The 72,089-nt window shown below is 34.6% G+C and overlaps 1 protein-coding gene across 6 annotated transcripts; it reads left to right on the plus strand.

The window, feature by feature from the left end:
• The first annotated feature begins 4,994 nt into the window (after nucleotides 1–4,994).
• LOC123558007 (uncharacterized) lies at nucleotides 4,995–49,486 on the plus strand. 6 transcript variants are annotated; one of them, XM_053544389.1, is made up of 14 exons: nucleotides 4,995–5,086; nucleotides 13,948–13,998; nucleotides 19,767–19,802; nucleotides 25,170–25,281; nucleotides 25,631–25,749; nucleotides 29,324–29,558; nucleotides 32,867–33,001; nucleotides 33,175–33,537; nucleotides 37,794–37,976; nucleotides 38,168–38,302; nucleotides 38,584–38,946; nucleotides 41,925–42,083; nucleotides 45,520–45,999; nucleotides 48,858–49,486. In XM_053544389.1, the coding sequence occupies exons 1-14, from the start codon at nucleotides 5,051–5,053 to the stop codon at nucleotides 49,175–49,177; spliced, it is 2,727 nt and encodes a 908-aa protein (XP_053400364.1). In that variant the 5' UTR covers nucleotides 4,995–5,050; the 3' UTR covers nucleotides 49,178–49,486. The 6 variants fall into 6 exon arrangements, with proteins under 6 accessions (XP_053400364.1, XP_053400367.1, XP_053400368.1 ...); XM_053544393.1 differs by lacking the exons at nucleotides 4,995–5,086; nucleotides 48,858–49,486 and adding exons at nucleotides 5,972–6,337; nucleotides 43,884–44,013 and having other exon boundaries at nucleotides 45,520–45,649; XM_053544390.1 differs by lacking the exon at nucleotides 4,995–5,086 and adding an exon at nucleotides 5,980–6,337 and having other exon boundaries at nucleotides 33,175–33,525.
• The last annotated feature ends 22,603 nt before the right edge of the window (nucleotides 49,487–72,089 follow it).

A 72,089-nucleotide genomic window follows, 5' to 3' on the forward strand; every position in this document is an offset into this window, starting at 1 on the left:
CATTAAACAATTATAACACATAATATCCGAAAAAATGTACAGAACGCAGTAATTCTAAAACATAAACTATCCGAACACTGACTGAACAGCTCACTGATCCCAGTTTTGTAGCTTTAATAAAATTTCTAAAAATCTAAAAAGCTTGTATTAAGGTATGTAAACAATCGAGTGTCAGTTCATGTTACTATGCTCCAATGACAACGTGATGATTACAAACATAACTTAAAATAGATTTAAATTACGCATAGGAAAATTTGAGATGTAAACAAACAAACGAATAGCATAAAATGAAATCCATGTACAACGGTTTCCGATGCAAACAACACTATATTTCTTCATTGGCTGAGCGGTAATGCGCTCCGTTTCGTACTTCTTGTCATGAGTTTGATTCCTAGACCAGTGTAATTTTATTTATATATCTTAAAATGTAATTGATTTCTTTTTTAATAAGGTTCAACGAAGACAATCCATATTAGTTTATTATGTCTCCCACCACACAGTGGTGTGAGAGACATATTGATTTACTCCAGTCTGTGTGTGTGTGTGTGTGTGTGTGTGTGTGTCACAAAGATTGTCCGCAGTCGATCATTTCTCATCCGATTTTCACCAAACTTGTCCAAAATGTGTCTGACCATAAGACCTCAGCCAAGTTCGATAACTAGCCAAATCGGTCTAGACGTCTTGGAGTTATAGCCCTTGAATTACCAAAAATCGGTCTTTTTACTATTGTCCGCACTCTAATTCCAATATTTGTCATCCAGTCTTCACCAAACTTAAACAAAATGTGTTTGATCATGAGACCTCGGCCAAGTTTGATAACTAGCCAAATCGGTCTAGGCATTTTGGAGTTACGGCCCTTGAAGTATCGAAAAATTGGCCTTTTTACTCATGTCCGCACTCTTAATCAAACATTTCTCATCCGATCTTCACCAAACTTGAACAAAATGTGTTTGACCATGAGTCCTCGGCCAAGTTCGATAAATAGCCAAATCGGTCTGAGCATTTTGGAGTTACGGCCCTTGAATTATCGAAAAATCGGCCTTTTTACTCTTGTCCGCACTCTAAGTCGAACATTTCTCATCCGATCTTCACCAAACTTGAACAAAATGTGTTTGACCATGAGTCCTTGGCCAAGTTCGATAACTAGCCAAATCGGTCCAGGCATGTTAGAGTTCCGGCCCTTGAATTACCGAAAAAATCCGTCTGTTTACTCTTGTCCGCTCTCTAAGTCGAACATTTCTCATCCGATCTTCACCAAACTTGAACAAAATGTGTTTGGCCATAAGACCTTACCCAAGTTCGATAACTATCCTAATCCGCCCAGGCACTTTTGATTTATGGCCCTTGAATTACTGATTGGATCCACTCATCCAGACCATCTAATTGGATCCACTCGTCTAAAACATCTAGAGAAAATAACATTTTTCATAGGGGCAGTTGTGGGAGACATGCGCTTTTCTCAAAAGCATCTCTAGTTTTGTTCTTATTTTGCTGAAACGGAAATGTGTCATTATTAACGCGTAATTGTGTATGATGCTCTCCTATGATGTTTTAAAGCATAAAGTGTTAATTCTATCAATTTTATGACAATCTTATACTTCCCGTTCAATGATACTGTCAAGTTAAAAAGAAAATTAGAGAAAAGAATGATAAAAAACAGGAAAATAAAAATTGATTTTTCTTATTTGTTAATAAAAAACAGGAGAAATACAAAATTACACAAAGCATTTAATACCAAATAAAACAGAGGGTCATGACGACCCTATATCGCCTGTTAACGTGGGCATTGGAATCATGAAGATAAACATTCTGACCAAGTTTTATGAAGATAGGGTCATAAATGTGGCCTCTTACAAGCTTTTCCTTTCATTCAACCTAGTGACCTAGTTTTTTGCCCCACATGACCAAGTGTCTAACTTGGCCTAGAGATCATCAAGATAAACATTCTATGCAAGTCTGTATCAAATCAAAGCATAAATGAAACCAAAATAGAAAATCTGGCCCCTTCCAGGGTCAGTAACTCTAGAACCAATGAAGGAATCTAGCCAGTTTTCGAACGGAACCGAGATCTTATTGTGACTTAAGTTGTATATACGTGTGGTTAAAATCGAGTATAAAATGTCACTTCTATTGTGTTCACATGTAAAAATTAACAAATTGTGACTCTTTCAGGGCAAAATCAGGAGCCGTACTTCCGGAACATATGATTAGACTCACAGATTCATCATGAAATCCATCATCTATTGTTGTTAAAGATATTTTGCAAGTTTGTATCATATCAAACCATAAATGAAGTCTTTATATGTCTGCAAAAGCGAAAATAACAAATTCTGGCCCTTTAAATATGTCTGCAAAAGCGAAAATAGCAAATTTTGGCCCTCTAAAAGGCCATAACTCTGGAACCCATGGAAAGGAACCGAGATATTATTCCATTACAAGTTGTGTGCAAGTTTGTTTAAAATCAATTACAAAATGTGTTCTCTATTATATTCACAACACAAAATAGCAAATTTTGGCCATTTATGGGGAACCCATGATCGGATCTAGCCAGTTTTCGACAGGGACAGAGATATTATGCTAATACAAGTTGTGTGCAAATTTGATTAAAATCAATTGTAAAATGTGGTCTCTATCTTGTTCACAAGAAATTATGAACGGACGACGGATGAAGGGCGGTCACATAAGCTCACCTTGTCACTACGTGGCAGGTGAGCTAAAAACAGTACGGATGCAAGATTCGAAAATGATTACATTTTATCCAATCATTCCCTGCGCCAACAAGCCAACTATTGAACTTCGTATACCTTTTGTTTTAAACGAGAATGCTACTGATTGTTTTTTTTACAAACTACTAAAATAAAAACGACATGATACTGTGCGGTACTTATAGAAATTAGAAACTAGTCGTTTTGGACCACGGGAGCAATGCAAATGTTTGCAATGGTATTGAACTTTCAAACACTTTGGTGAGCTTAATGCACGCTTAAAATGGTTCACTTTGACTTTCTTTATAGCCAAATTATGTTGTTATGGCATCGCCAACAGAACTACTTCTTTTACATATATTATATATACATATATTTACATATATATATTTTACGCACAATAAAGGTATCTCATAAGCCAAACTGGCTGGCCCTTTCAGTAGGGGTGACACTATAATAAACAAAACCTTTACTTTTACCTTTACCTTTATATTAGCCATCGTCTCTTATATTTTGTATTTTTTCATTTCAAATCCATTGTAACTGAATGTCAGAACGTAATCAAACAAACAATTGGAATATTATCGTACGTCATATCAGAAACCTACCATCGACCTAAATGAAACATAATTTATGCAATGAAAATTTTCTAAATGTTATTTACCCAGACAGATGACGTAATGCTCATACAAGTTAGTATTGAAAATACTTGTTCTCATCATATTAGAATTATGAACCCTATGACAGTTGAGTATTACAACCGACAGCAATGAAAATAAATATTTTCATATCTTGATGTAAAGTGCATGTAAACTTTTCACTCTTAAGTATGATGAATGAAGTTCAAGATGTATTAAAGTGAGACCCCATGTTCCCACTCCTACACTGTTTCTTAATTATTTATCTTTTTAGCAAGATATTAATAATGATGTTAATTGATAATTTAGTTATGTATCTCTGATTGAAACAAAAGCTAAGATAAATGCAAACTTGATTACGGTATTCTCGTGTAACTTTTCAATTAATATTGCCTGTAGATAACTAGGTTTCCGTGCTAACACGAGGATGTCCAATTGCATGATAGTTGAGAGATACTTACACACTCTTTTACAAGTAAATATCAGTATTTTTAAGATTGAATTTGTTTGAATTGCGGAAGATATGTATGGCAAACTTTCTCACTCGTGTACATGTAGATATTGGCAATAGAATATTACTGTGGTCAAAGCTTTCCTTCGTTGTGTAGCACGTTCGGGTTATCATTTCTGCAATATAAAATTTGAAAGAACACTAATTTTTCAAACCTTCAAAATATAACATCAAATAATAAAAAGCGATAGGGTCGTGTTTTTGATTATTTGCTAGACAGAAAAATATTAAAGACATGAACATTTTCATAATGGAAATTTGACATTTTTTATGACACGTTGGCGAATACTTTGTCTACAATACAGATTTTAATGTCACTTTTCACGGTTGTGAATGAACATATTTTCTATAATATGGTCTTATCCCTATTTTTGAACTTTTTGCTCATGGTTTAAGAGATCCACAGGTTTAGACCGGATTGAAGGCTATCTGTGGAACTATTTCGCGTGTCAGCATTTTTGTTATCGTTTCTTTTTTATCTCTTTAGAAAGAAAATATTGTTGCCACTTTTATAAATGTACACACTTAATCGGCTTCATGGATTTACTCTTAGACTATATATTCCAGATAAACAACCTTACGCCACGTATCCATGTAAATCAAACGTGCAGGGCTACCTTAAAGAATTTGTTTGTTTCCTGGATTCTGTACCAGTACAAACCTGTTCTCCGCAAGTAACTGCCAACTTCCACACAAGAATCAGAGGTGGAGGACTAATGATATTTCAGACACGTTTGCCTTTATCAAATAGTCACGGAGAACATACGCCCAGCCCATGGATCGAACTCGCGACCCCGCGATCCGTAGACCGACGCTCTACCTACTGAGCTAAGCGAGCGGGTCACCTTAAAGAATTATATCTTCAATGAAATCACTGCATCCTTGTAACACTGAAAACAAATTTAAATAGTTTTGATACTAAAATAAAACGTAAATTAACTGACAGCCTCGAACATACACAGCAAAGTTCCTGTTGAACATAGTCTACATGTCTTACCTCAGAGTTATTTGGTTATGAAATGTTTAATTCTGATAAGTTACGAAAAGGTTGACTTCCTGTTTATTTAAATATATATTTTTAGCTCTGGTTACTGTTGGGAATTTTATGGTCACGGTTAATTAAGATCTGTACATACACTACGGTAAACCCGTAAATTCTAATAATTTCATTTTCTTATTCAAAGGAAACAATAATCATGGGAGGTTGCACTTCTAAAAAGTCATCAAAAAAGGTATTATTTACAGATGTTTTATAGCTTTGTTTACTTTATATTTTACATGCGTGTACTTTTCCTAACTTTCAAATAATACAAGCTTAAAACAAAACTTCGAATGATTTCTAAACTTATTTTTCACTGTTTTGTTTTAAGAAATAATATATTTCTTTCAGTGATTTGTCGTTGAATAAAATGGAGTTAGATGCGAAGGAATTATATCACCAAGGGCCGTATTCATAAAGTATCTTAAGTATAATTTTTGACTTAAGTTGAAGATTTTACTTAAGTTTGTGGTGATTTCAGCTTAAGTCTAAGTAAAAAACTTAAGTCCTATTCTAAACAGCTTAAACTTAAGATACCTAAGAAATGACTTAAGTCAGAAAACAAAATTTTGTCGTGAGTACGATTAAAGTGTTGTTTTTCAGATAAAAGCACTTTAAACATAATTATGCATGTTGTATCTGTCTGAAATTAATGTTATGTAGTTTTTTCTATGTTTCCGTACACAATAAAAGCCAAGAATTACTAAGTTGTTTTATGAATACCAAATATGCTTAAGTAAAATAAATGTCTTACTTTAGTAAATAATAAATTTCTTATACTTATCCTTAAGATGTTTTATGAATACGGCCCCAGGGCTGTAAGAACATGCACCTAAACGACAATTAATTTATTCAAGTTGAGATATATTAATTCAATTATTACACGCTATCAATGATTTTTATCTACATCCATGAAGATATTCACCAAATTTTACCTGTTTAATGCGATTTTCTTTTCCAACGTGAAACCATGTTTGACGCTATGATGTAATAACTGTGACGCAAAACAGTGCGTATGTTGTATGATAAAACACAGTTTAAGTCTGCTTTGCTTTGTTTAATGGTGAAATAAATCGGGACATGTTAGAATTGTCGTTATCAATTGTCTTATTATAACGAATAAATATGTGTAAAAAATTTTAGACAGCAAAATATGCAAATAGATTATAATCATTTAAAAGATTTTAAGAGCATAAAATTTAATCAGTAGCTTTACTATATGTATGATATTTTTAAATTGTACACTTCGTAGTCAGACTACGATATTTGTCGTTTTCAACAACATAGGAAAGTCTATCCTAATACCTGAATAACGCTTAAGTAAAACTACCACGTGAATTAATATCTATAAATACATTACGGAAAGTCCCATCAATTTCAACTTCAATAACTTTAGAAAACAATAATCATGGGAGGATGTACTTCAAAAACGTCTTCAAAAAAGGTATTTTCACAGCTTTTTATTGTTCTGTTCACTTTGTATTTTCAATGTGGTTACTTTCCTATGAAAATATTTAACAACATTAAACTATGTTGGTGTTTTCAGACTGACTTTCAAAAATATGTAAAATAGTTTATTTATAATAAATCTACGGCTGGTTAAACCTCGCAGGTAAAACAACCACTGAAGCAGAGAGACATAAAATATATAGGTAGTTTTAATTTTAATTTGTAAAATTCAATTTTACTCGCGCTTTAGCGAGAGAACAATTCGCATGTTATAAAGTTAGCTGGAGTCAGATTGTAGCTCGATTATTGAAGTAAAGATTTGATTTTGTGCCCCCGCTATGGGTAGTGGGAGCATATAAATTTGGTCTTGTTCGTGCGTGCATGCGTGCGTCTATCCGAAAAAAGTTTGTGACGCGCCTAGCTCAAAAAATATTTTATATATTGATGAAACCTTACATAAGTCATGATATGAACTAGCGCACCTCCTATTTTTCATTGGCTCTGCCCCCTATTTCCAGTATAATGGTCCCTGAAATAGTCAAAATGCAAATGTTCACCTTGTGATGCGCCTAGTTAAAAGTATTTGATATAAATTTATGAAATCTTGCATGAGTTTTAATCATGGTATGACCTTGCGCACCTCATCTTTCGTCTGGCTCCGCCGGCTCCTATGGCCTCTGAAATAGTATGCATCAGAGTTATGGCCTCTGAAATAGTAAAAAATGTACATTTTCACCTTGTGACGCGCCTAGTGCAAAAAGTATTTCATATAAATTGATAAAACCTTGCATGAGTCTTTATCATGATATGAGCTTGCGTACCACCTATCTTCCGTCTGGTTCCGCTATCTATTTCAAGAGTTATGGCCCCTGAAATAGCCAAAAATACACATTTTCACCTTGTGACGCGCCTAGCTCAAGACGTTTTTCATATAATTTGATGAAACCTTGCATGAGCCTTTATCTTCCCTCCCCTATTTCTAGAGTTATGGCCCCTAAAATAGTCAAAAATGCACATTTTCACCTTGTGACGCGCCTAGCTCAAAAAGTATAGATAAAATTTTGCGCGAGTCTTTATCATGATATAAACTTGCGTACCTCCTATTTTTTTGTCTGGGATCACCCAATATTTCCAAAGTTATGGACCCTGTTTCTGCTTTTTATCAATTATTTGGTGTCTGAACTACCGAGAGGAGTTAAGGCTGCACTCTACGCTGACGACCTGGTGTTATGGTGTAAGGAAGAATATGCCACAACAGCCACACACAGGATGCAAGAAGCCATCAACAAGTTTTCAGCTTGGGCTGAAGATTGGTGTGTCTCGATCAATACTGAGAAATCTTCCACCACACTATTCTCCCTGTCGTCAAAGCAGAGGGCGGGTAAAATCAAGATGGGAATTACTTCGCTGACTGAAGAAGACGAGGCGAAATACCTTGGAGTGACCTTTGACAATCGGCTAACCTTGAGACCCCTCATTAGTCAAGCAGAAGGAAAGAACCGTAGGAAGCTTGCCATGATGTGTAAACATGCTGGAACAACGTGGGGAGCAAGTGAGCACATACTCAAGACAATAGATCAGGGAACAGTGAGACCCCATTTAGAGTAATCATGACAGGTGCTACAAAGTCTAAAGCAATCTCCTTCATGGAGAAGCTAACAGGTACACAGCCGTTACAAGACAGGAGACATGTAAAGGTCCTGCATCAAGCAGAGAAGTTCAGGTCTTTTCAAGACCATCCCATGAAAGCCCAGTTGGATGGCTACATAAAAAATAGGTTCAAACGTAGCAGCTTCGCTTAGGAGGCAAAGAAACTCAATTGAGAGTTCAAACCTGAGCTGAACATAGGTAGTGAAGACATTATAAACCCTCTAGCAAATGATCTGTCCTCAGTGACTGTGAGACTTGCTGTTCCTCATCTTGACCGCGGAAAGCAAGAGAATGAGGGTATTCACACTGGCTGTGATCAATGAAGACTATCCTTCGGAATCATGGACCCATGTCTATATAGACGGATCAGCCACATGCGCCGTCAAAGATGGAGGAGCAGGAGGTTTCATTTAATACCCATCTGGCAAGAGAGAAACACTACATGCAGCCACAGTAAAACACTGCATCAATTACAAGGCGGAGACTAAAGCACTTATGAACGCCGTCTCAATGATTGAAGACTCGGCAGAAGAAAGCTCCTCAGTTGTCTTTCTCACAGATGCACTGTCTGTCGTGGAATCTCTGATCAACAATAAAGCTCCGCAGCTAGCCAATGAAGAGAGAGACCAACTGGCTAAGCTAGGAGCTCAGTCAGAACAACCAACAACACCTGTGAGCTACAAGGAGAAAGTCGCCATCATCAAGGCACTAACGAGACCATGGAACCAAGGATAGAGGAAGATGCTTTTCATCTCATTGATCGGTCTGAACAAGTGATACTGGTCATGATCATCTTCCCTCAGGGCACAGGAAGTTCATTGCCCACATGTACAACAAATAAGACTGGCACCATCACCAACTTGTCCATGTGGTGAGGAAGATCAGACTACGGAACATATACTTCCGAGATGTAAAAGGCATGACCAGGAGCGAGCTGCGACTTGGCCGGTAGATAGCTCAATCCACCAAAAACTGTATGGAGGCATTGAGGATCTTTTGAGTATACATATATAGACTGGCATCAGTAGTTAGAGTGAAAGACTCTACAATACAAAGAAACATCTCTATCCTAAAATCCTAATTATTAGCACTTTTGCAGGATTTAAAGTACCAAAATATTGCAGGATGCGATTCCCACCCTCCTACATCCTGGTATACATACACACATATATAATACTGTGTATACACGAGTCAAGGGTGCACCAAACGCACCTTTGTTCCTAAAAAAACTTTATATTAAAAGAAATTTTCTGTTCGCTTGCAAATCTGGTATCAGTAGTATTGTATTAAGCAGAAGTCCAGGAAAGGCAAGAAAGAGACCCACTGTCTTCTAGTTACATGTAAACAAGCTCTTTTGCTTCTTCTTCCTTTCTCTACCCACCATATTGTTTGTACCTTGTATAAGGTCTAGACAGTTATCAACTTTGTTTTACACAAAAGCAATATTTTTCAGATATATGGGTACATTTTATCAGACAAGTTTGTTTGCATTTACATAAGACAAGAGCTGTTCGTAAGGCAACCTATGCTCGGCTATTCGTATTGTTGTCAGGAATATTACCATAAATGATAAAATATCTGTAGGTTTTTAATCCAGTATTTGCATTAGTTTTGGAGATAGGAACTTGCATGCACAATTTTAACCAGGATTTTCATAGACCAAAAGGGGGCATAATTTGGCCAAAATGCATGTCAAACTTATGGGACTTGATACTATCACCTAGTTTTCTAACCTCGAAGACACAAACGATCAATATCTGCAATAGGTTTGGAGATAGTAACTTGCATGCAAACCTTTAACCAGTCTAAAAGGGGGCAGGGGCATAATGTGGCCAAAAATACATGTCCGAGTTATGCGACCTGACCCAGTGGGATTGGAAATTGACCCCCCCCCACACACACACACCTACCATGTCCCGATATGCTTTACGTATATGAACATTAAACGCAATTTTATTTATCATTTTTGTCTAGAGAAGTATATTACTAAGAAACTGTAATTTGGGTCGAATTGCTTCTTATCTAAACATCCAATCAGAGACCTGCATTTAGCTCTCTCTCTCTCTCACCCCCCCCCCCCCCCCAACCCCCATCCCCCCAAAAAAGTTCAAATGGTATGCCCCTTATATATTTATATGTGACCATTTTGGAGACACCGCCCAGTTTATTGAATGTCTTTCAATGTTCGATTAAGAAACGAAAGACAGAGGAAACTTACTATTATTTCCCGTAGTTGATTTAGATATGCCCTTAATCACTACCCAGATATATCGGATTACAGGAAAACCTGAATCGCAAGTTATTACTTCATGTATGTAAACAGTCGAAACAGACTGAGAGTATAGGTATCGCACAATATTATAGCGTTTTTAAAGGGGCGGTCTCAATAAAATTGAGAAAAGTGGAAAATTCATAGGTCGCTCAACACGGCAAAAACGAAAATGTTGCAGCCCGTTCATGGACGGTTGTGGAAATGCATGCTACCGTCCACGCCCGGGTTGAGCAGAACTCAACATTTACACATGCTAAAAGTACAAAAAGCAATTTAGAGACATCCGCAGATTTATTCAAACGGCGATGAACATGGAACCTTCAATGATGCACGTGTTGAAGCGTGTAATTCCATGAAAATCGGCGTTTGGTCCCCAGATAAAATAATGGGTTTGCCCCAAACGAGAAAACAATGGGCAGAACTAAACAAACTGGAATTTAGAAAGGGGATCTGAGGTTATGGAGCCTGCGTATCACAGGAACTGTCAAAAGACAAAATTAAAAAGCAGGCACCATATCCAAGGGGTGATTATACAATACCCAAGACTATGAAAGCGGGAATATTGGAACCACCCAGGCCGAAATGATCATGTTGAGAAACTAAACAGTACCAATAACACGACGTAAAAGTCGTGCTGAACGATCTGAGAAGATCGAAATAAGACTGTTTTCCTGGTACAAACATATTTTGATATATTTTTGCAAACAATTAGACTTATAAATGGGCCTTACTTCTCGGAAATAGTAAGCCAATCGGAGCTTTAGTTTTGAGAAAATTATGTCTTAAGTGTGGGTAGGGTAATTCCATACCTGTCCTGCCTTACAGGACAAGGAGGTGGATTTCATCGTTTTTATATCAGCTGAACTAAAAGTAGGGGATATAATATGTACACTATAAACACATACTGACATGATGTAAGGGATTTGATTCTGCAGCATACCTTTACAAAAATATGCCACTTCATATGCACTTTGTAGAATTTTATACATTTTGAATCTACCGTCTTTGCGGAAAACCACAACATTTCTTAATACAAGAAATGAGACAAACCCCATTTATTGAGAATACTTGTTAATAACTAGACATTGCAGAATTATATGGATTTTTCTGTGCTTTGCCTGTGAAGTGACTTAATTGCCCTTGACTGCAGAAAAAGACATGAGAAAAATGCAAAAAATGCCAACTTTTCTTATTTCAAAATGTCATTTCATTTATATGTAAAATTAACCTATGCTCAATGAATTGTACTGTACATAACTCTAAAAAGCATATTTTATTGCTCAGGTGCTTTCAATTTGATATTGCCAAACAGCTTTTATACCCTCCAAGCGTTACTGTACTGGTGAAAGCCATGGGTAAAAGATAGACTTTTCAACCAAATATAAGAGCCTGATGTATATGAACTCCTTATGTTATGTTTTCTGTTTGACCTTTCTGATATATCATCGTCTATGTGTTATTCTGCATTACTATCACTTGAGGAGTTACTTTCGATGTCCCATACCTCAGTTGCAGCATCTGTCAAAGCTTTCATGAATTTGCCATGTATTTTTGAGTGGCTTTTGTTTTGCTGGTGACGTTCAAACCCTAAATACCACATCACGGAAGCAAAATATGCACAGCAGCCAACCACCTTAGCCCCCGATCTACATGTACAATACAAGCCACTGATAGGATTTAATCCTGTATTGTGCTCAATCCACAACTTGTTCCCATCTGTCAATTAAGGTTCAAGAACAGTGAGTATGTAGCCATCTGTTGCCACAAGCATCATTGTTTAAATCAATATACAGGCCTTTGTGTACAGAAAAGGAGCGCCTTTGAAATGAATAATCACCACTTTTCTTAATATATACATAGGTACCATCCGCTACAGCAATTGCAAAATCTCTTCTTGAATCTGCAAATAATACTCTAGCAAACTCTGTGGTATGATCTCGGATAACCTTATTTTTATCTACATGTGCAAAACCAAAATGATTAGGGACAAAGCTGGACATTAGACTTACCGTAGCAGAATGGCTTTACTACAGCTTTACTTCTTCATACCAAACAATGTAGGAATGACACCTATGGACAAACTAGTTTGGAGTTTTACAATCAACATTTCAATGGCAGTATAGATGCTCTTTGTTGCTTAAGAGCGAAGTGATGAGAGGCATTCAACAGTGCTGAATTGTAACTTTGTTATACCATTCAACCTTTTGTATTCTTCATCTGTAATAGCCTCGTCAAATTCAAATATTAGACTTTTTCATTGCAACTGTACGCAGCTCAGTCAGCAGTTGTGTTATTTTACTACTATTGTTATTTGTAAATCGTGACTTGAGGTAACTCTGCTGTAGCAGTATTCTTTAAGACAGTCATCATTTACATGGGAAGCACAAACTCTTGCCCCTTCAATAATAACAATGCCTGTTTTTATAAATATGTCAGCCATCTGTTTTCAAATTGGCAAAAGCGTTGTCATATTGGCAGATTTATGTTTACTTCTGTTTGTTTTTTTTTGTTTTTTTGACAAACAAGGCACATCAGAGAGGAAAGTGTTGCTGTAGGAATGCTTAGCTTTACTTTTTCTCAGGTGATGTTGGAACTAGTTCTGGGTTGCTGGAATTATTAATGGATTGCCTTTCCCTTAAGATGGAGATAGGACGCAAAATTTTATTTTAAGACGTAGATCTTTTAAATCATTCTTAATTGCGTAATATTTTCTAAAGAAGAAACGCATAAATATGAGGAGAAACCATCCGCGAAAATTGGTGTCACATAATGAAAAAAAATCCATTAAGATACTGGCTTTGACCTGATGCTTGGAGCAAAGTAGCAGAATATCATGGTCAAAATAATTTTTCTCATAATGGTTAATAAAGCACAGATTTATGTGTATTAACGTTTCAATAGCAGGTGTTAATCAAAGAGCCCTCTTTAAAAAAGTTTCGTTATCCATTTTAGAATCATGCTAGACTTTTTAGGAAGACAAGAAAAAAGCATATTATATTTTTCTAAAATGATCAGATGTGTGCACGATTAAATCTTTGAATGAGCTACTATGACAATTATAATGGTGTTGTTAAATTTTGTCGTTCTTTGACCCTCGGTATAAACTATCCTCCTGTCGTTCTGTCGAAGGCAAAGGTTAAATAATGACACAACAATAAATAAGCAAATATAGTTTTGGCGGGGCGAAAGAACAATATTTTATTGTTAATTTGTTGTTTTTGCTGCCTGCACGTCACACAAACAGAACGAAAAGAGGATAGTTGTAGGTTGCGCTTTCGGCGTGTACATAAATTTTGTCCTTTTTTTCCGGCGCGTTGCGTTTTTTGTTCCGTTGTTCAGGCACGAGCTACAGAACTGCACAATGAAACAACCAAAACAACAGCAGAGTTTTGGCTAGGGCCAAACAAAGAAAACAGAAAGATACATCGTTCTCCTGTGGCGAGTGCGACAGAACGTTAGGATGAAAGTAGCCAAAATAAACCAGTACACTTTGTATTGGTTCATTTTTATCACGACCTACTACCGTAGTAAAGACATGTGATTTTTTTCTAAGAACAGAATGGTTAACGAGTGAAATTTTGTCTTAACCACATTTGAGATTTTAGCATTTATCGTTTGAGTCCATTTTTTATGCCACCGTATAATTATATTATTAAGTTTATTTGTACTGTTTTTGTTTCCAGCACGACAAAGCGAACTCAAACTTTCCAGCTGAACTAGTCTTCAGAAGAGAGGTAAAACTATGAAAATATCAATACATGTGTTGTATACATAACTAGATATAAATGTCTGTAACAATGCATTATTGCTTTGCAATTCCATACTATAGATGGCATAAGAAATAAATGGTCGTTTCCAATACAACTGCGGTACGACGGAATAATGACAGGAATTGAATTAAACTGTTTAAATTGAGTAACATATGATATAATTGCTCAACGAGCAATAGGTCGGTATGGTGTTTGTAAATTTGTGAGGGGATGGATTTGTGAACCGAGCGAGCGTAACTTGTCTGCATGCTCTTCTGTTTTCAATAAGTAGTGGAGGACCTGACTCTAGACAACTTTTCCCTTCTTTGTCTATATAAAGTCGCCATCTTGGATTGGTGTAGTCAATTTTCGGGATGGGACTCAATGACGTATGATTGATCGACAATTTAGATATTTGAAATAATGAAAAGATAGCAAACAATACCGCTCTGTTCATCTTTTATTTTTGTGTAAATAACATTTCAAAATACGTTACAATATATACACTAAATATCCATACGAGTAAGATATTCGTCCATTCGTAACCCCGTTTATGTTTATATTCAAATATACAGTTCATATATATATATATATATATATATATATATATATATATATATATATATATATAAACTTGACAATAGTGTGGTTAACATAGTCTTATATTCCATTAACCGTTTCAAGGCGGTGCCCCACTTTGTTTGTTCGTTTTGTCCTCGTGTGTTGGCTTTGTATGTGTGTGTGCACGTCTGCGCGGTGTGGGTTTCGTTTTGAGGAGACATTCCCTGTTTGATATTTGTTTTTATTCTTAAATATCATATAATTATTTAATAATATAAAATGTAAAGAAAAGTAATGATATTTTTGTTGCTATCCCACTTAATAGAAGAGCTGAGAAATGCAATAACATGACAAGGACTACGTTAAAAGGATAACAAAAACAAAAGGTGGGGGAAGTATGATTGTATCATCTTTTACCGTATTTTCCGGACAATAGGCCGCTGCACCGTATTGGCCGCAGCCGTATATTTTATCTATAGCAGAAATAAAATTTAACGTATAGGCCGCTCCAGCATATTGGCCGCGGCCTATGCACCACTACGCGGCGAACATGGCCATGTCGTATAAAGACTGTCCTCGATATTTTAATAGACATTAAAATCGGTTGTATTTACAGGTAATCACACTTGTTAATCCGTCAAATGCAGTGAACTGTTAAGTCCGAATGTAAGTTTCTTGAGCTGTTTTCAAAGGCCCACTCGGCAATATTAATTGTCCATTCTTTACATTTTACATGATTCGATCGGCTTTCAAACTGCAAGTGAAAAATTAAAACCGTTGGATTGGCCGCATGAAACGCCCATTTAGAAAAAAATAAATTGACGTATAGGCCGCTTCGACGCATAGGCCGCACCCTTGCAATTTTCACTTTTAAACGTACAGGCTGCGGCCTATTGTCCGGAAAATACGGTATACTGTTGTACATGTTTACAAGATTGAAAAATTGAGAGAAAAAAAGTAATGAAGATGTCAAAGGAATCTTTGCCATTTTTGTTTGGAGAGGTCTAGTTTTTCCTTTCTAAAGGCTATTTCTTTTTCCAGTAAAATTCTGTTTTCTATGATCTTAATAAAGCTTTCTATTTTTGGAACTATTTTACAATTGTTTATTTGCAGAAAATAAAACAGAATAATTATAAAATTTATAGCGGCATTTGTTAAACCTTGTTCTTGTATTACCAAAACAAATTTTCCGTAAATTGCATTTTATATCGATGCTTTTTTGTTTTTAAGTAATCGCTAAGTTTATTCCACATATTTTGTGCAACTAAGCATTCCCAGAAAAGGTGTTCTAATGTTTCATCATGCATATTGCAAAAATCATATAGTCTTGATGATGTAAGTTGACATTTATAAAGGTATTATTTGTTGGAATTAATCTCATTAGGACTTTGTATTGGAAATTTCTCACTATAGTATCAACTGACACAAAAGGAGTTAAAAATATTTTTTTTTCCATTTTTGTTTACTTTCTTTATCGATAAGTCTTTCCCATTTTCTTAGTGGAGTGATTTTTTCTTCTTTCATATTTTTATGCCCCCGAAGGGAGGCATAGTAGTTTTCAACTGTCCATCCATTCGTTTGTTCGTCACAACTTTAACTTTTTACATGAAGGCACTTTACTCGCGAACCACTGCACCCAGGACCTTCAATCTTCACATGCTGATAGTACTTACTGAGTACACGACCCCTATATTTGAATTGTTCCATATAATATGACAGTTTATGGAAATGCTGTTTTCATAGTTCATATTCTGGATATTGAACCAAGATATAAGAATGTCTTTTAGGAACAGCTTGTGTGTGGTATCATTCCTATAAATGGTTACAATCCCGAATAGGTTCAATCTATGAAAGCTTTACAATGGATGAAATACCAGTCTCATGTTCTGGGCATTCAGATACAACATACTAGAAATGGGGGTGAAATGGTAGATGGTTATTATGAAACAGGAGATCCATGGCGACTTCTGGCATGGTAATCCGAAACTCGATTCAAGTTCAACGGTAAACCCTGTCAATAAACTAACCATGGGGTAGCTATATCAAAACGCTTTGACAAAACAAAAATATATAGAAGAGCTTGGTTACACCTACGTATCTATCTGGGAGTCTGAGTTTGAAAAAGAATTAAAAAGAAAACAATGTAATAAAGACTTTTATAGAACAGTTTGATATGGTAACTCACTTACAACCCAGAGAGGCTTTTTCGGGGGTCAAACACTATTAATAAGACAGGGAAAATTCCATTGGGTATGATTATAGAAAATGTTTAATATGAAGGATTAATCAAATGTAAAGTTATCCCACCGCGAGACTTATTTATTCCTGTCCTGCCTTGTAAAATGAACGAGAAGTTGCTATTCTCTTTGTGCAAACTATGTGCCGAATCGTATCAACAAACTATACGTTTGCACGAACGAAGAAAGAGCTTTTATAGGCACTTTGGTAACAGACGAAGTTAAAAAAAGCCCTTGATAAGGGATACGCGTTGGATTGCATTTATGAAGTATGGCATTTCGAAAACATCTCTCAATATAAACCTGTTGCTAAAGAAGGGGTTTTCTTCACTAAATATGTAAACACATTTCTTAAAATCAAACAGGACAAAAGTGGTTGGCCAAAATGGTGTAAGACAGAAGACAAAAACAAATGTATATTGAACAGTATTATGAAAAAGAGGGGGTCCAACTTGATTACAGCAATATAAAGAAAACTCCAGGAATGCGTGCTTTGGCTAAACTCATGCTTAATTTATTCTGAGAAAAATTTGGTCAGAAATTAAACAAAGCTCAAGTGGAGTTCATTGATGAACCATCCCTATACTTTGAAAAACTAACGAGTGATAGAGAAGAAGTAACAGCTGTAAATTTTGTCTCCAATGACATGGTAGAAGTACGCTGAAAGTATAAGGATGAATTTGTAGAACCCACTGGGAAAACCAACGTTGCTGCCTATACTACAGCTCAAGCTAGACTCAAATTACTTAGAAAAGCTAAGACCCCGCGCGTTGTACGCGGATACCGATTTTGTTGTATTTACATCAAAAATAGAAGATTGAATGCCCTGATAGGCGATTATTTAGGTGATTTTACAGAAGAAATACAGAAATACAAAGAAATCATATCAAGACCTTTGTGGCAAGCGGACCAAAATGTTATGATTATCAATTACAAAGTCCTGATGAGGCTGGGAAACAAACTCACTGTAAAATAAAAGGTACCACTCTGAATTTAAAAAATCAAATGTCAATCAATATGGAAACAATGACGCAAATGAAAAAAACATATCTAAAATGAAGGTCGATCATACGTCATTGAGTCCCATCTCGAAAACTGACTACACCCAATGCAAGGTGGCGGCTTTATATCGACAGAAGAAGGAGAAAAGTGGTCTAGAGTCAGGTCCTCTACTACTTCTATAGACCATGTTGGTTTAGGGTTTGTAAATATATATAGCTATAAACAAATTGTTTTCATCTGTGTGGGTTCCTGCTGAATTCTTCGTGACTGTGAAGAAACCATCCAGCTGGCCTACGAAAGGTCGGTGGTTCTACCTGATAGAATAATGCCCGGAGGGGCACCTTGGTCTTCCTCCATCATCAAACACTAGAAAGTCACAAAGTGACCTATCATTGTGCCGGCGTGGCTTTTAACACACAAAAAAAACACAAAAACGAAAAAACAAGACAGTCCATTATCTGTGAACCTACAATGTGTTCCATCATGTTTGAAGCGCTACCGCTGCGAGACAGGGCGATATTGTCCTGGTTTGAATCGGTACACCTTCTTGAAGATTGGGACGACATTTGCATTTTCCAGTCTGCTGGTACATAGATTGCTGGTAGATCGCCATAAGTATGGGAGTATCAGGACGGAGAATTTTATCCAGAACACTTGCTTTGTTTTCGTTGAGACGATGAATACAATTCTCTACTCCTTTGTTGTTTAATGTGAATGTTTTCCATTAAACGTTTTGTCCTGTGGAATTGTTTCTCGGATAAATACCGTTGTGAAATTATCAATCAGCCTAGCAGCTTTTTCTCCTGATGTATTACCTATTTTCCCACTTGCATTTAGGATGCCTACGTTTATGGCGTCTTGTATTCTTGCATTTATGTGTCTCTATAACTTTTTAGAAGTAGTATCAGCTTCAGTGTCTAACAGTGGTTTAGATAGCTGTGATACAAAAAGAATAAAATCTGTTCCGACTTTGCGTAGAATTTTCGTGAACTGATCCTTGATATTAGGATTGTCAGTTTTTCTGGATCTGCATTTCTTCTGGATTATCAGTTTTATTTCAGCCGTCATCGAAGGTATGTTTGTTTTCTTTTCCGCTTGTTTCTTTCGTATAGCGGATTTCATGGTCTGGAACATGGCCGTCTTGAGAACATTCCAAATGCTCTGTCCCGTTTTCGCGATTTTAAGTGGTTCGTTTTAGTTTACACAAAGCATTTACTAGAACATTTCTATTACGTTACATCTATGCTTAGATATATTTCTGCAGTTTGATTTATCCAAGCATTTCGGTTATCCCTCAACTGTTTACGTTTTTCATAATTTTTTTCGGACTGACAAAGCAAGCTTCTGGTGAGAAATTATCAAACGGTTATCTGTGTCCCGAAAAATTATAACAGTGCATACGATCTCACCTTGTTGACATCTTTTACCTGTAAATCGTGTCTTTGTGTCGTGTTATTTTTATGGATATTTAACGAACATTCGCTGCCACTGTGCATAACTGTCCATGGTAATTTTATGTAATAATACATATGGCGGATGCATAAATTCGAAATTTGACATGAAGTATCGGTCTTATTTGTATAAGTAAACATGTAGTAAAAAGTAAATTTGTCACTACTGAGCGTAACTCTTGACTATGTTGTCTGTGACATTATATTAAAGTATCACACTGGAAGAAAACAAGATCTTCAGTAGAATTGTTATATTTATATGATATTTATATTAGTCGATAACATTTTTACACTGAGGCCATTGCCTTTATTAAAATGAAGATCAATTTAAATTGCATATATGAGTTCCATATTACTTATTGTCAATGCTCATCTGCACAAATACACAGAAATGTACAATTCATCTGATTTACTTTTGTAACTTGAATAAATGTATAGCACTATATGCATTTCTTACTTTTGTTTGATACGTATTTTATCGATAAAAAATTGATTATTTCAGAGTCTCATTTATCAGGGTTTGTCATTTGATGAAGATGTAAGTATCGTGAAGTGCTGATTGGCAGAATTTTATGCCCCGGCATCTACAAATGCGGGGGCATATAGTGATTGTCCTGTCCGTCCGTCCGTTTGTTCGTCCGCCCGTACGAGGTTAACCAAATGGGACCGTTTTGTCTAGCGTCAATACCCCTAACAAGAGTTACTTGTTTGATAGTTGTCTTTGTTTTTGATACTAATGCAGATGTAACTTGTGACCATTTCTCATCTTCAGACATCACGTGACCTCCGTTTGACCTTGACCTTGAACTTGGTCTCGATTTGGACTTTGGTTGCTTTGTATCTACAAGGATGCCACTGGGGACATCAAGCTTTATTGAACGCAGCTCCTTGTTTTTTTGTCATCAGATAATCTTAAGAACTATAATAAGTACCATCTTTGTGTCTCATTTTAGCTCGACTATTCGAAGAATAGTCTAGCTATTCTACTCACCCTGGCGTCGGCGTCGGCGTTACACCTTGGTTAAAGTTTTGCATGCAAGTACATACAGCTATCATTTAAAAGCATATAGATTTGAAACTTATTTTTTCTCTATCTAGGTCAATGACCAACCTCACTGGGTCAAGTTCCATTACTCTGTCATGTATTTTGAGCAAATTATGCCCCCTTTTGTACTTAGAAAATCCTGGTTAAAGTTTAACATGCAAGTTACTATCTCCAAAACTAATGCTGATATTTTATTGAAACTTCGCATGTGTCTTCGGAGTTATAAAACTAGTTGATAGCATCAAATCCCATAACGCTGACCTGTATTGTGGCCAAATTATGCCTCCTTTGGACTTAAAACATCCTGCTTAAAGTTTTGCATGCAATTAAATACAGTTAATACTTAAGGGCATATAGTCTTGAAACTTGTTTTTCCTTTCTCTACACCGATTACCAATCTCATTGGATGAAGTCCTATAACTCTGACATGTATTTTGGGCAAATTATGCCCTTTTTTGACTTAGACTGGTTAAAATTTTACACGCATGTTACTATCTCCAAAACTAATGCAGATATTGAATTGAAACTTTACATGTGTCTTTGGGGTTATACAACTAGCTGATTACATCAAGTCCCATAACTCTGATCTGCATTTTGGCCAAATTATACCCCCTTTTGGACTTAGAAAATCCTGGTTAAAGTTTTGTGTGCAAGTACAAACAGATTTTACTTAAAGGCATTTATATCATATTATATTTGAAACTTATTTTTTATTTTTCTAGATCAATAACCAAACTCATTTGGTCATATCCCATAACTCTGACATGTATATTTGGCCAATTATGCCCCCTTTATTACTTCTGAATTCTGGTTGAAGTTTTGCGTGCAAGTCACTATCTGCAGAACAAATGCAGATATTAAATTGAAACTTCACATGTGCATTGACACAGGGTAACATTTTCCTGCTTCTGGGACAATATTTCGAACACTCAAGCATTGGCTGCCTTACGGACAGCTTTTGTTATATTTGTATTATTTAAAGACGCTCGCGGTAGTTTATTCGGACGGGTCGATATTTACCCCAACACCGTGCAAGTTTGGTTGTTTCTAATCCCCGTACCGTACCCATGCCGTACATCCGTATTCGTGAACTATAGGTTTTGTTCGGAGAATGGTGGAAACCTACATCATTCTATGATATCAAGATACTTCATAAACACGCTTATTTAGAAATCTGCCGTTTGATAATTTGATATATCTCTAGGTCACTTGCCCAAAACACTGAAAGAGTTTCCGAGAATTTGTCGAGAAGCCTTTAACCTGCACTCTTCAAACTTAGTGGGGTGATTGGCACAACAGAGTAGATAACTCCTATTGCTTTTAAGACTAATATGTTAAAGGTAAAGGGGGCAGCAGCCGAAATGATTTCTTCCTATATAAATACATAAAAAAACAATTTCTTCAGTCACACTTTCAGCCAGCGGGTTTATTCCAGATTAGGGCCATTTGACCCTCTTGTTAACTACATGTATCTTTGCCTTAAGCTGTGGACAAAATACAGTATACTGGCAAGAGTAGGGCTGAATATATGCCCTTGTTTGAAATAAAAATTGATTACGTATTTCGTACCAATCTGCGTTGTATACATGCCCGCCACACCCCGCCTCGTTGTAATATGATTTAAGCCAAATCTAATATCGTGACCTACCAATTTTCTTTTTGTTTTAGATTAGGTAGACATAACACAATGTATTTGCAAAGTTTGATTTAATTCTATTATGTGAAACTCGATAACATAGCAGAAATACCAGCTTATGATCGACAAAAATATAAAAAATACCACTAGGGTCTGCTATACATGTGTTCTCTTTTTTTACAAAATCAATTTCTTTTGATTTCTCTGTTTCACTAGATATATTATTTTCCGTTATAAAAATGCTTGGATATCAAATTTATGCTGTTATTGTACTTTACTGAAATATATTTTAGGAGTATGGAAATTTTGAAAAATATTAAAAATAGCATCATATCTAGGGGCAAATAAAATTGAAACAGTGCCGGTGACCTAGTATTTTTATTTCATTTTTCAATACATCATATCATGATCTTGTAATACAGAACGTTTCATCAAAATCTATTATTGGGAAAAACAATAACGAAACTGCAGCGAGCGTCTTTAAAGTGGCTATTCATAATTAAGATATTAAGAAATGATTTGAAACATGCACTTGCTGGATATATGTTTAAGTTTTCAATGTCATCGTAAGTGTGAAAACACTGACAAAGTAGATAACCAAAAGTGGAAATACACTGAAGTGAAAGTTTACACGAATCAGTTTACACGCATCAGTGCAGAACACGTCCGCTTAGCTCAGTAGGGGAAGCGCATATCTACGGGTCGCGGGGCCATGAGGGGCGTATGTTCTCGGTAACGATTTGATAAAATTCATGGTGTCTGAAATCATTCGTCCTACACCTCTGATTTATGTCGAGAAGTTGGCAGTTACTTGAGGAGAACAAGTTTGCACTGGTACAGAATCAAGGAACACTGGTTAGGTTAACTGTTCACTGTTAAATTACTAAAATACTGTTGAAAACCGGCGTTAGACCCAAAACAAAGAAACAAAATCAAAAAACAAAGCATCAGGTCAGAAGATAGGAAACTGCCGTCAGTCCGTCCGTTAACCTTCTTGTGCACACATCTCCGCCGACAATTTTTATCCAATCCAAATTAAATTTAGTACATGTATACGTCACCAACATGAAGTAAACATGCACATATTTCAGGAACTTTTATTTCCAAAAACTATTTTTGGAGTTATGGCCTTTTTGGACTTCGGAATAAACCAAATACAACATAATAGTGTGCCTTTAAAAGATCCTATAGCTCTTATCTAGTTGAAATAATACTTGGTGTACATCATGAACATGAAGCTGAAATATGCATGCCGTTGCGAGTTCTATGTCCATTCTGGAGTTATGGACTTTCTCTTGAACTATTCCATCAAATTTATATGAAAGTTGATATACATCATCAATATGAAGTGGGTAGACGCATATTGTCGGGGCATTTATGTACGCTAATAGTTCTGAAGTTACTGCCCGTGTTTTGACTTCAAAATATTACAACTACGTCAGAACATTGTGTACTGAACCCCACCTATAGTTTCCATCCAACTGATATGAAAGCTGGTATACATCATAAAAATGAAGTGGACATTATTGGATCATTATATCCCCAGATACAATATATGTAGGACCTATATTGGAGTCATGTATGTACATAAGTTGGTCCGTCTGTCCGGAAGTCCATTGTGTCCTCTTAATATCTTCTTAAATCACTGCCTTGTTCTCGCTGCTTCCGGGGGATCTACGTTCCAGATTTTTTTTGTTACATGAATGTAACACCTAAGGTTTTATGAAGACTTTGACTAGAAAACTTACTTCGTTTTATGTATAATGTTTAAGAATGAATGCGATTTTAGATTATGTTTTGAGTGGTTGTCGTATAATTTAACGTTTTTACATTTTGTAATGTTATAGAACGCTATGTTTGAACTAAGATTTATTTGCATGTCTGTACATGTTACCTTCTGGAAATAAAGAATTTATTATTATTATTATCATTAGCATGCATAGGTTCAAGATAAAGGTCACATTTTGCAGGTCAAATAGCATAACTCTGGTGTTCGCTCCATATCTTCAAAACGGCTGGAAAGATTTTCATAAAACTAGTATCAATTGTTATTCAAATTAGCGCGACGTGCGGAGCGCACAATCAATGACACTGGGTCTAAAGTCAAAGTTACACCTGAAGGTAAAATGTAAAATAGCTGGAGTGTGCTCCATATTGCCTAACTCAATTGGAAGATTTTCATAAAACTGGAATTAGTTGATTACTTAATTAAGGTAACGTGTAGTGCATATAACCTTGGTCAATTTATTAGTCCAATGTCAAGATCACAATTAGAGGTCAAAGCTCAAATAGCTCATAATTGTGTCCGCTCTATATGTTATGTATGGATTTCATAAACCTAGCATCCTTTAATTACCTCGTCCAGACGACAATCCCAGGTCAAAAGACTCCGAAGTCAAGGTCACACTTAAAGATCAAAGTTCACAGCATTTTATTTTCGCTGTAACGAAACTGTGTCTAGTTTGGTCTACAATACACCACTTTCCATCTCCCATTTATTTCAACCTCCTCAGCCCCTTACCCACACCACCACCACTCACCCACCAACAAATTCGTTTAGAGTTTTACCATGTGTGTCTTGTCACAAAACAAATTACATAACATTCGCCCACCCCCTCCCCACTTACCGTCATTACCTTCCCCTCAACTCCCAATTGTTTTTCATTTAGTTTCTTGCCCTTTAGTATTCTGTCACCACACATCCTGCTTCTAATCACCCACTAACCCTCTCGCAATCCCACCCCTTACCCAAGAAGAAAAGGATGTTTATGTACGATTATTTTTACGTGAGTCAGGACCCTGTTGTGAGCCTTTATTGGTTAATTAATCTATTATTGTATGAAGCATTGCAGTCGGCAAGTGTATTGCAATGTTAACATCATTCTTGTTCATTCAGGTTTTTATTATTCATACTACCTTCTTCTTTTCTGCATTGTAATTAAACAAACTGATATTAATTTACATATGTCCAGTAAGCGGTACCCTCTTGCTTTTCGTTATTTTGCATGTAACTGGTCAATTTCCCTTAAGTGTTCAACTTACAGTAGTAGATTATGTTATATTTTAATTTGTCAAGATTAAAATATCTAAGGTTTTGCAATAGAAAATATCATCGCAATTAAGCAGCCTTAGATCAAATGTGATAAATATAAACGAGATAGATTTATATCTGGACTTGAGATGTTTTGATTTTGAGAAGAATGAAATAAAGTTCTGTTCACTAGTGCCCATGGCGAGAAAGGACAACATATCAAGACCCATCTGGAGTATTACCTACAGAGATAAAGGAAACAGTGTTGCAAGACAAATGGTTTGACAGAATAAAGGAACCTGCAGGTGAATATAAAATTGCAATTCTAGGAAAAGTTAAAAGCTACTTTGTTGAAAATTTGAAACACACAGAAACATTTATAAAGAATAAGTAAAACAGATGGCATCCTATTTTATTCCAAATTATTGTCGATTGGTATTATTATAATATTTTCTTCGCTGTTTATTGTTTAGTAAATTTTCAGATGAATATACTGTTTATAACGGTACTTAATAATGTCCTATCTGAGATTATGAATAGTACTCACCAAAACTTAATATTAGTTTGCCTGGTACCATAGGTTTGCCTGTTTATTGATTGTTGCATAAATATGAGCATTGTGATGCTTTTTACTCACTACATGTTTATTTATAGGTGTTGAAAAGACTTACATGGACTCGGACAAAAAGCTTAATCTCAAACTCATTGCCGAAGATGACCATTATGACCTTATCAACGAAATGGAAATGGACCAATCACCTCTTCCGAACAAGGTACTGATGCATACAATATATAACTCTGAAACATGTAACCCTCTACTAGAAGAATGTTTACTGAAACGGTAATTTTACTGACTTCCAGTTAACAATGCAATAAAGCCGTATCATAATTGCATTTAGTTCCGTTGAATCATTCTAAATACTGATATGTCATACATGACGCTGGCAACATTTGATTCAACACGTTCATTAACATTTCATCTGCATAACCCTTTTCCCTTTGTTGACATTGACTCAGATTGGTTATCAGTCAATAAAACTATATAAACATAGCTCCATTTGAAGTGTAAAATGCTACCAAGCAAAATACCGAGACTGTTCAAAATGGTAAGTACATCCAGCAACAGCGGAGTGAGTGAGTGGGTGAATTGGGTTTTACGGCGAATCGACACAAAATGGTCATATATCGCCAAGGAGAAGTCATATTGCAAACACCAGCTGTAAAGCATAAACATTGATGTAAAAATGTAAAGCATACGTAAAAACATCCATGTAAAAATGTAAAGAACACTATGAATAATGTAAAACCTATCTAAAACCATCCATGTAAAATGTAAAGTATATCTAAAAACAGTAATTTAAAAATGTATGTACGTGTGTGTTAGAATATCAGCTGCAAACATAATAATATTCCAGATGTAAATAAAATAAGAAGTGTTACATCTTTTGATATATTCCTATTTGCTTTAAAAACGATAAAATATTTCCGACTGAAACGTTGTCAAATAACTCTTTCAAAGATTGAACGTCATAATATGTACTGCGTTATGTAGCAAGGGCCACACAGTCGATTAAAATATGTTTAATAGTTAGCGGTGTTTGACATGGTACACAATCGGGTTGATCTTTTTTATTCAAAAGATAAGAGTGAGTCAAACGGGTATGAACTTTACTATCAAAGAATGAAGGATCTCCGTGGTCTGGTTGTTAAGGTCATTTTAACATAATAACAGAAATAAAACTTTGTAAGCGTCAATACGGAATGGATATTTGCATATTTTCGAGACTTCCATGTCCACTAAATTTCTATGGAGTTAAGGCCCTTTTTGACTTTGAAATATTACAACTTTGTATACTTTACTTTTACTGTTTATACACAATCGAAACAAATATTGGTATGCATTATCAAAATGATTAGACATGCTCATATATTCGAGCCATCAATGCCTATTTATTGTTTCTGGGATTGGGTCTTATTATGCATTCTCAGGTGGCATGTGTCGTACATTGTTCACATCATTCTTGTTTCATTACGCGCTTCCTAATCTAACAACGCTAGCGACTGTACGTGTGCTTTTCATTGTGCATTTCTGACTTTAAAATAGAAAAGGTCGCTCAACACGACAAAAACGAAAATGTTGCAGGCTCGGTTTGATTGAGCCTGTTCATGGACGGTAGTTGAAATGCATGCTACCGTCCACACTCTCTAGTCCTAGGTTGAGCAGAACTCAACATTTACACATGCTACAAGTACAACTAGAGCTGTCACTAAAGGTGATGAATGTACCCCCCGCATGCACTGACACAGTACATTGCAATTTGACGCACACAAGATTGCATAATTATGTGGACTGTATGTATATAGACTGTATGTATACAGTATAGTATCAAAAAACAAAGTCCCATAACTATGCAGAATATTTATCTAAAGGAATGTAACATGCACCATGCACAACTAGGGTTGGTACTGATCACTTGTGTGAAGTTTCATTAAATTGTGTGTAAGGGTTTGGTAGATCAGGCACGCACAAGATTGCATATGCAGACTGTATGTACATAGTATGTTAACAAGAAACAAAGTCCCATAACTCTGCAATTTTTGTCGCTGAAAGAACCTAACATGACCCATGCACAACTACTGTTGTTACTGATCACTTGTGTGAAGTTTCATTAAATTGTGTCAAGGGGATGAGGAGAGATGGTGCGCACAAGATTGTGTCTATGTATATAGTATAGTAACAAAAAAACAAAGTCCCATAACTCTGCAAATTTTTTTTCTGAAAGAACCTAACATGCCCCATGCACAACTACTGTTGTTACTGATCACTTGTGTGAAGTTTCATTAAATTGTGTCAAGGGGATGAGGAGAGATGGTGCGCACAATATTGTGTCTATGTATATAGTATAGTAACAAAAAAGCAAAGTCCCATAACTCTGCAATTTTTTTTTCTAAAAGAACCTAACATGCCCCATGCACAACTACTGTTGGTACTGATCACTTGTGTGAAGTTTCATTAAACTGTGTCAAGGGGATGAGGAGAGATGGTGCGCACAAGATTGTGTCTATGTATATAGTATAGTAACAAAAAAACAAAGTCCCATAACTCTGCAAATTTTTTTTCTAAAAGAATCTAACATGCCCCATGCACAACTACTGTTGGTACTGATCACTTGTGTGAAGTTTCATTAAATTCTGTCAAGGGGATAAGGAGAGATGGTGCGCACAAGATTGCGTCTACGGACAGACAGACGGACAGACAGACAGACAGACAGACAACCTGAAACCAGTATACCCCCCCCCCCCCTTACAACTTTTTTGTCGGGGGGTACAAAAATAATTTTAAAAGACATACGCAGATGTGTTCATACGGCGGTGCACCTGGAACCTTCAATGATACACTTGCATGTTATTCAATGAAAAGCGGCATATGGTCCCCAGTTAAAATAATGGGTTTGCCCTAAACGAGAAAACAAAGAGCAGAACTAAACAAACTGGAATTTAGAAAGGGGATCTGAGGTTATGGAGCCTGCATATCACAGGAACTGCCAAAGGACAAAATTAAAAAGCAGGCACCATATCCAAGGGGTGATTATACAATACCCAAAGCTATGAAAGCGGGAGTATTGGAACCACCCAGGGCGAGATGTTCAAGCTGAGAAACTAAACACTACTAATAAACACGACAAAAAGTCGTGCTGAACGATCTGAGAATATCGAAATATAACAGCCCTGATTGAATGTACGGGGAGACTTTTTACGGCCGTCACATACCCCTTTGTGCCAAATTAAATAAGATGGGGGAAATTTATATCCGTTAACAGAAATGACGTCATGACTTTCTAAAAGCGAGCATTATATAGTCCCGATCTAGTTTCTTTATGTTTAGCGTACTTTTTTCTTTAAAACGCTTTAAACCGAGACACATACTTTAACGAAAAGATCGCAGCTACAGTGGTATTTAAGTTTTATGTCGTTTTACATAAGCATTTCTAAATGGTAGCCAGATACAGCAAGGGATATATCATGCATATCGATGCTATACCAGTCCCGATGGAATAAAAGAGGTCGATGCAAGTTTAAAGATACTTGTTTCTTCATATTTCATACATTTGTTCTATTCATAAGTACACGCCATTTACCCTTAGCAATGTTTATGTTTGATTTAAAATTTAGCTCTCATCTTTTGCTGGACGTGAAAACCTTCACATTTTGATGCTTGAGCAGTATAACTTTTAACTTTTTATTACTTGTCAGCTGTCATTGCAATTGAATATGCTGTCTTAATCTCTACATTACTTCGATTTATCGTGCGTTTAATACATCTGAATATTGTTTTGATTCTCTCAGAATACACGTACGCCCGGACGTAGATTACCGGAACTGCCTGAACGTTCAAAATGTGATAAGAAAAAATTTAGAGTTTCGTGTAAAAGGAAATCAGCGATAAAGAATGAACTGGATATTTCAATGGATGAGCAAAGGAGCCAGTGTTTGGAATACAGTGAAATGGTCAACATCTTCAAACCACTGATAGTCAACACACTGCTTGTCGAAGACATCCTACCGTCCTTATCATTTCTAGGTTTGTTTTCATATTAAATACTTGAGATGTTTTTGACATAAACTGTAGATTCTAGAGATTATTTTGTTTTAATGTAACGTGACTATGTTAGGGTGCTCTGTGCTTCCGAAAAAATCTACCCTCTTGTTTTGGAAGCATAAAACTCAAACAAGCAACAAAATAGCAGACTCGGTTTTAAAGAGTATGTTCATAGGAGGAAATAAAATGTACAGTTCTCCCACGTCCACTAGCACTGGGTTAAGCGGAATTCTAATAAAGTAAACACGAATGTTCTCCATGATTCGAAAGGACCAGAAACTATAGCACTGAGTCCAAGTATGGGGTGACGTTTTTACAGCCGTCACACGGCTCTTTACGACTGTTGTTGTGATAATTATTAATAATCAAATCTGAAAAGATCCTTTGAAAGCACAGAACGCAACCAAGCAACATAATAGCTGACTCGGTATGATTGCGTCTGTTAATGAGAGGTAATGAATATTCAACAACCCTCACGCTCTCTAGCACCGGCTTATTCGGAATCATATTATACTGAAAAAGACTGTTCTCCATGATCCCAAAGGACTAGTAAAAGCTCTGAGACCACATGTGGGATGACATATTTATAGCCGCCTTGCGGCATGTAAAGAATGTTGTGATATGTTAATAAAATCTGTGATAAAGTCATTAATATAAATCAAGAAAGTGTTAAAATGTAACAGAGTGGTTTGTATACTGTGCAAGTTTTATAAGTTCTTCTTTTGCAAAATTATGTCCTTGTATTTGGCACCTGACGTCCAAAAGTAGTAAAGAAGTGGTTATTCCAGAAAACTAGAATGTCATGCTTTGTACAGGTCGGATGGCGCTTGGCATCGCTCCCGGTTATATTAATATCTCTCACGTTCCGATTTAAAACTGGCCAGTTAGAGGTTTCGGTTCGTGTATTTTAAGACTGGGCCGAACCGAAACGCGGATCGTTGATGTCAGCTTCGTAAATTACTTATTTATTTGCCATTGCACTAACAATTAGGGATTTGGCGGGGGGATGCTGCATTGTTTCTCAGACAGACCAAGTAGACACACAGGGAAAAAACAAACAAATAAAGGAACACAATGGGACACCGCCTTGGAACGGTCAGTGGCAAAACCACCCCTGGAGAGCTGAAACTGGTTTATGGTGCACATAGTCTCACTTATATAATCCTTAAGAGCCTACAACGCATGTACTCAATGCCTTTGCAGAAGACAGAGCAACAAGGGAACACCCTTAAGGGTCCGACGAAACAGGCCAGAAGACAGAAATCAAAATAGCTCAGTCCTGGTGGGATTTAAGAACTACCTATCATAGAGTCCACCACCCGTTCCGTCAGACACAATCGAAGAGGAAAGCGTAGCGTCCAACTGTGAAAGGATTGAACACCAAACATGCAGTGTTTCTCAAAACAGTTGGGTCATAATCTCTTTTAATAAAACGTTTAATGACTTCACTAAATACAATTGGAAAATTACCATGGCCCAAAATCCTACGAAGTTTGTAAACCACATTCCCATAAAAACGGGTTTTGATATACCTTCCCGCAGAAATTTAAATTGCTATTATATTTTAAAACCAAGTCTGAATTACGATAGTACAATTTAGCAAAGTATTTACGTAATTTATAATAACGGTAGCCCAGTCGAAGACGCTTATGTGTAATATATTGATTACGTTCATTGAAATCCTCAACATGACTACACGCTCTTGCAAACCGAATTAACTGAGAAATATATATCCCATAAGATGCTGCCTGGGGGTACATCCCCATCCAAAGGTGGTGGGGGGGGGGGGGGATTTACACTACTAAAATTAAAATCATCCCAGCTCTTGTCATAAATTTTGGTATGAATAAAACTGTCGTAAATAGAGAGATGTAAATCTAGAAATGAAGCAGTAATATCCGAGTTATTAGTTTTATTTAACTGCTGCTCCCGAGGATAAATAGTATCCACCAACTGAGCAAAAAACGGATTATCTATATAAAGTATATCATCTAGAAAGCGTGATGCGCTATTAAATGCAGTAATAATGTCTGCCTGTGTATCTGGAGAAAGGCTCAAAATAAAATCTCTTTCATAACAATATAAAAACAAATCTGCGACAAGGGATGCACAATTTGTTCCCATGGGAATACCAATTACTTGTCTGAAAATTGCATTCTCAAACCTGATGTAAATAATGTTAAATAAAAAGGAAGGGGCTTTACAAACGTCGTCACAGGTCAACATAGTATATTTTTTTACAATGCAACTAGTAAAACATGCTTTATCGAAATTGCAAGCGAGAGTATTAGCATTTTCCCTGGCAAAAATCTTTTGAATTAAGGCAGTTAGTTTTTCATTTATTAAGTTATGTAGTAAAATGGTATAAAAAGTAGAAACAATCGTATGTACTGACTGAAACATCTTGTAATTATTAATTCTAAATTTATCCAAGATTTCGCCATTATTAATTCTAAATTTATCCAAGATTTCGCCAGAATGTTTTACCGACCAAAACAAGTTTTTACCAGAGTTGTCTTATACTTTGTCACAATATCTTTTCAGGTGGGTTTTTACAGCAGTAAGGCATGATGTTAATAACCTGGAAATATTTGTAGCGGTACAAGAGCTTCAATTAGCGATAAAATGAGTTTTATATGGTTGTTTGTGTAATTTTGGAATCCAGTAACATTGTTTGAAGTTTAATTTGTCATCTATACGAACTTTCAAATTAGAAACTTCAGTGATGTGATTAGTCATCAAATGTTGTTCAACAAAAGTACTCATTGTATAAGCTTTAGTACTATTTAGTTCGTTTTGTAAAACATAAATATAATGTAGGCGTCAAATGATGATAATATTGTCAGCCGCCTTGTCTGCTGGAACTAAAAAACAAAGAAAAATATCAAACAGGGAATGCCACGCACCAAAAACGTAGCCTCCTCAAAACGAAACCCCCTTTGAATGAAATCTTGGATCTCCTTTTTCAGATGTCTTAATTTCTTAAAGTAAACTTGGGCTTAGGTGGAAGAAGGTGTTCATTTGTTTTTATAAAATTTAATACGGGAATCGACTTAAAGATAGTACGTTTCCTTACTCAGGACCTTTTGTTTGAAATGCCTGTCATTCGCGCACAGTTTTCATCCCAGTTGCTTTTGTTGTCTTATTGTCGTCCTTCAACAAATTTCTCAAACCTTTCAGTACTTCAGTAATTTGATTTTCGTTAATGATCTAAATCGCCATTTACATTCTGTATTAATATGAACATATCAAAGGTTATTTTTTCTGTTATATGCATTGGTATTTTACAGACAATCACGACGATATTTATGCACAAATGAGAATATATTCACCAAAAGATCTTGTTGTGAGCCTCTTAGATGATTTAGAGAGAAGCGAAGAACTTGGAAAATGGCAAAAATTCATAGATGCTCTTAGCGCCAATGGTAAACATTATTTGTGCAACTTCGCTTCGAATAAAATCAGTAATTAATATTCAGTTGCAGACAGTAGTTTGTTTTGCTTACCTCATTAATATCTGAGTCAGTAATATTACTAAAAAATATTGTCCACTAACGCAATACATTTCCCAAATTAGTTAACACATATTTGATTTTAGGATACACATACATTGTTGACAACATTAGAGGCTACAAGTTTATCAGTCCTGAATATCAGACAGAATACATCAGAAAGCTCAAACCAAAAATTGGCAAAATGATAAAGACACAGAAGCTTCTTCCACATCTTCTGGATAAACGTCTTATAAGCAACAGTGACAATGAAATTATTCTACGAGAAATTGTAAACCACGGTAATTTTGCAGCAGCAGCTGAACTGCTGGGTAAATTAAATCAAAAGCATCGCAACTGGTACAAGTTATTTATTGAAGCTCTTCAAGAAGCAAACATGGACGACGTCGCAGTTTGTCTAAACATACCTGAACTGTTAGAAAGCAGAAGGTCAAATGGTACAGATATTTGTAAGTTAACTTGGTTGTTTGATTTCTAATAAAAAGGAAAGAAATATAATCATGTAATTGGAATACCGGCTCTTGATGCGTATACACTATTCAAACGGTTTGAAGTTTGATAGTGCCTCTTGATATATTTAATACATTATTTCAGTCAGCTAATTTCATGTGCAAATACAAGTAGAACTCTTCATTGAGAAAATGTTTAACTGACCGCCGTACATTTAGACATTTTTAATATACTAGTAGAAGAAAAAAAAACTTAGAGTGAGAAAATCTCATGAATAAAGAATTACCAACGTTAGAACTGAACCACTTGAAACAAAATACTAACCGCAAAGTATCATTCTAATTAAGCAAATTTGATAATATAGCATCTGTATGGAACTTGTGCATGTATCCTAGCAATGCAAATAAATGTAGACATTCAACTATCGAACTTATTCAAATAAACTTTTGGAAATATTCGGAATAGTGCCAAAAGGACATGTGTTTCAAGTACCTTTTTCGGATTGTAGATGCTTTCGACAGCTTTATCGATTTAAATTAAAGACGTATCCTGGAAAAAGTTATAGCACAGAGAATTTTGCTTGTAACACAGAGAATTTGCTTGTACGTCCTTTAAGATATAATAAAATAATTTTTAGAACACCACTATTTAGCATTTAACAAAAAAGGGGCGAAACAAATGTATTATACTTTATAACAGAAAAGTCAAGTAATAATATTCCAAGATATTTGAAAATACCGCTATGTTATTTACTAAAATTTAAATTCCGACGCACGTGGTCTACGTGTAAAATCTTGAATAACCGTAACTGTATCGGTTATTCCAGCTAAAATATAAATGCTTTCATAAATAAAAAATCCTAGTGCGGAGAAATGTACATTTTTCTTGTATTTATCGCATAGTGCGGCAATTTTCCTTTGATCTTTGCAGCATGTTATACATAGTAACACACATTATTACTACAAAACTGTGCTGATATCTTACAAAACTGTTGCGATATATATCAACACGGAAATCTCTATGGAGTTTCATAAGAAAAAAAGTGTTCCGATATATATCAGCACAGTAAAACTGTTCCGATATATATCGGAACACTTTTTCTCTATTGAGGTCCTATCAAGGGAGTATAATTTTTTCCTTTCAAAGAAAAGATGATTTTAGCTCCAATTTAAAGTTCACAGAGAAAGAATTGTCACAAACACCTACATTTATAAAGTAAAAGAATAAATAAACTAGAATATTTCAAAAACTTGATAGTTATTGCCAAATTCAGAAATACATGAAATATATGAAATTCTGAGATTTCTCAAATGTTTCTTTTTCTTTGATTTTTTTTTTACAAACAAAACAACAAGTTTTACAATATGTCTGGCCAATGAAATGCAAAGATTTAAAACCAATGCAGAAATTTGTCGGGTACTTTTATCTGGAGAACACATTTTCTAAAACAGAAGTTTTAGTGTTTCAGTCAGCAAGGCACAGAAAGGGAATCAAAATAGTAAAAACAATAATAAACAAATTTAAATGAAAATAATATATAAATTTTAATGATAAACTATGCGATAAAACAGTTATAATATGTAATGCTCGTGTGTTACGAGGATATATCAGAGCTAGGGGTACATCTCGTTATTTTTCTCTTCACATATCTGTCTCGGCCTACCGGCCTCGACGATATGTGCAGAGAAAAATACCCTCGATGTACCCCTAGCTCTGATATATCCTGGTAACACACTCTCACACATACTATAACTATTACATATAGATCAACATATATATCATTACAAAATGTTACAAAATCTATAGGTCGCCTTGCTAGTTTCAGAGATATATAGCATTTAATTACGTCCCTTTTAAACTTTTATTATTCAGTACACATTCTGTCAATGTGCTTTACTCCTGAAACACCTTCAATCTTCCCATCTGATAACAACTCCATGAACAATGCATTAATACCATAAAAACATTGCGATTATTGAATTATTTAAAATACTGGAGACAATGTCCGCTATTTGCAATTGTTTCACTATAAACCTTATCACTTATTAGGCAACTCATATCAGGCTCATTAAAGTCGAATTGTTTATTATATCTATAAATATATATTGAAAAAAATGATTAATTTACTGTGTTCTGCTAAACTATCCGCATTTTAAACAATATAACAGCTTTTTGTAACATGAAGATGAATGTGCAAAAAGATGCTCACTTGTAACTCCCGGATCCGTCTTTAAAATAGCTAGTTAGTAGCTTTTTGATATAATAGTAATTTCAGCACGGTACAAAATGTATTCAATGTATTCACATTTACCAGCAGTGTTTTTCTGTAACAGGTAACGTTTCGCAAAATGACCTACTTTGGCTATTCTAGTTTACTCCGTCCATTAACGCCTAAAATATTCCTGATTAGTATCCCTTCCTGGTGTAATTCGAACATGATAGAATGGAAGATTTTATTCTGTGTGCTTTGTTGGCAAATAAAAATAAAATTTATTTCCCAAATGAAGCATTGAGCAAAGTTGATTTTATATAAAAAAAAAACTATTTTGCTTATGAATGTTGCCAGAAGGTAAAACTTCAAACTAAGATTTTCCAATAATATTTAATGAAATAAATATACCAACGAAAACAAAATCCTACAATGTTAAACTAAAAGCATAGTTAAAGCTTTATAATATAAATATTACTGAAATATCCACTCCATAGCATTTTAAATTTTCGAATGAACCGCAGACTTTTAACTTGAACATATTTTTTCTTCATATTTACAAAGTTTTAAAATCTGCAGTTCCGTTAAAAATTTCATTCTCTCTATTCAAAAATAATATATACAATCTGCAGACATCCAATACAATGTCATGTCAAAAATACTTTTTTTCTAATTAAGATCAAGCTAATACTACATTATAAAAACGTAGGTTAGCATATTTTCCTACATCGCACTGAAAAAGCTTATTTGTTTCAATAGAACTTTCCTTGAGACAAGTATCAATGATAATATTTTCAAATCTTTTAATGACTTTTAACCCCGAAAGTGACCTTGAATCTCGCAAGGGCTCTCGCTGGATAAAATATACCAATATTCCTATATTACGCTATTTTCAGTATTTAAGAAATATGCCACTAAACTTAAATATATACTCCTCGAATATATCCTGGACACAGGAAGTGTAACAGTGTCTTCTTATAGGACATGAAAGAACAAGGGAGCATGTTTTTGCATAATAAGTTACAATAAATGTTCATTCACTGTGTAATAAGTTATAAAAAAGTAAAATTATTCAGTATTTACTATTTTATATATAGGTAAAACTAAGTGAAAAAGGGGACATAAATCAAGAACTGTCTAGAAATGGTTTTATCTAATTGATATTATTATAATTCAGGAATCTGAAATTCTATTCTGTAGTTGCGTATGCGTTTTGCAAAAGACAGTAATTATTTAAGGACCCACAGCAATTTCGTATGTATATGTTGGCAATATATATGGTCGTACATAAACATATTGACTTATTTTGTTTGCCAATAGAATTGGATGTACACGTATAGACTGTTTTATAGGGTAGTAATGCATATATTAACAATTTGAAAAAGCGGTTTGATTTGGCTCGCAAACTGGAGGAGGATTACGTTTATAAGAGGCGTTTATTCTGGGTATACGGTAGTACATGTATATCCTAACAATATGCGTGAGTTCACTAAATAGCAGTTTTTGTTAGTCCCCATGAAAACTGTTAATGAGCTGTCATGTCGATTTGATAATAATCAGTATTTTACAATAGTTTTATCCCTTCAATTTAATTGCTGATGGAAATCTGTCAAACATTACATATTCCACACTAATAAAGAAATAATTAATACAACTAAAACCGTGAAGTATTCATTTTCAATTTTAGGACTCGGACATAATCACAAATATATGAAAAGTGCATGTACAGTTATAAAACTATAGTATTTATTGATAACGTTGAACTCTTTTAAAACTGTGACTAATATCTTGAGTTTTTTTTTCATGTGTCAGTAAAATGTCAGTTCTTTAGTAGCATAATTAATCTGTTTTGATTTCTGTTCAGTTGTAATATAGCACAACGCTTTCCGTATAATTTTGTTTTTCTTTTTCATATACTTAACCCTTGTCCTAAACGTAAAATTTTGCGTATACATGATGGCGTTCTTTTTTACGGCTGTTTCAAATACATTGTATCAACCTTTAATATGTAGTAAAAAACCTCATTTCATTTATTATATTTGCAAGGTGTAAAGAAAAACAGCTCGAAACTCCCGATGAACAGCCAATCGACGTTACCTACTCCGAATATTTCGAAAGAGGAAGAGAAAAGTCAATGTTCAGAATTTACCGAAATGGTGAAGATTTTTAAGCCACTCATTGTTCAAAATCTGCTTGTCGTGGACATTCTACCGTCTTTGCCATTCCTAGGTTAGTAATCTGTCATACATAAACGATAAATTCAGTTTAAAAGGTACAGTTAAATAAATGTAACAAAAGAAAGCATGAGAAGAAAAATATAACATGTAATTTTATTTATGTTTCACTGTACGGTACTAAATGAACCATTATTTGATCACAACAAGTTGTATTCTGTCTATTATAGGCGTACACTTTTTCAGAAAACCATGACGATATCTACGCAGACATGAAAAATCATTCACCAAAAAAGGCTGTGTTGAGTCTCTTAGATGAAATGGAGAGAAGTGAAGAACTTGAAAAATGGCAGAAATTTATAGATGCTCTTGTGGAAAATGGTAAGCATCATTTGTTTAACTACGCTTCGAAATCACTTCAAATTAATACCCAATTATAGGAAAAGACTCGCATCATTAGCCTCTATGTATAGCATTTGCCCTTTAAATAAGTGGTCACAGAAACATATACTCATAGTTACTTATCGGATAATGCTTTTCTAGGTTACAAAAGCCTCTCTTTCGGATCTATCAATTACCAATGAAAGCAACGTACTTCTGCATTGATCTTAAATTTCACTTACAATAAACAATTACTCAATTTTTTTTGCAAATAATTTTAGGTTACACATATATTGTTGATAACATTAGAGGCTACAAGTTTATCAGTCACGAGTACCAGGAAGAATACATAAGAAAGATCAAGCCAAAGCTTTGCAAAATGATAAACACTCGCGAGCTTCTACTACATCTTCTGGCTAAAAATGTGATAAGCGACAGTGACAATGAAAATATCCAACGTGAGAATGCAAACCATGGTAATATTGCAGCAGCAATGATGCTGCTAGACAGAATACACAAAAAGCATCGCAACTGGTATAAATTATTCATAGAGGCTCTTCAAGAAGCAAACATGGACGACGTCGCAATTTGTTTACAGATACCCGACTTGTTAGAAACCAACAGGACAAAGAAAACAGATGTTTGTAAGTTTACTTTGTTAACTTTCTTATTAAAAATATAGCAACAAGTACTGTCTGTTGGCAGTGCGCTTGACTATTTGCAATTTTGATTAAGTATTGGGCCAAGGTATTACCTGAGAGTTTCAGAATAAAGAAGGAAAATAGGAAAGACAAACATGTCCCTGTATTTGTGGTAGTATTGCACTATATGGTAATTATGTCTCCCACCACACAATGGTGTGGGAGACATATTGATTTACACCAGTCTGTGTGTGTGTGTGTGTGTGTGTGTGTGTGCGTGTGCGTGTGCGTGTGTGTGTGTCACAAAGCTTGTCCGCACTCTAAGTCAAACATTTCTCATCTGATCTTCACCAAACTTGAACAAAATGTGTTTGACCATGAGACCTCGGCCAAGTTCGATAACTAGCCAAATCCTCGTAGGCACTTTTGAATTATGGCCCTTGAATTACTGATTGGATCCGTTCATCACAGCCATCGAGAAAAACTAGACATTTTTCAATGGGGTCCATTCATCAAAGCCATCGAGAGAAACTAGACATTTTTCAATGTTACAGTTCTGGGAGACATGCACTTTTCTCAAAAGCATCTCTACTGTGTGATGATATTATGTAAATGTAAAGCCATATATCAAACAGTTTAACTAATAGACAAAATATGAAATGGTAAGCAAAACTAAACTTATTTCTGTGTGAAAAAAAACGGCCATAACAGAGCCAAAATCCTTGTCGTAGTTATTTAGTCTTGCCTATATATGGACACTATGAACAAAGCTTCAAAGCCATACGTCAAACAGTTTAGATACTATACGGTACGAAACGCTTGTACTAAAAACTATTTCAAAGGGCCACAATTCAGCTTAATAAATTTGCTTTGAATATAAAAATAGAAGTGGTTTTGCAGACAATGAATACTACAAAATTGGCCAGTGACATATGAATAAACAGACTCAAAGGATAATTGCCAATAAATCAACTTAATATCTAAATGGAGGTATCGCTGCTCCTGAACCCAAAGGCAGCTTTTAACATCTATATTTGCTAAATAAAGTATTGCATTCGGCTAATGAACATTCGGTATAAAGAACCTTACTAGCATATATTTCAAAGAACGGGAAAACAGGGAAAATGCCTTTTTGACTAAGATTTGACAAGTAAGCCAAAGATCTAAAAAACATGATCTTTTTAAGTTTTCTTTTACAATTGATAATATATCAAAATTAGATGGTCACTTGACATGAAACTGTATGATTTTATGACACGAAATGACGGTTACATTTATACCAACCTCTATTTGTTCTCGACAAGTCTAATATGGTACTATACGAAATGTTTAAACTTGTGGATTACATGTCTTGTTATTTCTTCGTCAGATAAAATGCAAAAGTTTGCTTAGTTAAGGAGTAGTTGCACACAAGCGGTACCTTAATTAAAAATGTAATTCGATCACTATTTTGAAAATATACATGAAAAAATAATGTATTCTATACGGATTTATATCACTCGCTTGAAATTCGAGCAATCATTAAAACTACACAATATTGAATAGCAAAATGATTCTTTTATCGCATAAGCAATACTCAATTGCATTTCACTTTATAGACTGACTTATAGATGCATAAGCGCGCAATTTTGTATAGAGGTTATTCGTAAAGCATATGATCGAGTTCAAGATAGCGGCGCCCAACTGGTAATTGGATGCCTTTGACATTACCCTTTTATCAATAACCTGCCCAGTCAAGTGTGAAATGTCAACCAAAAGCGTTTCTTCCCTTGAGAAGGAACATTGAAATCAAATACATGTATGTTTTCCTTTAAGCAGGTTACATACATACACAAACGCCGATGGGAAGTCTTAGAATACTAGCAATATGCGTACACCAAGTCTTGCAACAGTTTATTTGTTCCAAATTTAGGGCATATATTGCTCAAGGTCATGGTCACAACTCAAGGTCATAGGTCTGAACCTTCCATTTTGTATCCGCTCTGTATCTCCTAAACCCCTTAAAGGATTTTCATGAAACTTTTGTCAAATGATCACCTATTCAAGACAATGTGAATTTATGAATCATCATGTCGGCTCAAGGTAAAGGTCAAAACTCAAGATCAAAGGAATGAGCCTTCCATTTTGTGTCCGCTCTGTATCTCCTTAACTCCTTACAGGATTTGCAAATTCATTGATGTCGTCATACATGGACTATGAAATATACTGAACAACGTCAATGCTATAACCCATTCCAAACAACTAATTCACTATCTATAACAGTGGCGGAGGATATAGCTGTCTTTTAGATTGCCTTGTTTAATCACTTGCATCGTAACATTATGCGTCTTTCATAAAAACGCTTTTCGTACCGAGAAATATACTGTGAGGAATAAAGAAGAGCTATCAAGGTATTTGATTTTCATCCGGCTTCAAGTGATATTAGCGGACCGAATAACAAATTAAGGAAAGAGAGGACCATCAATCATATCCAATGATTCTCCTTTGCTATCTAATGATGAAAAAACGATGTTGGACGAATGAAAGTTCGGATGGGCGACTTTCGGCAGGGTGAAATTCCGCAGAGCGATGTTCGACGCGGCAACCCTTGGTAAAGTGACATTTAGGAGTGACGTTTGGTAAAATGACGTACAGAAGGGCATGCTAACAGCATTTATTTTTGTGACTCTGCGACAGAACGAAATGAACAATTGTATAAATTAGTCACCATAGATTTTACACTGATTCAGAACGTAACGGACTAGTACTAGCCAATTCGTGGGTGAGACACTGCAATTATTTTTGCAGTGGTAAGTGTTACTGAACTTGTGAATAGTTACCCTTTTATAGTATTTGGGGCATGCCTTCTATCCTGCATAATAAGGGGAAATAGTTCCAGTTTTCAACTCAAGAATCAATGCTTATCGTTGTTATTGTACCACATCAAAGGATAAATGTAGCACTTTCATATAAAAGCATTTTCTTTTATATTTTTTATTCAGGTCAAAATGATGTCGACACTTACTACGATGACACACAATTTTATTATAAAGAAAGCGATGTGTCTGAATATCAAACTCCCAAGAAGTCAGAAACATGTAGAATTTATGCATTTGAGGGCAGTCAAGATGGAAATTATACAAACAGGCAGTTTCAAAAAGGTAAAAGAATGTATCAACAATTATAAATAGTCATTTCCTGCAGACTGCTGAAGCTGTAGAAAAACTTATTTTCCATAAAACAAATATTTACACCCTTGATGGAAGACGTTCATTATTTATATGATATAAAGTTTGCAATGATAGGCTATAAACATGTAACGAAAGATACTAGTATTATAATAATTCAGAAAAGAAGAATTCGTTCCTTTTCAGAATTTTACTGATAGGCAAATTGTAATGTAATTCGTTTTGCTTATGACTGATAAATCCTGATCCAAAATATGTGTCTAGGTCAATGAATAAAATTATAGTAAGGAGGTAGATGTATTGTACTTAACGTCAAACTGACACAATTGTTAGTCATATGGCGGAGGAAGACCCTAATTATCCCTGTTGGCATCAATTCAGGCACGAGTGGGCACCTGGATAGTATCAGCTATCTGGATAGCTTCCTCACAGAATTGAATTCTTCACCCCAAGTAAGGTTTGAAATTTACACCAGGAACCCGCACCCTTCGTTTTCATCGTCAAAAGGTTATAATCGGTGTTTTCCATGAATATTTAAATATCTATCAAAAATTAGATTTTCGCAAAGAACGGGAAGCCAAGAACGGAAATATTTGATTCCATGCAATAGATTCAATCAAATACGGTATTTATGACAAACTCTAACTTTAAACTTTTTCGAAGTTCAATTCGTATGAAAGGTATTGCTTTGAAGAGAAGCAAGCCATATTTTGAGGCAACACTAAACCTTGATTAGAATTTTCCGACAATTAGAATGTTCTTCCCACTCGATATGATCTATTATACAGAGCAGTAAACTTTGCAAGAAGTGCTTCAAACACGAGCAAAAGGAGTTTAATTATGCATCATGTGATTCATACTTTATATTTCTGATATCGAAATATCATACGGTTGCAGGATTAAATTAACTCGGTTGCCACATAATTGTTTTTGTCCTGCAAAAACATAGCACACTGTTTACATATATAATTGCTGGTCTTCTATGGGAAATCCTATTAAAGATAATAGGTAAGAGTAGATTGCTCGGAATCACAGAGCACCTAAAACACAGCCTCAGAGCCACGCATTTGCAAAGTAGGCCCACAACAAAAAGAAGCTGTAATGGAATTGTATTACAGACGGGTTGCTTCAAACATCTAACAAATATATATTACTTTATGTGAAATATAGGCAGAGGGTGAGGAAGTGGTAAAATGGTGGGGGTGGGGGAGGAATTTGAAGGGGAAAGAAGAACAAGGATGAATATACCAAGGTAATGCTACGTGCCTTAATAACAGTCACACTACAACGTAAACTACAACAGCGCAGAGACACATGTACCAAAATCAAACACACAACCACACTCAACTAAATAACATTAAAAAAGTAGAGCACCGTCTTAGACACACAATCACACAAACGCACAAATATAAGCAGGAAAAAAACAAGTGTGTACCGCCGTATGATTCCGTCAGCCTGAATATAGGGAAGCCACGAAAATGAACTCAAAGTAAAGGGGAAGGGATGCAAAAAGGATCGCAAATGCAAGGGAAAGAAGGGGGGCAATAGGATGAGTGAGGAAGAGGAAAACAGACAGACAGAAAACCAGTTGAAAATAGGGGTACCGCCTTGGAACGCCTATATAAAGGAAACTGGTGGTTTAAACGCTTTTAGGGCATGCCAACCTCACACTTACTCTACTTTCAACAAGTTAGACAAAACAATGTAAATAAAACAAAATGTTATATAAATTGGAGTGTGAAAGAATGTTACATTTTTCATACGTATGTTTAGATCAAGGCGATAGCAATGCCATTGATACAGCACAAAATTTTGAAAAAACAAATCTATATGGAGATCAATATTCTAATATGGCAGACATATACAGATGACGAAATTTGTGCAGAAAGCAAATTCCAACAAGGTAAAGAGCATCCTTATAACTATTTATGTGATCCCTTTTTAAAGGGAGCTGATCTTTCGACCTGTTTATAATTGCATTTTTGGACAGTACACAAACGCCATCTTTTCATAATACCTACTCAACGATTTTTCAAATTCACACTAGGTTTTTCGTTTTATCTCTGCCAAATTGTAACATATTTTAATGTAAATTTAATACATTATTTACGGATTAGTTCAGATGAATAAAACATAACAACTGTAGGTACATGTAGATTCCTGACAACAAGGTATCCCAAAAATAGTCACAAAATTAATGCACATTTGTGCTAGTCGCTACGCGGCAAATAGTGCCATCTGTGGGATCAAACAATTCTACGGCCAACATTACACTTTGCAAGTGATAAAATATACTCTTATCTTGACATCGGATACTTTTCTGCAAGTGCATATTACTAGATGATCAAATTTGTTTCCATAAATATGCTCGAGTTCTATAGTGGAGATATTGCGCGACACAACCGGTGCAATATCAAACCACAAAAACAAGTGCATATTTCTCAAAGCAAAGCTTATCATCGTTTTGTTGCATATTAATTTTCATCTACAAAATTATACACTTTTTTGCTCATTTGGCTACTGAATAGATTTGAAAACTATCGACGTAAATGTACATTTTGACACCACGTCCTTTGTTGATGTGGTGTCATTTGTAACGTCACAAAAGTGATATGAAATTTACTCGTTTATACTGAAAATATTGACGGATGTTCCATTTTGAATATAATAAATGTAGCTACAAAATCAGTATATAATAATTTGAATTTAATCAAATCGATAGTTTCAAAGTATACTGCTGTCGTTTAGGATTTTTTCAATCATGTGACTTTTGATTTAATGGGTATCTTATAATAACCGTTATGGCTAAACGAATTTACTTTCGATTATTATCATTGTAATGTTTTATTATAATAAAATAATTACTAAACACTGTGCACAAAATTCATCCAAGATGTGATAAAACTAAAATAAAACCAAACAGATATGGAGTTAGAACCGTTGAGTATGTTACCGCGGATTACCCAGCATGCAAGCTGCTTAAGGTTGCTTATTATATATTATATTATTTAGGGAAAATCTATACATTTGCTATATGTGGTTGACCTGGAAAACATAACAAGTACATTGTTTTCCGAAATTATGAGGTACATGTATTTACAACTCGATCGTACTTTAAATTGGTACAAGGGGCCTCCGTGGCCGAGTGGTTAAGGTCGCTCACTTCAAATCACTTGCCCCTCTATGTTGGTTCAAGCCTCACTCGGGGCGTTGAATTCTTCATGTGAGGAAGCCATCCAGCCGATCCAGCTGGCTAACGGAAGGTCGGTGGTTCTACCCAGATGTCCGCTCGTGATGAAATAATGCACGGAGGGGCACCTGGGGTCTTCCTCCACCATTAAAGCTGGAAAGTCACCACGTAAAATCCAACAAAATAAAATTAAATTGGTACTAATATTTTGACATTTAGATCAAGACGATGGCGACATTCTCTACTGTATACCACCTGTTACTAAAGACACGGATTTAGATAAGCTTCAATCCAAAGGTAACCTGCTAGTAGAAGACGAGACCACAGAACAATATGAGGAACCCATTCCTCAACGGGTACCAATAAATGAGAAGAGAAAGGTTCCCCTTCCTATCTGGACAAATGCTGATTTAGAACAGTTTGTAAATGAAGTGATAACACTGCAGTCGGAAGGGGTGAAAACAGACGGCAATGAGGCATTGGAAAGCAAATCAAACGTAGAAAGTCTAAGGTCTAAAAGTCTAAAAGACGAATGTGAGCAAATGCAGATTGAGTATGATGATCTTCAAATCCAAATTGATCGGCTCAAGGAAAAGGCTTCAATTAACGAAAAACTTAACACTGCATTAAGAAAAGTACGTGAACTTGAACGAGTAAATGAACTCAGAGAAAAGGAAAGACAAGCTTTGAAAACAACAGGTAATATAAAAATGTCTATCAAAATTCAAGTATTATTACGCTTCATTTATTTGGCTTGCTTTGCTGATGGAGATTATATCAAAAACATTTACCGAATTGTGTTTCGTCTTGCCCTTCGTATTGAATATAGTTCCGTTGTTTCTCTTTCTGGAAGTTACAGGGTACATTCTATGAATTATAAATTTTCATTTTCTATCTTTGTATCATTGATCATATCTGATTTTTATAAATAGTGCTTTGTTACCAATGCTTAAGTTTGCAGTACACAAACCGAGGATAATTGTTATAAACACTGACCTGCAACTTCGAAACATAGTGACGATAAGAGATAAAGCGACGTTTTTGTGTAACGTTCGTCATCATCATCTATATTTATGGCAAACGTCCAGTATTGATATAATATGGCTATGCGTGGGGTGGGGGGAGAGATAGAGATAGTAAAAGACTGTCAGGTTTCCTAGGCTACTCAATCCACCTAGTGCTTCCTAATAGTTGTGATAATAAAGATGCAAAACCTAAAATCTTAATTCCCTTAACTGCAAAATGTATATACACACTGTTTCAACACTGACTACATAAGATGGTAATGTAGCAGGTGGTATCTGAAATACCAGATGGTTGAAGTGTGTAAGGTGTAACATATTGCTTAGGATGTCTTAGGAAAATTAGTTTACTATATTCTGAATAGTATTAAAGTATTCCAACTTAAGTATTTTATGATATTTGAGACTGTGCCAGGGGGCTTGCAGCTTATATTTGAATGTTTTCAAGTTTATCTATATCCTTCTGGTGGTAAGGACCCCATACACTAGAACAGTATTCTAAAGTTGGTTTTACAACAGTGTCATAAACAGCTGCTATGGTGAAACTTTTAGAAGAATGTATGTTCTGTTTTAAAAAACCTAAGCTCTAGCTTTATGGAAATTTTATTTCCATGAGAAGACTTCCACGCCTAAATAGGTGGCTTGATTGGCAACAGACAGAGGCTGATTGTGAAGGGTATAGACTGTATTTAAAGGTTTTCTGGACGTAGAGACATGCAGTATGTGATATTTGTTTACATTGAACGACATCTTCTACTTCTGCTTCCACAATGATAAACCGTCAAGGTCCCCTTGCAGTTGAGCTAAATCAGTCTGTGAATTTATAGTTCTATAAATTACACAGCCATCTGCAAAATATACGTACACCGGAAGACACAGACAAAGATACATCATTAATTTAATGCAGTAAAAGGAGAGGTCTTAAGACCGACCCTTGAGGGGCGCCTGATATCACAGGAGCCGAGCTGGATGTTGCCTCATCGACCACAACTTTTGAGACCGATTACCCAGAAATACTTTTCTCCAAAAATGACTACATCAAGGGCTTTGGAGAAATCCATGATAGCAACATCAACCTGGCTTCGCTGTATTGACTGAGCTAAATCATGTATAAAACCCACTAGCTGGGTTTTGCAAGACCGCCGGGCTCGGAAACCGTGCTGATTCTCCACCAGGATATTGAAATTAATTACTATGCGCTCTAAGATCTTACAAGCTATGCAGGTTAAAGAACTGACCTATAATATTTGAAGCTTGAAATGTTTCACCTTTTCTAAAAAAAAAGGCTTTACATAGGCCTCGGACCAGTCTGAGAGTATAAACCAGTATTACGGGATTTATTGAGTAACACAGAAAAAATGGTGTCATTTGCACACTCCTTAAAATTTCTAGGTTTACTCAGAGCTGGACCTGCTGCTTTGTATGGATTTAGGTTTTCTAGAATTTCCTAACACCATTTTGGTGTTACGTTTATTTCAGACATGGTAGCAAAAGGGCTAGGTCCAAGGTTTGGTAGAATATGATCTGGATCATTTGTGAAAACAGAAGAAAATTTCTATTTAGAATTTCAGACTTATCATTGGCTCTAGATTTTAAAACACCATTGTTTCCTAATAGAATCGTTTTGTAAACTTTTTATAAAACACCAGAAACGTCTGGTTGTGCCATGTTTATTTCTTCAGGACTGCTTACTATTTTATTCAAATAATCCCAGTAAGCATTTCGAATTTTCATTTGAATCAAAGATTTAATCTTTTAAAGTTTCGAAAACAAAGTTAGATTTTTAATTTTCTTAACCTTAATGTATGGCCTGTTACGTTTCTTCATCAACTTTTTAATTTCAGAATTTAGCCATGGAAGGTGCTGTTTACCAGAAATAATCTTTCTTGGTATATGACTTGAAACTAATTGTTCTAACTTGTTCTTAAAGGAGTTCCATAAATAGTGTACTAAGTCTTACAAAGTTTGCAAACAATTTTGAGTGGCAAAATATCTTAAGTCTCTTTTGAATTCGAACCAGATTGCCTTATCAAACAGTAAAATTCTGTGTTATGCTTTTTGATTAATTCAAGCAGATGAAAGAATTTCAACAAAAGGAATGCAGTGATCAGTGAGCCTAGAATAACCTTTACAGGTTTTGCCGATACGTTATACGGTGGTGATTAAACTACCCTACATTCCAAGGCGGTGCTGCATTGTTTCTATTTTTATGTTTGTTTTGTTCTTATTGTTTATCTATGTACTTTTCTGCATATTGCATAAATAGAAGCAAATCATATTACAGATTGTTTAACTTCAATCCACTAAATAAGGAAGATGATAGTTATATATCTGTTTACTAATCTCTTGTCGAATTAAGTACATGACCGTTTTTCCACAATGCAGTCGTAAACGTTGAAAATGTAATTGCAGAAATAAAGCTGAACGTTTACACGTGAATATTCGTGTACAATGTGCAATTGTTTAGACATCTACATATTTTCATTGAAGTTCTATCTTTATCTATCAGGCGTATTTATTAACATATTTTTGCAGACCTTACTACCGAAGACGATGTAGACGTTGATGCTGACAACATAGACACATATTACCCTACAGCGGCTAAACCAAATCAGCATGTTCGTAGAGAAACAGCTACTGCAATCCATGATGTTTGGACAAAGCAAACACACGATTTCAGAGAGCCATTTCTGTTAGAAGCCTGCAAATATTCAAAGCTTCCAAACTTTATCTTAGATTCGACATTATCTGTGGTACAAGTTTTTAGCCCAACCTTTGACAGTCGGAGCATAATTAATCAAATGTTTGAACAGGACAGTGGCGTTGGGACGGATATGGCTTTGGGATTCGACTAAAGTGGGAAATTTCTTACAACTGTTTATTTTAACACTGCAATTCTATGTGTACACGTTTATACCTGTAATGACAATGAAATGTAACTCAATTACTCTTTTATTAGTTTAATGATATGAAAGACTTTGTTAAGACTGTTAATTTTTTAGAAGTCCCTCATGGGCTCATGGGCTCTCTTTTTCTGCACATATTTTTTCTTGTTCACTATAGTTACTGTAATAACTTTCATATGTAGTTTTCTCATGCCATATGGTTCCATTCACACTTTGTCTGCAATTAATCAGAATCAAATTAAAAATTGTGAAAATTTACGAACCTAAAGCTGGCTTCTGCTATCAAAGGGTAACAAATATAAACGACATTTACTATAAATTGTGAAACAATAGAACATGTAAAGGAGTATAAATATCAAGGAGTACACATTTTCCTCCGGTAGATTTCTAAACGCGCAAACACGGAGAATCAAGCTAAAAAGGCGTTACATATTCTACGTATACAAATATCTAATATTCACTTGCAAATAGATGTGCAAATAGAACTTTTCGACGTAACCACAGTTGCTATTTGGACATATAATAAAGGTTCGAGGATTTTGACCTAGCTGAGGTTCATACTGACTATCTCCGTTAAATTACTGACCGTAAGAAGAGTACCTATATATCTATATGGAGAACTTGGCCGTTATCCGCTCGAAATAGTCATTAAATCTAGAATTACCAACTATTGACTGGAAATGAATAGCAAGACAATCTTGTGAGTACATGCTGATTTCGGCAACACATTTTAAACGGTTATATTATTTTAGAAGTATTTTGGATTTATCAGGAAGCACATATTTTTGGATCTATCAGAAAAATCTTTCCTTAAAAAACGTAGGTTAACTAATCAAAAGGAATTTATATGATCAATTCTTTCAACAATTTGATGATAATTTAGATCAAAGGGAATAAATGATAGATTATTTATTAAGTCTGACAATAAGTTAGACCCCTAACTTACTATTCTCCCTAAAACAACAAACTAGGACTATTTCATTTTAGAACAGGTAATCATAGACTGCCAATAGAGACAGGAAGATCGCGTCAGTTAAATGTTCCTTATGAGGCAACGAAGTGCCTCTTTTTTTCATTAATGATGTGGGCGACGGATTGCTCTATCTGTATATATCAAATTCTGCGCCAAACGTAACGTCGTACTTTGACGTTATGATGTCATGTTATCTGACGTCATGATGTCATACATGTTTGTATACATTGCATGTTTGCCTGAAGAAGTATTTTAATACGAAACGCGTTGCAAACTTGGGTTGTCTTCTTCCTTTAACCATATTATCAATTTATTCATGCAAATCGTGTATAATTACCATCATGGAAATACAAAAGAATACAGTTATTTTGTGGCGCGTATTTTTACTGTTATGTACTGGATATAAAAACAGCAACAGAACTTATAGTTGTAAGAACAATATCAAAGTAAATAGGTACCATATATTAATGTATGCTTACTATCATAAAATTACTATTATATAAGAGAAAAAAAAGTTTTAACTGTGAAATTTAAAATTTCAAAACAAATCAATAGTGTGAATAAACTGAGAAATACAAATATCTTAATGAAAATTGAGAGTGTTATTCATTAGGCCAAGACAATGTGTTTCATGTCTAGGCATTGTAATGAATAAATATAACAGTTTGCATAGTATTTAATGTATTAATTTGAGTTTACAACAAACTTTGTTTCTACTACAGGGTAAGATTGTTATTCATCTATGTTTTCAAAACTATACTGTAAAGAGATTGTCTGAATAAATTTTAAGATAAAGTTGTAAAAACACATTATTCAGGGAGCCTCATGGTTATTATCTTGTGATATAGCTGTGTTAAAGAACCACCACGACCATGACCTACTTTTTCACCCACAAAAGACTTCATGAAAATCATTCTTATAATACAGTTAATATCCAGCTATACAAGTTTTCAGGTGAACAATTTAGTCCCTTCCTGAATAAATGTGTTTCAACAACTTTATCTGCAAACTTATTCAGTCAATCTCCTTTCACCATAGTTTATAAAATATAGATGAATAACTATCTTACACTGTAGAAACAAAATTTGATTGAAATTTAACTTAATACACTGATTTATGTACATATTGCTGAATTAATTCAATAGAATGTTAAAAATTTAAACATATTGCCTTGGCCTAATATATGTCTCTGTCAGTTTGAAACTAGATTCTTGTATATCTCATATTTTTCATGCACATCATGTATAATTACTATCATGGAAATACAAAATACAAAGAAACAATTATTTTGTGGCGCGTCTTTAAAGACCCAACACGACCTACATGTAGTTACCTGCTTTTCCTCTAACATGAACTTCGTGCAAATCGTTCTGATAATACTAGTATAATACAGCCATTCTACAATATGAAAGATGGACAGTTTAGGCCGTCCCTAAATTAATGTTATTTCACAACTTCATCTGAAAACGTATTCAGTCATTGTCTTTTCAGTATAGCTTTATAAACACATAAAATATAATTATCTTACACTGTAGAAACAAAGTGTGGTCTAAACTCACCTGAAAAAAAAACAAGTACTGTGCATACTACTACATTAAATTAACAATATATTTAGACATTAAACACACTGTGTAGGCCTTTTATTTCTCACTATCAATTTGTAACTAGATACTTGTTATTTCTCATTTTCTTCATGCAAAGCATGTATAATTACCATCATTAAAATGCAAAAGAATACGGTCATTTGGTGGTGCCTGTTTAAACCAGTATTATTAGAATGACTTTCACTGTGTTCATGAGGGAGAAAAAATAGGTCACTAGGTCTTTAAGCACTAATTTAGAGTTTAATAAATTCAATGTGAAAAGTCACAATTTTAATATTCTTTTTATCAGATGTTAGTTTTTTTCTTGTGAAATATCAAAAATTCTACATTCCTTTACTATATCAACAAGTCAATTTCACCAACGTCTCCTATACTAAAAACGACGTCAACGTCAAAGCTTTATTACACTAGTGTATTATCGTTTTTACTTAATGGCTTTACTACACTCCCGCGACGTCAAACATGTGATAAAAACTGTTACATGCCCAAGGCATTAAAATTAAATTTCACATGGACGCAGTGCTAACTCTGTTAAGAGTGTATTTCGATTCTGATATATCTTTAATTGTACCCTACCGGTTGAAAACCAGTTTCGGAGACTATAGGAATACACCTTTCCGTCTGTCAATTCGTCCGTCCGTCTGCATTTACGTTTCCGGTCTATAATTCTAATATCACATGGCACAAATGTTCCTCAGGAAAGACGACGTCTCAAGCTCAAAACACAGTCCCCTGGCTCAATGTTCGAAGTGAAAATTGGAGGTCAAAGGTCAACAAGGTTTTTCTTTCTCCACCGAACCATAAATCTGCAATCATTGAAGGGATTTTAAAGTAATAAGATCATGCTCCTGCATAACGTTCAGACCCCTAGCTTAAAGATCATGGTCACATTTGCAAGTCAGACGTTTAAATGGCTTGAACAGGGTCAATGACAAATGTCAGAAATGTTCAAATGGTCCAAGGTCAAGATCACAATAACTTTTGAAACTGAGAACAGTTTCATCTCAGTAACAACATAACTATTAGGAATACATTCCACAAATTTTAAAGGGTAACTGCTCTTGGCCAGTAAATACTTATTTTATGATGCAGATTATTAGGTCAAAGGACAGAACTCCTGTTGATCTCAAGGCTGAAAATAAATTGTCATGGAATATGATGGACGCATTTGTTTTACAGTTTCTTTTTTGTATATTTATACAGACTGCATGCAGGGCCTGCTTATGCTTATGGATCAAATTTTAGAAATCATAGATATCTTCTTGTAAGAAGGTCAATGCCAATAATCAAATGAATAAGCAGACTCTTTCCATGTACGAGTGTCTACCAAAATTTTTCATGTTAACGTGTGGTCCAGTATCCATTACTTTACACATTTGTTTACTGTGATAATCACATTATTATTTATATTGACAAAAATGTTACAGCCTTTATTAACACTGATTTCTAGAGGTTTTAATGTGATCTTTAAACCGAATGACATGAACTTTTGAATGATATTAGAAAACCCTTTATTTAACCGACATGAAAATCCCTGCTTAAAGTTTTTTTACACTATCTCTTTAATATTGTTATGACTTAATGAATTTGCTTCAAACTTGAAATAGTAATTCCTTATCACCAGCCACAGCAATTGACAAAAAGATCATAACACAAGCACAAATATTTTATAACTTATTCCTCCTTTTACCTAGAATTTCAGTTTAAAGTGCACTTAACTTCATCTCAGCTAATGTATGGATTTGATTATAACTAAATATCCAAACCTTATGGCACAAGGTTCATAATTCTGGTAGCAAATTTCATGAAAAATTTATGTTTCAATTGTACTAGAATTTTATATCAGTTATTATGCATTTTCAATACATATTATTCTGTTTTTTCAAAGGGATTTGATTCGAACTTGAAATAATTGTTCATCATTATCGCCAACATTATTTCACACACAAAACATAACTTTCATGCCTGTATTTTATGGGTTATCTTCAAAAGTCAGGCAATAACTTTGATTAAATTTTACTATGTTATTGCAAAACATAGTTGAATCTAACTTACAATTGTTGTACCACAGCATCAACCCACATCATACAATACAGGGGCCATAACTCTTGCATCAATATTTAATCAATTATTTCCCCTTCTTAACTAGACTTTCAGAATGATTGTGTTGCACTGTCACTTTATCTTTGGCATTACTTAATGCATTTGATTTAAACTTAAATTAATTAGATTTCCCAAATTCGCATCCTCATCATATGACACAAGGTCAGTAATTATCAGGCAAATACTTATAATACATCCTTTTCACTTATAGTTTCAGTTCAGATTTTATGTTCTTGTACATAAATCTCAGTTGTTAATGTCAAGATTTAATAAAACTTAAACCGTTGTTCTAATATAATCTGAAAGCACCGAAAACAAAGCAAAAAGTGAAAATTGCAGACTCGGTTTGATTGAGTCTGTTCATGAGCAGTTATGGAAAACGCAACACTGCCCACGCCCCCTAGCACCGGCTTAAGCAGTATTCAAAGTCGTCATTTGCATCACTTAACACAATTTTGATAATGTTATCACCAGTCTATCCTTAGTTATGCTCTCTATTTACTAATATAGAATTTGCGATTTACTGAAACATGTTGTATCTCATGTATTACTAAATAGAATTGACCCAGACTGCAAATAGTTGTTCCGAGATAGCCTCATGAATTACACATGGTGCATTACTTTTGCAGAAATTTTCCATGAAAAAACATCTTTTTATACTAAGGTTTGGTTTGAGATTTTATTCATTATTATCCAATATCTTCATCATTAAACATTACAGTGACAGCGTCAGCTTTCTCAGATGTAGTCAACATCACTATACAGCATCGAAATAGTCGAGCGCGCTGTCTCCTGTGAGAGGTCTTTTCCATATCTCAGTCGAAGAGTATGCAAAGTGTAGGCTAACCTTCAGTCTGCTTGCGGCAAGTTATTTCCCCTTGCGATATGTGCAGACCGAGATCGGCCCGCACATTCGTGCGAGCTGATCATGGTTTGCACAGTTCGCTCTTCAGTAAGTATATTTTCAGGGAAAACCCCTTACGAACAATAAATAGTATTGCCCAAATTGAATTATGGACTAGTTCATTATATGTATGAATTTAACAGCATTTTCAAAATTATTTTTATATACATTTTTATCGCTGGTATCGACGCAGATTTTGGAATTCAGATACGAAGGAATTATATCACGAGGGCGCAGCCTGTGTGCTATAATAATACGCATCTGAACGACAAACAATGATTTATGCAAGAGCAAATCACTAAATGAGATACATTATTTCGATTCTAACACGGTACCAAGGATTTTTAAGTACATCCTTGATGACATTCATTAAATACTTGCCCGTTTTCAATCGGTTTCTTTTCCAGCGCGTTGCTATGTCGTTTGACGCCCTGACGTAATAATTGTGACGTCAGAACAGTGATTTGTTTTATAATACTTCACTGTTTTCTGCCTTCTTTGTTTAATCGAAAAATGAATCGGATCGTGTTAGAATGTCATTTTAATGTGATGTATGATAAAATTAATAGTCATTTAATGATGCTATGGCTTGTTTTTCTATGATGTTATGGCTTGCTTTTTTGTGATGCCATGACCTGTTTATCTTTGATGCTATGATTTGTTTTTATGATGCCATGACCTATCCATTTATGATTATAGTTTTCAAAGTTTTCATTTTTTTATTTTTCATTAAACCAGAAGGTCATAGACCCATGTGGTATATGGTACGCTATATATACATGGCAACAGTGAACATTTAATTCATAACACAATAAACAAGTGATTCGTATAACAATTCCTGATTCGTATAACAATTCCAACCTTCAAATCTTCAACAGTTCATGCATATTTATGCTTCAATCTGACAAGTTAAAGAGATTCATCAAAGATTTGAATGTTTCCGTATTAATGTATAAAGGCTATCTAGTAGTAACTATACTAGATTGTGATATATATAACGGTAACGATGATATGACTTGTATTTTATGATTCTATGACCTGTTTATTTATGATGCTATGGCTTGTTTTTATGATTCTATGACCTGTTTATTTATGATGCTGTGACTTGTTTTTATTATGATGTTATGACCTTTTTATTTATGATGCTAAAAATGGTTTTTATGATGTTATGACCTGTTTATTTATGATGCTCTGACTTGTATTTTTATGATTCTATGACCTGTTCATTTATGATGCTATGACTTGATTTTTATGTTACTATGTCTTTTTTTCTGAGATGCTATGACCTGTTTATTTATGATGCTATGATTTGTTTTTATGATGCCATGACCTGTCCATTTATGATGATATGATTTGTATTTTATGATGCTATGAACTGTTTATTTCTGATGCTATGATTTGTTGGCTCATCTGATTTTTTGAAAAAAAATGATGAGTTATTGTCAGCACTTGAGCGGTTGTCGGCGTCGGCGTCGGCGTTGCCTGGTTAAGTTTTATGTTTAGGTCAGCTTTCCTCCTAACTACCAAAGCTATTGCTTTGAAACTTAGAACACTTGTTCACCATCATAAGCTGACCCTGTATAGCAAGAAACATAACTCCATCCTGCTTTTTGCAAGATTTATGTACTTAGAAAATATCAGATTTCTTGGTTAAGTTTTTTTGTTTAGGTCAATTTTTCTCCTAAACTATCAAAGCTATTGCTTTGAAACTTGCAAAACTTGTTCACCATCATAAGCTGACCCTGTACATCAAGAAACATAACTCCATCCTGCTTTTTGCAAGAATTATTGCCCCTTTTGGACTTAGAAAATCAGTTTTCTTGGTTAAGTTTTATGTTTAGATCGGCTTTTCTCCTAAACTATCAAAGCTCTTGCCTTAAAACTTGCAACACTTGTTCACCATCATAAGCTGACCCTGTACAGCATGAAACATAACTCAATCCTGCTTTTTGCAAGATTTATGGCCCCTTTTGGACTTAGAAAATATCAGATTTCTTGGTTAAGTTTTATGTTTAGGTCAACTTTTTCTCTTAAACTATCAAAGCTATTGCTTTGAAACTTGCAACACTGGTTCCACATCATAACCTAACCCTGTCCAGCAAGCAACATAACTCCATCCTGCATTTTGCAATAATTATTGCCCCTTTTGGACTTAGAAAATCATTTTCTTGGTTGAGTACTATTTTTAAGTCAACAGTTCTCATAAACTATCAAAGCTATTGCTTTAAAACTTGCAACAGCTTATCACCGTCATAAGCGGACACTATACATAAAGAAACATAACTATATCCTGCGTTTTGCAAGAATGATGGCCCTTCTTAGACGTTGAAAATCAGGGGTAGGACAATATTTCTATTGTACAAAAAAATCAGATGAGCGTCTGCAACCGCAAGGCGGTGCTCTTGTTTTTATGATGCCATGACCTGTTCATTTATGATGATATGATTTGTATTTTATGATGCTATGACCTGTTTATTTATGATGCTATGAACTGTTTATTTATGATGCTATGACTTGTTTTTTTATGATTTTATGACCTGTTCATTTATAATGCTATGACATGATTTTTATGTTCCTATGTCTTGTTTTTCTGAGATGCTATGACCTGTTTATTTATGATGCTATCATTTGATTTTATGATGCCATGACCTGTTTATTTTTGATGCTATGGCTTGTTTTTATGATGCTATGGCCTGTTTATTTATGATGCGGTGACTTGTTTTTGTGATGCTATGATCTGTTTATTTATGATGCTTTGACTTGTTTTTTATGATGCTATGACTTGCATATTATGTAACATGTTTGCATCTATTAATGAAAAGTAATAAAAATATATCCAGAGGAATTGTATTCTATTATAGTTGCCATTTAATAGAAAAATAAATAGCATAAACAAGTTTGTATGTATTTAGACAATGTTTAGGACAGGTCAGTGAGTAACGTCCTAGACAAATGTTTACTCATAGCGTTACCTCGTAGTAGCATTGCATACCTTTTCCTGGTATACACAGGGTATGCATGGCATACTTTTACAAAGTAGAAACGTAGTATGCACATAGCATACCTTTCCGTAGTATAAACAGTGTATGCATGGCATACCTTTTTAAAAAAGAAACTTGGGTATGCATAGCTTACATTTTGCGTAATAGATACAGGGCATGGATTGCATGAACTGTGGTTAATATCAAACTTCGATGAACATCTGGTGATTCAGCTTATATGCAGACTAGGCGAATTTTTCAGAGGCATTCCATTACTGCGGGATACATGCATTGTTATATGAAGACAGTAAACTAAAAGATTAAACTTCTGCAACCCCTCACTCCAGCAATATGACTATTTAAATCAGTTTATGATAATGATCGGGTAACCTTACTTCCAGTCCGTCCCGTTACTTTGGACCACAGCATCAATCAAGGATGACTGAAAAATCCATAAGTAATTTGTTTTATGGAAATACTTGTTCCAGCTGTGAAATTGTGTCCAAAGTGAAGGGTTTACACATGCGAGGTTGTACATCTGTTCTTAAATTGATAATTATTCTCAATCTATAAAATAGCTCGATTAAAGTCATGGTAATGTCCGTGTGGTCAATGCGCAAACACACATTTGTTTTTGTATGTTTTTCAATGTGATAAGTAAATGCCCCGTATACTGAAATTAACCAATCAAAATTCGTAGTTCTTGTTAATCTGCCAGACCAATCTTTTACGGTCAATGCCAAACATTTGCGTACCATGCATTTTTCCGTGTTCTTATTCTCCCTTTAGATTTATTTCTAAAATTCAGTGCAAATATCTTCTCGTATTTTCCACAAACTTTATTGATTTTTATCTGTTATATATTAAGTTCATAAACTGCATCTTTGCACATTATAATATTATTATATATAATTATGTTTGTCCCCAGCTTAACCCACATTTCGTTCGAAAATTAATGAATCATGTTATAATACGAATGTAATCTGACATTAATAAATGTATTTGTCGTTGTTGTTGTTGTTGTTGACAAATGTCATTATGTAATCTATGAATACATGGAATTAACATTAGGTTGAACTGCCTATCATTAAAACAAAACACCGTTCTTTATAGTATATTTCTCGATTCAAAATACGTTATTTTACTGTAAAATTACACCGTTACGCTACAAACGTAAACAATAAAGGGATACTTTGTTATTGTGCGTCATTGAAACGTCATGACGTCACTTCTGGTTACGGACGTTAATTTCCTGTGTTTGTATATATATATATATATATTATATATATATATATATCTATACATATATATATAGAGAGAGAGTATGAGAAAAAATATATGTTCAAACAGTGTCAAAAGTTTAATTATAAACCCGAGCGCTTTCGGCTTTTTAAAGAAGCCTTTTTCAAGGGTAGCATAAATCAAAACAACACAGCAACGGCGTAAATACCGCCTGTATAGTTCGATATATAAATGCTCAAGCAAATCTTGGACGAATTCGATATTGAGTTTTCTGGGGTCAAAACCTAGGTCACCAGGTCAAATCAAAGGAAAAGCTTGTTAACACTCTAGAGGTCACATTTTTGGCCCAATCCTTATGAACCTTGGTCAGAATGTTACCCTTAAAACCATCTTAGAGGCGTTTGATATTGGGTCATCTGGGGTCAAAAACTAGGTCACCAGATCAAATCAAAGGAAAAGCTTATTAACACTCTAGAGGTCACATTTTTGGCTCAATTTTTAAATTAATGAAACTTGGTCAGAATGTTACCCTTAATAAAATCCTGGAAGAATTTGATTTTGGATTATCTGGAGTCAAAAACTAGGTCATCAGGTCAAATCAAAGGTAAAGCTTATTAACACTATAGAGGCCACATTTATGACTGTATCTTCATGAAACTTGACCAGAATGTTAATATTGATGATCTTAAGGTCCATTTTGAATCTGTCTCATGTAGAATTAAAAACTAAGTCACCTGGTCAAATCAAAGGAAAAGCTAGTTTACACTGTAGAGGCCACATTTAAGACCATATCTTAATGAAACTTGGTCAAAATGTTAATCTTGATGATCTATAGCTCAGATTTAAATCTGGGTTAGGTGGGGTCAAAACTAGGTCACCAGGTCAAATCAAAGGAAAAGCTTGTTAACACTCTAGAAGCCATGTTTATGACTATATCTTCATGAAACTTAGTCAGAATGTTAAACTTGACGATCTTTAGGTCAAGTTTGAATCTGGGTCATGTCGGGTCAAAAACTAGGTCACCGGGTCAAATGAAAGGAAAAGCTAGTTAACATTTTAGAGGTCACATTTATGACCATATCTTATTGAAACTTGGTCAGAATGTTAATCCTGATGCTTTTTAGGTCAAGTTTAAATTTGGGTCAGGTGGGGTCAAAAACTAGGTCACTAGGTCAAATCAAAGGAAAAGCTTGTTAACACTCTAGAGGCCACATTTATGACTTTATCTTCATGAAACTTAGAATGTTAAACTTGATGATCTTTAGGTCAAGTTCGAATCTGGGTCATGTCGGGTCAAAAACTACGTCATAGGGTCAAATCAAAGGAATAGCTAGTTAACACTTTAGAAGCCACAATTATGACCATATCCTAATTGTTAATCTTGATGATCTTTAGGGCAATAGGTCAGATGAGTGATACAGGGCCTTTATGGCCCTCTTGTCTTACATTTGACACTTGGAAATAGCTCAAACATTTACTTGTTACGTTTATATTACATGTATTCTGTTTACCATGAATGTTTTTATATTAACGACAAGAAAACATAAATCTGTCTTATTTCATTTCTAATTTTACATATTTTACACTAGGATATTTTCCGAGGTTATAAGTTTATGAATTATTCCTAAATACATATCATAATGCACATCATGTATGTATGTCAACGGGTACAAATATTTTTAAAATAGCATATACATGTACAGTACCTTGGTAGATCAAATGACAGGATCATTTTAATTCTAAACATATCTTTACAGTTCAAGTTTCTTAAGTATTTCTAAAATTTTATGATGGTCTTCTTCGGAAACATTTAGCAATATGTGCGATCTTGAAGAAGTTTCAATTATAAAGACTACGGAAAACGAAGGTACGAGCGCAAAATGTTCTTTAATTAATTTGTATTTAAGCAGTAGTTCTGAAGAATTCTCATAGTGTTTGACCTTGATATCATTTGTTATTAACTTCAAGTTAGGTCTCCAAGCGTCTGTTTCGTCATTTTCTAACACGTAGGATCCGGTCTTCCTGGAATTCCGGCATTACATGAGCTTAATATATTTATTAACATGTATCTGGAATTCATTTTAAAAGTTGTATTTATGTGATTTCTTATTAAAGTAATGTGATTTCGACAGAAATTTGCCCTTTCGCTAAATAAAAGAGTAAGTATGTCAACAGCGCCTCTAGAGAAACTATCTTAACGTCAGTGTAAACGCTATGGACTCGGAAAAATGTAATAACTTTGTGATACATTGAATGCTACTTTTAAAACATACAGCTTTCAATAGCTGAAAAAAAAATTACTTCTGTTTACAAAAACAACGCAATTTTGTTACCTTAAATTAAACCAAGTTGGAACTTTATGTTTGTTTCAGTTATACTCTACAAATAGCGTGGGACATTTGTACTAGACATCAAAAGTTTATATGTACATTCCTGACATTGAAATATAATGTCATATACATACTTATCCCAAATCAGTACAAAATTTATATTTTCCGTGTGAAGTAATATAAATTTTTGGTTTTTAACAAAAACGAGTTAAGTAAGAATAAAAAACTGTTCTTAAATCCGCATGTTCTATTTCTACTAAATCTCTAAACATCCATGTCCGATGTATTTAAGTGTATCTGACGTGTTTCTGATTACGTAATTTTGTTTAACATGTATGGGTCATTAGCTTACGGCAGACGATTATTTCACGGAAATTTCATAAGCGTCAGACATGTTTTTTCTTTTCATGTATATGCATGGAATTTCCCGTTACACCTCTACAGCAGAATTTCTTTGTGTTAGGTCTTTTTATGCCCACAAAAATCGCTAATAACTTATTTAGATTAACTAAAAGCTACAAAATGAAATAGACTTGGTTTCTAGTTCCAGAATATATATTACATAGATAGGCGAAACTAGTTTGTATTTTTATAATTAAATACTGTTGGAAAGGCATGTGAAGTCATTTTATTTATTTGATTTATAGACTTCCATCTTGTGCCGAGTCTTTTCATTGTCAAGTTTATATATATATATATATATATATTGTATCATAAATAGCGATAGTGAAACTTCTTAATTAGAAAATATAGCCAAAACTTACTAAGCTCGAGCTTATGACGTCGCGTCATATTAATTGGTACAATAACAACAATAGTAATGATATAAACATACAACATATAATTATATACACATTTTACATACATGTATGTGCAATTGACGCTTAAAGCATAGATGCACAACTTACAATCCAAAGTCAACAAGAAAGTTGCGAAGGAAATACTGATTAACAAAAGATATAGCAAAGCTGCGTATTAGTATTTATTATTTGCAATGCTGTATTGATCTTATAGAACTGAAACAGAGGGCCGATAGAAATGTAAAAGTCAATCGAAAAATTTCGATAAAAAAGCTGTATTAAACATCTCAACATTTATCCGAGGAATATCATTGCGGAAGATAGAAAAAGAGAGGGAAACAAATACCTTTCATGTCTTACGACCTGTGTACATACATACTCAACACTAAGTTCATTACAATATTTTACTCTATCATATTGATATATTATTAATGGAACATTTATTTAGCGCCAATATCAGGATAAATACGTTCAAGGCGCTTTGCACAGCGCATATAAGTGTATTGATGTTTACAGTGAGCATATTTCAAGCTTAATTATCTTATTTCACAAATCTCAAGTCACTAAAAACACAATAGAGTTGCCTCCCATTATTAGGCATATGGTTAATTAAATCGGGTAGCCCGATAATGGTATGAACTCTACCCATACTCGGTATAAAACCTGCCTGTGCTTCATGTAAACACTGAATTCTTCTGCTCTAAAATTATCGAGATCATTCAAACAAGCTTTCTTGTGTAAAGTAATTACAAAACTCGAGATCAACTTTCCAGGGAAATAACCTTTATAAGAGATTTATTAAATAGTAGAAATAGAGAATAATAGGTTAGTGCCGTAAATGGAGAAAGTTTATCGGGTGAGCCGTTTGGCCACTCATTTTCTTAGTTCGGACATTTCCAACACAATGGTGATGGTTTCAATGCAAACTTTCTTATGACAAAAATATCGATCATAAGGTCACACGATCACCTGACCGAATATCACTGGTCACATGTCAACTGACGGTATATCAAGAAAGATATACGGCACCCTGATATCGGGTCAAAAATACTGCAAGCGTCAGGATAAAAGAAGGTAAAGGCATCTTATTACCATGTATAATACATCTATTTAATAACATCTACATCTAAACTTTTACCGATATATTCAAATTAAATCTTTTTAGAAAGCTAATTGTTGTTGCTTACATTAATTTTATGGAGAAAAGAAAAATAACTCATACGCAAAGCAACTGGTACATATAAATAGTTCTATTATGTAAGAGTTAAGACGAAGGCTGCATAAGCAATCGGTATCCGTGACGGCTGAAATGAAATTTTATGTCTGGTGTTATTAGTATGAGAGATTGATTCCCAACAAATCCGGTAAACTTTTTCTGTCAAAAACGACAGATAATGAAAATTTTTGATCGTGATTTTTCAAACCATGATTAGATTTTTTAGCCGCGAGTCCAAATAGTTTAAACCATTTAACCGCGTAATTAGTCAAATTATTCTTTTACTGTACGTCTGTGATAAGTTATAAACATGTATTTTTGTTGTACTTCCTTAATTTGACAACTCAGAGCCTCAGAGACTTTTGCGAACTGTCAACTTCTGATTCAATCAATTACTTAAATGTTCCTTCTAAATTTCTAGTGTTAGTTAAGTGGCAGCATAATGCCGCTGTTGTAAATTTTGGATAAGTACACAATTATCCGGTACTTAACGTTATATTTAATATTAAAGACGTATGCTAGAATTTGGTGCGAAAATTTTCCCAATAACAGAATTTCTTGAAACTTTAGATATTGAAGGACAATCATCTAAGAAAAAAAATGCAATAAAATCATAGGTCACCGGTATCGAAAACGAGTTATCTGCCCTTGAAAACGGCATTTTCCCCAAAAATGACGTTTTCAAGGGCAGATAACTCTTTTTCGATACCGGTGACCTATGATTTTTATTGCATTTTTTTTCTTAGATGATTGTCCTTCAATATCTAAAGTTTAAAGAAATTCTGTTATTGAGAAAATTTTCGCCCATCTCATATACAGGGAATTCTAGCGTACGCCTTTAAGTACTTTTTTCATTAACTATTGAATCAATATCATGTAATGCTTCATATTTTACTTGACCGTGTTGCATTAAAATGTTATAGCATAAAATGAAAAATACAAATCTATGCTGAAAATTATATACAGTGTCTAAATTGTCTGAGACAGCGAAATGTACGATGGGTGTGTAGAATAATGTCATACAAAATTTGAAAAAAAGTTTTGGCACAGAGATATTTTCTCATCAATTTTTCAAAGTACTCTTTTTCATCGTACGAAATTTCATATGTAAGCATTTAATTTAGTTTATAATGATTTATTTGTCTTCCAATTTACCCCGTTTCTCAGCAGTATTTCATTTATGTATCGGCGGACAGTTAACCTGACTTTACATCCTGAATTCAATACCACAAAAATCCTGTTCTCCGCAAGTAATTGAAACTCCCTACTTGAATCTGAGGTGGAGGACGAATGATTTTAGACCAAGATACGCTCATGTTACATAGTAAGTTATCGTGTCACTGACATGTCATTTTATGAATAAAAGATGAAATCCCTATTTCACGCTTTTTAAACACAATTGGCCATACATTTGTATTTAAAGAATATCTAAAATTATAGAAAGAGGCATCATCTTCATATTTAGAAAGTTGAATCAACATATCTCTTGTCAAATCTTGATGAAGAATACACGGTTCGCCCGAGAATCGAACTCACGAACCCGCGATCCGTAAATCTGCGCTCTCCTTACTGAGCTTGTGAAGAAGGTTCTACTACTTGTATATTAATAGGGTTATTATAACAGTAGCTTAATCCGGGATGCTGTATTCGGCTCGAGTGTGAACCGACCTTGTAAAATCCACGAGAACCGAATACAAAATTCCAGATCTAGCTAATGTAGTTATAATGGCCCTTTACCTTTCTGTTTGTTGTTTTGTTAATCTTCAATGTTTATCGATATCAAAATGGAACTAAGTGAAGTTTTTATGTGCGCTATTTATAGAATTATGTCAGATCATGCATATTAATGATAAGCGCCAAGCAAGGGAGCTACTAATAACATTTTCACGTCTTTGATATGATGGGGCCGGATATAGAACCCAAGCACTTCCGCACTCGAAGCGGACGCGGGCTAGGCTGTCTCTTTTGTTAATGAATACGCTTTTGAAATGAATAGTCAGCATTCTAAAAAGGCACAGGTACATCGATGATTAAAAACTTAGCTTTTTCTGCTTTTTTCTCTTTCTTTTCTAGATTAACAGTCACAGAGGGGACATGTGTGTGTTTTTTAATATTACAACGTACGCACGTATTATTAACGGCGTGCACACGTAGTATCTAAAATACATGCGCACGCAAAATTAAAGGTCCATTACTAAAACCCGAACGAGTATTATATGAAAACCAGAGTTTGTAGCTGAGACTTCCTATTTACTGAAAATATGGCCCACTGCATCGGATCTGACCAAATAGTCATGAATATGTTCAAGAATAACTAACAAATAAACAAAAAATGTTGCCTATGTCAAACCGAAAGTATGTTTTCCGACTGCTTACGAACCCGTCGAGCATCTTCGGATTTTTTCGGAAGAATCCTCCGAAACGAGGCTATAATTTATAAATAGATGCAAAATATATTATATGCCCAAACGATAATGTGATATTTACAAACTTAGCACATGGAATTCAACAATTTTGTAACTCACAAAACCTTCATGAAAAACATTCTTATAATACAGGTAATAAACAGCTATACTACAAGTTTACGGGAGGACAATTCAGGCCCTTCCCGAATAAAAGTGTTTTTACAACTTCGTCTGCAAACTTTTTCAGTTAATCTCTTTTCAGTATAGTTTTAAGAATGTAAATGAATAACTGTCTTACAATGCCGAAACAAAATGTGATTGAAACTTACCTAAATACACTGATTTATGTACATATGGCTACATTAATTTAATAAGATTTTAGACATTAAACACATTGTCTTGGCCTAATATATGTCACTGTCAATTTTAAACATAAATTCAGTACATTTCATATTTTTCGTGCAAGTCGTGTATAATTACCATCATGGAAATACAGTTATTTTGTCGCGCGTCTTTAAACGGATATTTGTTTGAAACAATTTTAAAATCACGTGATCCCGAAGAATTTCCGACCGATTACGGAAAAACGATAAACATGAAGGTAGGACAAAATGACCCCCCATGTCAGTCTAAGAAAATACAGAAACAATCATTTGTTTCTCTGTTCTTGTGTTGATTTCAAGGGCATATTGCACGGCTATCATAATGTTTAGTACTATATTACAAAATGTGTAGTCTTTTTTTAAGATTTATGTCTATTCATTTGTCTTTATTTTGCACCTTTAATATTTAACGTTTCTACTTATCAGTATGAAAATATCTGCCCAAGTATTAGTATAAAAAAAACCTCTGCTCACGTATCACTCGGCATTCTGGAAAGTTTACCATCGCGCTCATTTACAAGCTATTATGTGCACACGTGTGCAGATGTTTCTTAGACATACACGTGTGTACTGAGCAATTTGTCCGTTCTTTATCACTGCAGCCGTTATGTCCCGGATCTGTCCAGAAAGCTAAAACTGGCTTTGATCCGAAGAAAGGAAATGCGGCAGTTCAGACGCACAAAATTTTATTACTGGGGTATGTCAAAGTCGTCTAATGCATGCCGTGTATATCGGGCAGAGTGTAGCACCATGCCTATAGTGAAAACTCGATAATTTAATTTTGTTGACAAACAATACTTGCCAATATCATAATCATGACAAAAAAAAATAAAAATGATCTTATCTTTATGTTTACAAAAAAAAACTATTTTACAAAACTGATTTTAATATAAACGTACAACAACTGTAATTGTAATATGTCAAAATGGGGTTAAATCAAATTATTTTCTTTCATTTATAACTTGGAATCTTTTGCAGGACACCGGAAGCATTTACGTCCATATATACAAACATTTTGGCGGAAAAGCGGGAAAACTGAGAGTACAGTTCATGTCGCTCCTTCTGAAATAATTGCGCACTTTTCATATCGATTTTATAGTTTCGTGTCAAATGAAATATTTTTGATTAAACCAAGAAATTAAGTTAGATATGCTTTCATCAGTTATTCCGATGAATTCTGGCTTCCAGTAACGTTTTTGCGGGCTCGTGTTTTAGTGAAGTGGTAAGGATAGATAATATTCTACTTGTTTATTATTTATTCAACTAAAATGAGCACCATTTCTTTTATTTTTCTTTTCTTTTTTTTTTTTCATTAACTTCACGCAAATATTTAATGACATATTCAAAAATAAACAAAAATCTGTAATATTTGCAATTAATATATCAAATAAAATTACTACATATATGCATTTTTACATCCAGTTATATATAGTATTAAAGACATGTGATATTCAGCATTAATAATACATTCCGTATAAAGGTCATTTTAATGTTACAGCAAATAGACTGAAGAAAGGAATATTTACATAAATAATACCGCTAACCGATTGATAATGTTTCTTTTTAAAATATGAACACTCTTCAAGCACTCAATAATTTATCTACTAGTATTTGATATGGAGAGTGTTAAATAAAGTTTGATTTAAAATTTGTGAGTCCTTACTGCTTAATAACAGACTGAATCAAACCGAGTCTGCAATTTTCTCTGTTTGCCTTTTCACCGGTGCTTCCGAGGGATTAACACTTTAGATTTTATTTACTTTGTTTTTAAGCTGATGTAAAGTTTTGTAATGTGACTCATGCATATCATCAACAGTTTCAAAATTGTGACTTATTTTGGTCGTGTAAACGGTGATCAACGTTTGTATTATATGACGTAAATGAATAAACGTGCTAGGTTCATGCGTATAGTATTTCTTAATTTAGAAACACTTTCTCATTTCAGAATTGGGATTAAACTGGTAAAGATTTTCGTCTGTAGCTTCTTTTGTCTCAGTGTGTTAAAATCACGTTTTCGATATGTCTAGTTTGAAAACAGATAATACAAGACACAGAAATACAAAACCACATCAAACAAACAAGTTCTCTGTTAGCACAGAAAATTATATTTTCAAAAGCAAACGTTTAGTACATGTATGAGTGACTTATCTTTCTGTTACATATGTTAGGTATTCACCTAGTGGGAGTGACATTTATTTACACTGCACTGTGACTTTGGAACATGGTGGTGATAAAATTGAGGTTAGGTGTAGGATAAACCGGTTTAAGCTCACCAGTTGAGGCTTTGCTGCTGACCGTTCCAAGGCGATGCCCATCTCTGTTTTGTCCTAGTGTGTTTGCTTTGTGCGTGTGTGTGTGTTGGTCGTGTGCACGTCCGTGTGTCGGTTTAAGGTTTCGAGGGAGGCTGCGTATTTTGAAACGTGGCTTTCCCTGTTAGATATTGATCCTTGTTTCTGTTATTGATCAATATTTGAGCTATTACTTTTTGAAGTATCCGATATCATTGCTTCTACGTAAGCTCTTTTGAAGTCATTGACAAATGTAGTAGAAATATTTATAAACACGACTGACAAAATGGCACTGCACGTATAGGCCAGTTATCCTGAATGTCAACGTTAAACTTATTCCAACAGAAACTTTCTTAAAAAAAATATGTTCTTTAATATGAAATGAAACACTGAAAAAAGTCCTAAAAATCGAGCGACACGGTTTTCAGATACAACATCGGAAAGTTTATGTTTTGTTCGTTTTCTGACGATGTCCATTACCATGCACCATATCGCTCGTTTTCCTACTTCCGGTTCTGACGTAAACAAAGCGTCTGTAAAGTTTACTGTGAAAGTGTTACATTATTTGTTTATTTAACCATCAAGACGAATATATTTCAAAGCATTGGTAAATATACGTTTATTTGCAACAATAAATACAACATTTACGCCAGTATGACTTTTTAAAAGAGGCGAAAATAAGCAAGGTCTTTTATTGTTTTATGTTTCCGCGATTTGCTTACTAGAGGCTAATGCACCTTACTATGTCCAGTATTGAGCACATGAGCGTTGGTACAGTAAACATACGTATTTATATCTATAACTGTAATGAAAAAAAAAACAGGTATTTATGTAAAAAAAAATAAATCGAAACACACATTGCCTAATAAGGAATATAACCTTAAAAAAAATCTACGGAAACGTTTTGGGGTCATAATTTGAAAAATGCAAAAAAAATCTGCAAATAGGCTAATGCGTGTATTTTTGACAGAAAGTGACGAATATATCTATATAATTATTATTTGAAATAATATTTGGTTTTCGTTAAATTGATTAATAAAAGATATTATAAATCATTGTAAAGCTTAAATTGTGGTGAATTATAACATAGTAAACCCAGTTTTTTATATTTAAAACGAAAAAAAGTATTTTTTTCATTTCAGGAAATATGGAATGCGTAGGACGATTAATTATATTTGAAACACTGTTAAAGAAAAGCTAATAAATCAGATGTAAATCATCTTTGATTACTGCTTTTGCTGGCGATGAGCATGAAGTAAGACCATAATGATTTTGAAATTTTATAAGTTATATCTGAATGGCATTCATGAAACTTTGTTTAGTTTTGAAAAAAAAAATAATGATTTTGTTTTTATTTCAAACCAGGTAACTATTGCAACGGAAGTCTATTCACATCAATGCGATACGTACACTAGATAACTCGATTTTTGTTTTTGTCATCATTATAAATTAAAGTATAAATGAAGTACGCTGTGATATATTAAAGAGCTCTCCATATTGTTTTCCAGTGCTGAGCAGCAAGTCTGTGTTATTTGTAAAGTTAAAGATGATGGTCCTACTGCCAAGCTTGGTACAAAGGGGTGCATACATTTAATGACAGTTAGCAAGAAGAAAGGGATACAATTTTATATTTTTCTAAATATTTTGCATTGAATGATTTCAGTTCTCAGAGGACATGGAAAAACAATGAGTGAGTGAGTGAGTTAGATTTTACGGCGAACAGACACAAAAAGGCCATATATCGCCGAAAACAAGCGCTTTTAATACGTAAATTGTAAAGCATCTCTAGAAACAATTATGTAAAAATGTATAAACATATAAAATGTAAAGTAAATTGTAAAGCACGTCTAAAAACACTTATGCAAACACGTATATAAAGGGTTAAAATATTAGTGACAAACAACAATATTGCAAAATGTGTAAAGAAAAAATATATAATTTCAGACTTTGTGATAAATGCCTATCTGCTTTAAAAAGGACAAGATATTGCTGACTGAAACGTTTTCAAACAACTCTTTCAAAGACTGAACGTCATAGTATGTACTACGCTGTTGAGCGAAGTCCACACAGTCGACTAAAATATGTTTAATAGTAAGCGGTGTCTGACATGGTACACATTCGGGTTGTTCTTCTTTGTTCAAAAGATAAGAATGAGTCAAACGGGTATTACCTATTCGACAGCGAGAAAGAACAACTTCCTCCATGCGAACAGATCTGTTCCCTTGGAAAAACAATGAAGCCAGTTATGTTCTGTTTTATACATGAACAATTATTTGTTATTATCAACTTAAAAACAACTTTACTTTATATATGTAATTAAAAGCGTGCATAATTTGATTATGTCAATTTATGATTCATGCATAACTAAAATATAATCCATACTTTGATCCCCGTGAACACTGGTAATATTAGACTGTAAATTATTGAAGTACTTGTCAAATCAGGCATGTACTACATGAAACGTTTTCTTTGCAATTTCAGGCGATCTACTATGTGTTTCTCCGGGCCAGATACTACATCATGAGTGTAGGAGGGTCTACTGTCACCCGAACCAGCTTAGATCATCAAAGGAAAAGCCTGATTTAAACTCTAGTGTAAAGACACGGAAACAGCATTTGATTTTGAAAGTAAATGTATTTTTGTGGTACTGACGCAAAACAAAATGAAAATAAAAGAGGTTATGATGTTTTCTCAGTTAGAACTCTAGAATTTCAACAAACAATAAAAAATGTGTGCAACGGTCCGTCAACAAATGACGTAACTTATGAGCGAAGAGGGGGTCGTTGAAACAGAAGTAAAATTTGATGGGAAAACGCCATTTAAAATTTAAAATGAGTCAGTTTTGTCAAACATAGAAAACAAAGAAAGATTTATCAATCTTCTAACCAAGCATATGCAAGACCGGGAAATTTGTGTTTTAAACGCTGATGGTGATGCTGATGTTCTGACACCTGAAACAGGAGTAAAATTAGCGAAAGATTTTCCAACTGTTGTTGTTGGTGCAACTTGGTGAGGACACTGATCCACTCGTTTTACTTCTTTATCATGCAAACGAATCGGACAACAGCTTGTACTTCACATCCGATTCAAAGAATTGTATGAAAAAGAAGAGAAAATGGGATATAAAAGAGACAAAATATGCATTAGGTTCAGAAACGTGCAGGTTATTACCATTTGTTCATGCTTTAAGCGGATGTGATACAACATCACGAATATATGGCATGAGGTTAAAGGTCAGTAATTCAAATCCTTCTTTGTTTCATATAAAAAACGACAACTTCAGGTCGTCTTTACGTATCTTTAGAGAACATCACTTTTTCCTACACCTATTTTTCATGAAAGTTCTATCACAAATTAACGAAAAAATGAAAAGAAAATAGGGGGTTATGTAGTTCCTAGTGAAATGCCAGTCAGTTGTGGTCTGCTACCCTAAAAATGGCGCATATTTACTCTCGTCCGCGCAATAAACACCTACTTCCGGTTTCGATCTGCAAAACTTGCCATGTGGGGTGTATGAACATGAAAACCGTCTCATTTCATGCAGAATGTCTTCTAGTAGTGAAAAACGGTGATTAAAGCACTCGTTCTACACGAATTTGCGCAAAAAATGGGAAAATTAGGATCTATTTATT

Source organism: Mercenaria mercenaria, chromosome 5 (assembly GCF_021730395.1).
Source record: "Mercenaria mercenaria strain notata chromosome 5, MADL_Memer_1, whole genome shotgun sequence".
NCBI lineage: Eukaryota > Metazoa > Mollusca > Bivalvia > Venerida > Veneridae > Mercenaria > Mercenaria mercenaria.

Bases quoted from the DNA above. Each gene is read 5' to 3' on its own strand.
- LOC123558007 (XM_053544389.1), top strand. From the start codon at position 5,051: ATGGGAGGTTGCACTTCTAAAAAGTCATCAAAAAAG. The intron at 19,803-25,169 runs GTAAGTATCGTG...TCTGTTCACTAG, and splicing joins GTTTGTCATTTGATGAAGAT to TGCCCATGGCGAGAAAGGAC. The intron at 29,559-32,866 runs GTTTGTTTTCAT...GGTATTTTACAG, and splicing joins ACCGTCCTTATCATTTCTAG to ACAATCACGACGATATTTAT.